Here is a 72,089-nt window from a genome sequence, read left to right on the forward strand (position 1 = left end):
AAAATAAGGGAGAAAGGAAGTATTTTTGTTCTTTGTTTCAATGATAAGTTAGAAAATGATATTAGATTTCTTTGTACTTTTTTTTTGTTAACAGTTGCTACTCTTCTGCCATTCTGAGAAAAGTCAATATTTAGTTTCATGGTTTCTGCACTCTTTGTACTCATTAAAAAGATAACAAAGCTGGTAGCCTTACAGAAGTGAATCTTCCTCTCCTTGAACCACAGAAGAGTATTGAAGACCTAGTCTGTGCTTTCCCCACACAAGTTGCTTGGGAGCCACTCTAGCCTCTTCAAAAAGGTCCTCTCCATGGGTGTACCATACGACAAAATGCTCTCAGGTATGGGGACATAGTTTTTGCTTTTAGGCAGTTGTAAAGACTTTGTGACTTCTAATGGCCAGTGGATCTGAATGTCACATTTAAACGTAAGCACTGGGCCACTGACACCTGTCTGGTTTTGAGAACTGAACCATATGCTGGGTACCCTGTAAGACCTTCCCTCAGTTCTGTAATGAATGATCTTGGACACTTTATATACATTATTCTTGGTCAAGTCAAGTTTCGATGACTAGCCTGATTGTAAAATTCTTGTTTTCCTTACTTACTCCAGATACCCCTCTCCATCCATATGCATCATGCCTGCCTCAAGGGAACCATTTTTGAATGGAGCTGTCTTTGTTTAATTTCATTTTCTCAGTTTTTACTGGAGTCATGCAAACCTTCAAGATGGTCTTTGAAGGAAATGGTTATCCAATAGCTCCTTACCTTGTATGAAGAATAATTTCTGAACATCAAGCTCTCAAATATCTAAACTCTCCTCTCACAGTTTCTGCCCTATTTATATATCTCCTGTGTATAGAAATTTATTGATTGATGTATGGCATGGGATCTGCTTCAACCAATATTTGGTGACTAGAAAACCGGGTCAATCCTACCTCAGCTCATAATCACTGTTATTCATAACCAATATTAGTTACCTTTTGCATTTTGACTACTTTTACTTTATTTGGTATCTGGGAAATAGAGTGGTTTGAGTCAATTTCTAGAAGAAGAAGAAGGGGGAGGAGGAAGGAAGGAAAGAAGAAAGAAATAGATATTTAAGTCAACCAATTCAATTGAATTTCTAACATTGAATTTCTCTTCCTTTTAATTCTGTGATACTGGGTTCTATCACTTGATGAATAATTATAACTGATGCGCAACCACTTTTCCTTTTCTTTTTTAATGGTATAAGTGGTTCTAAGAATCACAAAACTTCAACATAAATGAAAATTACTATTCTGTCCAAAAAAAAAAAAAAAAACACTTTCTTGGTGTATAGAATCATATCTGTATTTTAAGAAATACTCTTCATAAAATTAATCAGTCCTCACCCTTCTTCCCCACTGACCTCTCTCTACTAGCTATATGCCCTGGGATGCTCCAGGGAAAGAAGAGGCAGCTCTTTATAGGCATACCAGGGTCTGTGATTAACATTTGGCTTTGAATTAAATAGAAGCCACAGGATGAATGCTGACATTACTGTAGTTTAATGATTGGAAAAATGCTAGAAATGTCATTTTTCCTATACAAAATCTTGTCTGTCTTTGTACAATGATGTGAAGGGACACATATTCTAAAAAACCTTCCCTGGTCACTCCTCGGGTAGTATGCTGTGTCTCCTCAGAGGGTCTAAGGCACTTATGGCTTGTAATATCCAGCTCTTGAACGCTTGCTATAATTGTGCAACCCATTTCAGGTGTGAGCACACACTCTCCTCTTATGCTAGTGAGTCCATTGAAGGCAAAAAGAATAGGGTGAACCTAATCTATTTAGTATTTTTAAAATGAAGTTAGCAAAGACCTCCATCCATGACCAGGTACAGAACAGATAACTCAATATGTATTTTATAACTTCCATAATGCATCCTGGGAGAGGCTTGAGATGTAGAAATAGGTGTATGAAAGATTGTGGAAGGTTTCCCTTTTATTTATATCACCCATGTTTGCTGCTTATATTATTTGGGGATGAAGTGGGTATCAATCTCACAGGCTTACACACACGTGAAACACTGAGTTACCTTTCCAGGACATGGGGGAAAAACTTTGGAAAGACATAGCTAAAGCAGGGTTCTGAGGTCCATGTACAGGTCTGCAGTTTGTTTGCCAAAAAGTGATTCCACTAATGGCTTATAAGTTCTGTGTGTGTGTGTGTGTGTGTGTGTGTGTGTGTGTGTGTGTGTGCATGCTTGGAGAATTCTCTCCCTTTAGAGGGAATAGTATGAATGTGGTGCTAATGGAAAATGTAGAACCTGCCCTCAGGTGTGTTCACAGGGTCTTGAAAGACCAACAGTCTGGAGCAGTGGTGGCACATGCCTTTAATCCCAGCACTTGTGAGGCAGAGGCAGGCAAATTTCTGAGTTCAGGGCCAGCCTGATCTACAGAGTAAGTTCCAGGACAGCCAGGGCTAAACAGAGAAACCCTGTCTCAAAACAAACAAACAAACAAACAAACAAACAACAAAAAGACCAATAGTTATGCTAAAATTATTTAGAGACTGGCATGAGATGTTCTGAAAATACAATGTGGTCTGCAAAGAAAACCACAGTGAACCCTGACTTGCCTATAGGTTGGTCTGGATGTCACCGAACAGTAGGCTGTTTCTTTGGCTCGAACATTTAAATATCCCTAATATGGATGGGAAAACAGTAAGTATTGCCTTCAGGCACCAACACAGGATATAGTGCATATGTCTGCTGGCCAAAAGCCCTGCATCTTGGACCTCTAGCATAGCAGTTGAAACATTGAAAATAAACATGGAAGCCTGAGGCTTTGTGGTACATGTTATGGATTCCTTCATATAAACCACTGAACAAATGCATTTTTAAGAAAGTGTGAATCGATATGTCTAAGATAAGTTGTGTCAGAGCCCCTATCTTTCTTCTATCTCCTCAATCAATGCCATGTCTAGGAACACTAGAGGGAGACTAATTGCATTTTCATTTGGTGCAAATTTAGGAGGGTCAATTTAATAAGCTAGTTCACAGATATGACTCAAATAATCTTGCCAAGCTAAAGTAATAGATTCAGACATATAAAAAGCATAAGCATTTATCTAGCACCTAATATCTGTAAGGAACAATAGAAATGCTTTAATATATTATAGTTTATTATGTGCAGAAAAATCTATGAATTATGTGGTATGTTCTGACTGTCTATGGCTCAAAATACTGAAGTTTGTAGAAGAGATGCAACTTTCTTGGACTGTACAGCTAATAACTGAGACAGCCAGGATTTCAACTTGAACATTTAATTATTCTGCTATTTTAAGTGCTTAGGTCTGTAATTGAGATAATCTAGTCATTGTTTTTATGATCAGGCAAACGTGGATACAAGTAGTTATAAGAAAGCCACTCTCTGATTTAAACGATTACAAAATCAACCTGAACCAGAGATACGAAGTAGCTATTTGAAAAGTCAAATGCCTTTTGAACTGCATAATGTCTGACTCGAGGGAAACAATTCTGTCTCTGTGCATCAAAACCTCATTTGGGGTGATACTGATTTATTACTGAGAATTTCATACATGTATGCGTATGTGTTTTGATTAAACCCACACCCCTTTTCCTTTGCCTTCGGTTTTCTCCCTTTAGCCCCTCCCACTTCTCTGCCCTAACTACATCATGTGCTTCCCCACTCTCTTGAACATTTCATTGAGTATTACCCTTTTTCCTTGCAGGGCTCAGAGATCATCATGGAAAAGGAGGCAGAGCAATTGTTTAAGAGCCACAGGTGGCAGACATATCTGCAGTACAACATCATTTGCTGGACATGACAGGGCCCATGAACACATGCACTGCCAGGTGACTATAACTGCATGCATGAGACCTGCAGAAGATAGAGCCAGCCAAAATCCCAGCATGGAGAGGGAGGAGTTAGTAAAGGCTCACCCCTTGCTGAGATGTTGTTGGCAACTGTTGGCTGCTAGGGCAAGTAAAGTTAGTCTGCTTCAGGAATGTATCACCTGAGGGTGACCTGTGAACTAGCAAACGGTCCTATACTCATGTATGACAGGCATCACTAAAGAGCTTTAAAACTCTATTATGTTCAAAGAGGGCAATATTAAGATTTATGAAAGCTCTGCAAGAGTTTCTGACATCGAATCAATCTGATGAGGCTAGTTGAGTACTGTGGGGAGATACTGTGGTCAAATGTTGAGCAAAACAGAGTTAAGTCAGGAAGTCTAGTGGCCTAAAGAATGTAGGCTATATATCCCAAAGAAAAAGCATAATAAGAGTGGGATAAAGTGTGATTTAATTGCCCCAAACATTCAAATATCTGGTTTGAAGCTCACACCCTGCTGGGATTACTGATATAAGGAAGAGTGACTTCACAGTGGCTATCCCAGGACCTCATAGTCCAGAGGCTAAGAGGACCCTACAATCAACTGATATGTGATACTGTCTCATTAAGGAACAGTCCATGGGATTGAACAGAATGCTTCTATGGGTTTGGGAAACTCTCTGGAAAGAGTTTAAGAGTTTCTATGTTGTGCAGGAAATGAGTTTAATTTGATATCAAGAAGGAAAGAAAATAAAGAGAAAGGAAGGAGAGATGGTGAGGGAGGATGGGGAGAAGGATGAAAAAAGAGGAAAGACAGAAAGAAGAAGGAAGGAAGGAAGGAAGGAAGGAAGGAAGGAAGGAAGGAAAGGGAAGGAAGGAGGAAGGAAGAAAGGAAGGAAAGATAAGGACCCTGGAAGAAACTTTAAATATTGTAAACAGCAGAGAATCTTGTTTAGATGTTAATAGATGAATTCCCCTCTCTTATAATAAAAAAGGAGACAACAGATGTTAAAATTGGTTACCTAAAGCTAGTGAGTACGCAAAGTTTCCTGTGTCTCCCATTGTACTTGGCTGCTGTGAGCAGGGATACTGCTTTGGTGAAGGGTTGGATCTGGTGAATTTTGAGGTCAGTCTGAATTTTGAGAATCTGTTCCTGGCATGAGCAGCCTCCTGAATTAGAAAGAGCTGCTTACAGGAAATGTTGGCTTGGCTTGTTCTCTCGATATTTACAGGAATTAGCTTTTTTTTTTTTTTTTTTTTCTGTCTTTGCCCGCCAGTGCCTTGCTCATGTATTCTCATACCGTCTGCCTGAGTTCATTTCAGGACTGTGAACCATCTTTAGAGAAATCACACTTCAACCTCCATTGAGACAGTCTGGTGAAGACCAGAGCCCGAGAGATGGCACCACAATATTTTTATGTTTTGCTACTGCCGTTTATTTTAGTTTTGAGGTTATAATATTATATCATTTCCTCCTTTTCTTTCTTCCTTCCTAACCTTCCCATATACCCCATCTTGATCTCTTTCAAACTCATGGCCCATCCTTTCTTTAATCATCCTCATATGCATGCATCCAGATGCATACATTTGCATATACGTACATACATATGTATTACTAAATATAACCTGGTCAATCTGTTTAATGTTATTCGTATGTATGTTTTCAGGGCAGACCATTTAGTACTAGATAAGCGATTAGTGTGCTCTTCACTAGGAAAGATTCTAACTTTCTCTTGAGCTCAGCATGCCTGAGTTGCCTGCAGCACTCTAGTTTCTCTGAGGGAGAAGAGGTTTCTGTAGCTTTAGTCTCAGCCTGCTGGATGGTTGGACACTTCTCACCTGGTCCCAGCAATCACTGATCAGGAGCTACTCACCGTGCCACCTGATGATGTCTGCACGTTGCTAAGATGTCTGTAAATCCTAATTACTCTAGGGTCATGTCCAATCTTTTCTTTTTCTTTCTATGACATAGTCGAAAAGTGCAGTGTGGCAGAATCCAGAGACACTGGATTCTCTTCTTCACTGCATTGTCAGTTAACATCTGTGTGAATCCTGTCAGAGATCTGGCCTTTTGGTTTTCTTTTCTTTCGTAAATCATGAATGATGCATTAAATACACAGGTTCAAACACCGGTCTCAAGCTTTTAAACTATGACTTCCAGAATCTCAGATTCGGGGATTCTGTCTGATTTAGTGGCAGGGAAACTATATCCGTGTTTTGTTGAGGACCCAAAGGGTCTAGCCCAGTTTGAGTAATAGCTTAGATAATCTCTAAATTCCCTTTGCAGTTTGATTATGAATTTACAGTTCCAGTTTCCTTACTTAGAACTTCAGTGATATCTACACACATAACACACATACATACACACACACACATGCACATGCACACACACATATGCATGCACGCATACACACACACACACACACACACACACACACACACACACACACACACAGGAACATACCGTACTCTTGAAAAGGCTTTTCTTCACCATAGCCCATGTGGAAAAATTCAATTCACCTGTGATTACAGATGATATCATTTTATTTTAACAATTTTTCTTCAGAATGCCTCTCAGATAGTTTAAAGAAATGTCAAAGAGAAATAAAAAGAAGAAGAAAAAAGTAAAAGAAAACACTTGGAGAAATTAAGTAAACATTTAGCCAAGTCAGTATGTAACCTTTCTCCAATCTGCTCCAACCATCTACTGCCCTTCTAACTCAAATCTTATCTTTCTTGTCTCAAACATTAAGATAGGAGAGGCAAAGGGAGAGGGAGAGGGAGAATGAAGGGAGGGAGAGAGAGGGAAAAGGAGAGGGAGAGGAGGAATGGGGGATGAGGAGGGGAGGGAGAGGGGGAAGGGAGAGGGAGAAGGGGGAGAGGAGAGGAAGAGGGAGAGGAAGAGGGAGAGGGAGAGGGAGAGAGGGAGGGAAGAGGAACAGGAAGAGGAGAAGGAAGGGAGGGGAGAGGGAGCCGGAAGATGGGGAGGGAGAGGGAAAGGGAGGGGGAGGGGGAAAGGGAAGAGAGGGAAAGGGAGAGGGAGAGGGAGGAGAGGGAGAGAGAGAGGGAAAGGGAGGGGTAGGGGGAGAGGAAGGAGAGGGAGAGGGAGAGGGAAGAGAGGGAGAGGGAGGAAAGGGAGAGGGAGAGGGAGGAGTGGGAGAGGGAGAGGGAGGAGAAGGAGAGGGAGACTCCCTTAAGCTCATATCTGAAATGTTTCTGGTTTTTAACACTGCAGTTCATCTCAATTGTGCTCAAATTCAATTCACTTATGATTGTCTCCTGTATTATTTGCTTTATCAATTTCTCCCCAGACTCAGTGGGGTAGTGATTGAAATTTGAAAGCTTATGGAAGAGAATAAAGACCAACACATATTGAAGAAAATGTGTCTTGAGTCTGCTGGCTGCCAAGAAGCCCTGGCTTTCCCTCAATACTCAGTCCACTTTAGCCTAGTCTCTTGGTAAACATCATCTACCCAGAATGACTTGGGATAAATTTAAATGAGTTTTCTCCTTTGTCAAAATGAGTATTTTCTCTGTAGCCTTAGTTTTTCATGTTGCACCATGTACTGGAGGCTTTGGTTGAGATGACCTTGCCTTTGGAAGGCATTTGGTAAAGAAGACATGATGCTGAGCTGTGCAAGTTAATCAGTCAAACTAGTCATTGAGATCTTCTTGATTCTAATTCTGCTACAAGACTAGTTTTGCATGTAGATACATATATAAGCTTGGTGTTTTCCTTATGTTTAATTGTCATAGAAAGTAGCAGGTATCTTACTATGTTTTCATACATGCTTAGTTTAGTTGGTCCCTACCTGCTCCTCTCCCCTCTCCCCTTATGTCCCCAGCCATTTGTATTCTTCCTTTCCCATTATTCCCCTTCCAATTCCCTATCACATATGTGCTATATTTCTCATCTCTCTTTTAAAGTATGTTTTCTCTCCCAGATGCAGATCCTAGCCTTTTCTCTTTATATCTGTGTATTTTTGCAAGCATGAGTGTATGTTAGGAGCTAGGAAACTGGAAACTTATTTTTAATAACACTTATTATTAGTACCCTGTTTGCCAAACTCATAATTTGGTCTAATTTCAAATTCCAGACTAATGTTTCTCATGGAGAATTCACTGTAAATAACAGTCAATAATAAGAGTATGATGAGCAGAGAAATATCAAGGTAAGTGGATAAAATTCTATGTAAAGCCTGTATCTCCTAACGTCTATTATGTATGTTCATAAGGTAATTATTTTTAAAGATGTATATGCTTTTAAAGATGTATATTTATATTTTTAAAGATTTATTTCACTTGTGGATAAGCATTTTGCTTACAAAGTATAAGTGTGCATTACATGCATGCCTGAATCCATGGGAAGTTGTTGGACCTGTAACTGGAGTTACAGACGCTTAGGAATCACCATAAGGATGTTAAAAGCTGAACTAAGATCCTCTGTAAAAGTAACAACTGCTCTTAACTGCTGAGCCATCTGCCCAGCCCCAAGATTTATTTATTTTTATTTATTTATGTGCATAGGTGGTCTGTAGAGGCATGAGAGCTTCCAAGGAGCTGGAGCTAAAGGCAGTTTTGATCCACCTGATATGGGGGGTGGGTGGGATGCACTCAAGAAGTCCTCTGCAAGAACAATAAATTGGTTAAAAATCAATGAGCCTTTTCTCCTGATCTATATAAGGCCATTCTTATCATCCATGCCCAAGACTCCCATTTATTTTTACAATAAATTGAGCCCCATAATCTCATATGACCTACCCTATTCTATATCTCAACACTTATTTATGGCATTTTCATGGAGTGTCCTCTTGGTCTTTTTTTTTTTTGAACATCTTTATTTTAAAAACGCCTTCCTATGCTACTGAATACTCAGGTTTGCTTATGTGTATTTGAGCATGAGTACTGAGTTAAAGGATTATGCAATGATAATTTAGAACTTGAGACCCTCTTAAAGGATAAGTTAAATATAATCAGCTGGCCACCATTCCTTCAATGCATATATATCCAAGGCTTCCAGATCTTGGCTAGAAACAAGATTTTTCATACCATTTAATTCTGCTTTTATGAACCTCTGTCTTTTCCTTTTACTTCTACTCAAAATCCTGTCTTTAGTTAAAAGTCTTTCACTTCCTGGAGGTCTCCTCCTTCTATTATATTTCACTTCAAAATGCTGTTTAAGGTTTTTAGTGCATATTAGGAGATTGGGCAACATCTGAGGAGTTCCTTGATCTACCACTTGCAGGCTGAAGAGCAAGACAAGCTCAGATATAATCCTGGTTTGATTCCTGAGGACTAAGGTCCAGGGGTACTGGTAAACAAGGGTAGAGCAAAGCAGGTCTCAGTTCTAATAGAGAGAGTGAAGTTCCCCTCTCTCCTACCTTCTTCTCTTTCATGGGGTTGGATAGTACTCACCTATCCTGGTGAGGATGGATCTTCTTTACTTAATCTATTGATTTTATTGATTTAAATGTGGAAGTTTTAAAAACACTCCCAAAACACACCCAGAAATAGTATTTTATCATCTCTCTTGGCTTTCCACAGGTCAGTGAAGCAGTTGTAGAAAATAACCATCATATCTGTATGTTTCTGCAGAGACAAACAGTGTCCTGTCCTCCTTATTTCTGCATGGAAGAGAGTCTGAAACTTGCTGGTTATTTGAGCAATAACAATGTGTTGAACACTTATGTGTTAAGTACATTATACACATCTCTCAGAGGTATATGTGCTAAAATTATGATTATTTCAATATATAAATGAGGATGAGATGCTCACTGACATAAGTTGTGTGCTTTATGTCGGAGCTGGGTTGCAGTGTCAGAACTCTATTTTTGGAGCAAATGTGAGTTGTTTTTTGACACCTTTTTTTTTTTTTTTTTTTTGCTGTGATATTTTATTTACCTCCTTTCTGGTTTTGTTTCATGGTAATCATTCTCTTGGGAGTAAGGTTAGAAAGTAGGAAAAAAGATACACGAGTGGTCAGACATTTTCCATGGAAGGCACATAGACCTGAAAGTAATAATTTTTTAGTGAGGAGTGAATCAAATTACATTATGCAGTGAGCAGAGGTATGTAAATGAAGTGGTTACATTTCCTGAAGATGGTGGTATTTCTCAAACAAGGAACAGGCAGGCATACACTGTAGACTTTCTACCTTGGTATCACAAATGAAACCAGGTACTCTGGAGTATTTTGGTGCTTCTAATCAAGTTACTCACCTGGACCTACTTGACACCCAACTCCACTCCAAATACTTGTGCTTTCTGAGCGGAAGGAAGTAATACAAGTACTTCCTCTCCTGAATTTGCATAATTGCAGAGCATCAACAATGCTGCTTGCTTTCTCAAAGTGATTGTTGGAAAGTGATTAGCTAGTGCAAGTCTCAGAATAAAACACATCTGTATATTTCCTGTCTTTAGGAATGCCTGAGAACAAAGATAATGTTAACTGGAAAAACATGTGAGAAAAGCAAGCCAACATCTGCTGGATCAATAGCCCTTAAACAATTATCCTCCTTGGGAGGCAGACCTTAAAAGACCCCCAGGCCAGAATTTTATTCATGAACAGACTGTTACAAAGTAGGCTGTATATTTAAGGTATTTTGAAATTATAAGAAATTCTCTTTATGGGAGATACGTTGTTTAACAATTCTTATCAAAATATGTCCTTGGAAGAATCTTTAGTATTTCTTTGAGGATGAAAACATGAAGAAATATGTCCAAAATTTAACATAGATAGGGAAGGAGGCATAAGACCCATTAAAATATAAGACAAAGACTTGCGTTAAATGAAAGGATTAGAATCACGATTATCTCTGAAGTAGAATGAACCTCTGAATGGACTAATGTTCTCTTTAGTTCTTTGACAAGTGACTTTAGCAGCTTCCATTATCAGAACCCTTTGCATGTTCCAGGAAAGAAAAAATCTTTCCCTAACCCTAGCAGCTGGAAAGCAGATGTCTGTCTGTCTGTCTGTCTGTCTGTCCCCGACCCCTCCCTCCATATGTGTGTGTGTGTGTGTGTGTGTGTGTTTGTAGGTTTTAGAGCCCAGGGAAGGTTTCTGAGATACCTGTGAGACAGGTGAGCAACAGAAGCATATAGGAACATGTTCAACCACATTGCTCTTCTGTAGCATAGTATTATGGTAGCCAAAAAAAGGATCACAATGATCATGGGTGACTGGAAAACACGAAGGACACGAGCTTAAACAAACCTCTTCTACTGTGATATATAGATTAGATTGTGAGTGCACAGCTAATTGCCACTGTTTGTTATATGCCATATATTGATAAATTAACCTGTGTCTATCTTAGGTGTGAAAGCCTTCTTATAGTACAGACAGACTGGGTTTATTCCTGTTTATGATTAAATCTGTTTCTCAGGGCTATGCTCCTCCTGTTACCTTAACAACAAGTAGTTCTGTACTGCCTGTTTGAGAAAATGGCAACCATGTCTTTGTTTCAAAAAAATGTGATGATTAATTTGTTATACCTACATTTATTTAGCCATGATGATTTGAGTTGGTGGCCTTTCTCTTTGTATTTTTGGGATTAGCAATATCTGGGCAAGAACTTTCAAAATACTGAGAATGTTCAGTGTCCAGATTGAGGCTAGGAGGTGAATAGGAAGTACTGCAGATACTTACTACTATATTCTGAACCACCCCCTAAACGCAATGGCCTCCAAGAAGGACCGTTTATAATCTCTCATGTAGAATTGGTCTCAGAACTATATGTGACTTTGGGTGGTTGTGGAGCCTTCAGAAAATACAATAAGACTACAGTGTCCACAATGGCTCAATTATATAGCTGGCAGCATTTACTAGCTGGAGGTAAAGCTCAGCTGGGCTGTCAGCCAGTGCTTCTCCTCCTTGTGGCCTCTCTGCAAGAATTCACATCCACATAGCTGATGGCTGAATTCCAAGACTAGAAATCCAACCATTAGGGGGTGACACTTGAGGAGGCCCAAGCTTAGACACTGTACATTTTCACATGTGCTGCATTTTACTGGTCAAAAGAAATTATATGTCTGATAAGTGAAAGCTTTTATGTGAACAAAAGCTCAAGAAAAAGAAGGAAGAGTAGAGCTTTAATCTATAATGTATAGGAAGCTCTCTGTGGGCCCAGGAGAAAGCCTACAAAAGAAAGTGCAGTTACCAGTAACTATTTATTCAGTGCTATGTATATGTGACAGGGGGCAGTTAAATGTTTAACATATTTCATGAGAAAATTAAAGGCTAGGAGGTCATGGAGCTGCAGAGATAACTCAGAGGTAACTCAGAGTGCCTGACTATGTTCAAGTTCTGTGACTTTTAGGATTTGATTGATGGGGGCGGGGGAGAGGGGGAGAGGGATGGAGGAAGAAAGTGAGACAACCAGAGAGAGAAACACACAGAAAGAGAGAGAGAATGAGAATAAAAGACAGATTCCGTGGCTCATGTCTATAAAGCCACGGCTCCATTTGCCGACAAGGGCAAAGTGTCCTGCCCATGAATGTGTGTGAGAGTGACACTGGGGACTCTCAAGCTGTGACTTGTCTCTCATCTTCCTCCTCAGGCTATTGCTTTGGGCAATACTTCTCTTATCCAAGGCAAGGGAGTGCAGTTCCCATTGTGGGCATATTAGCACCTGTTCTGCAGCATGTAGAAATAACTACTTCAATATTCATTTGGAATTCATTTTGACTTTTTTTCAATGTTCAAGCTCAGTATTATGTATGAAAACCACAGTCCAAATTCCTCATACTACTCATTCAATAAAAGCTTGTAAGAACCTTTTGTGGACATTCAGGTTGTTTTTCTTGGATACAATATCTAGTTCTTCAGAGCTATTATGGGTTTTAGCTGTTTAACATTTTTATTAGTCTAAAAGTGTGCCATTGACAGCAAGGAGAATATACTGTAAGAAAATGAATGTCTGGCAAAGCAAAACTCTTGTTATTACAATGTCTGGAAGGACTCGAACCACATTTGAATGCTTGTATTGCACTGTTTTCAAAGCAGTGTGTGCACACTATTTTCTGGATGTCCCTTCTAAAACTCACATTTAACTGTACTCATCACAATGATGGAATGAAGAAGTAAGACTTTTAAGAGGAAAATTAGAACCTTCAGGTACCACCCTTATAAAATGGTCAATGCCACGATTGTAGGAGTGTGGGCTAGTCATAGACGTGAATTTGCACAGACCACATGAAGCTCATGAACAAGGAAGACCAAAGTGTGGGTGCCTTGACCCTTCTTAGAAGGAGTAACAAAATACTCATGGGAGCAAATATGGAGACAAAGCATGGAACAGAAACTGAAGGAGGGGCTGTCCAGAAACTTCTCCACCTGGGTATTCATCCCTTGTGCATACACCAAAGGTAGACGCTGATGTGAATGCCAGAAAGTGCATACTGACAGGAGTCTGATATAGCTGTCTCCTTAGAGGTCTGCCAGAGCCTGAAATATACAGACGTGGAAGCTCACAGCTAACCATTGAGCCCATCATGGGGTTCCAAAAGTAGGAGGGAGAGAGAAGACTGAAGGAGCTGAAAGGGTTTGTGGCCCCATGAGGAGAGCAACACTGTGTGTAGTCCTCTGGGAACGCCCTAGGTTCCTCCAGCTGGAAGTTAGGTCTGGCTGCTCATTAAAGACCTCTCCACGGTTCCTCATGGCATGGCCCCAACACACGAGGAAGTCCTTGGGTTTCCAAAACCAGTTTATTGGCATGACGGATGGTGGATGGATCTGGATGCACACCCCATAAAACCCAGGGCAGACCTGAGTTAAATAGGGAGGGGAAGAGGGGGGAGGGTCTGGGGAGGAATGCTTAATTGACTCCACCCTCTGGCCTTCAGGTATCTCATTAGTATGTAAATCTCTCTAGAGTCTGGGACCTGTTCATCATGCCCTCTACTTGTGTACATGACTGAAGGGCCCAGGTTGAATGGAGATTAGACCTCCTGATAGGAGCATGGGTTCTGGGGGCATGGCTGAACCCACAATCCAAGAACCAGTATACCCTTCTATGGCCCAACAGATGACAGTGTCAGGCATTGGTGGGAGAGGAAATCCTTGGTCCAGTGAAGGCTGGACACCCCAGTGTGGGGGAAATCATGGGTGGGGAAGTGAGAGTGGGAGGGTGGGTGGGGGCATATCCTCATAGAAGCAGGAGGAGGGATGGGATAGGGGGTTCCTGGGTTGGGGGGAAGGGGATTACATCTGAAACGTAAATAAAATATCCAATGAAATATATTTTAAAAACCGGTGAATTTGATTTGCTCACGTTTTCCCACTTCATCCTTTGACTGTCTTGTGCATGCTTTGTTTCCTTACTCTCCTCTCATGTTCTGACACAGCACAAATGGCCTTACCCTATAGATGCTGAAACCATGGTCTTAGACTCTGGCCTCTAGCCCAATACCCAAATAATTATGTATTGTTTATAATTTACCCAGATTGTGCATCCTATTTTAATAGCCGAAAATTGACTAAGACAATACAAATTCATTCAAAAGCACATATACTCATATATCCAAAGAATACACATGCATATTGATTGGTTATTAGCTATTTATGGCCTCTTTTAAAAATGACAGTTCAGAAAATACTTGTAATAACATCTATCCTGAGATATTCTTATCTGCTTTAAGGTAACTCACATAAAAAATGTGATTAGCATTAGCTTCAAGAAATATAGCTCTGAGTGTGACTCGGATATTTCACATGGAATAAGTCATAAAGTAGTATTTCTTTTGCCTATTGTTCATATGCTCCATGCACTTTATCTACACGGCAGCTGAGATGAAGCTACACAGATTTCTAAGAAGGAAAATAGCCCCGGCACATCCCACTTCTCTTCCTTTCTGATGAGATATCATGGGACCAGCCCCTGAACAGAAGAGACTGAAGTTAGTAAATGTAAATGTCTTAGTCTAGGCCATTGGAAGTAGCTGAATAGTGAGAATTTTCTGTCTCTGAACACGGTGCAGAAACACTTCAGCCCAGTGGCTAAACTCCCAAAGTAACATAATATGTACATAGTAGATGCAAATTCAAATTTGCTTCATCTCCCTGGACTCAATTTCCTTATGTGTGAAATGAGATAACTCTCTGGATTTTTGTAAAAACTTTATATTATATGGCATAGTGCCATGTAGCAGAACAAACTAAATTGCTTTAAATTATACACAGTCATTTATATTACATTGGTATTTTTGTAATAATGCTAGAAAGTGAGCTATCACTATGTATATTTATATATATTCTAAACATATATGTAACTTATATATACATATATAAAACACACATATACACATATATGTATACATGCACACATGTATATACATGTACACACACACACACACACATATATATTGCACATTTACACACATGCACATATATATATTCACACATATATAATACACACATATACGTATATGTCAATATATATTTGTGCTTCTGCTTATGCTATACCAATCAGAATAATGTCATGGCTACAATGCCAATGAAACATGTACAAAATGAATAGCTTCAACTTGTTGTCTGAGCCCCATAAAGGACATATAAAAGTGCAAGCATATATTTAGACAAATATACTCAAATGCAGGTGCATGTGCATAAAAATTATCACTGTCTTTGGCAGCATAGGAAAAACCTGTAAACTCTTTCCTTATGAGACTTGTTGACTTTATACAAGCAGAATAATGATTGAAGAGAGGTGCTCCTCACGTTTCTTCCTGCCTAAGATTCTAAAGCCTCTGGGCCATCTGAGTTCTCGTCTAGATTTTGTCAGTTATTTCCAAAGTGGCGTTGGTGGATAAGCACTCACAGCAGGTCTGAGTGGGAGAGGCATCAGTTAAGTTGCTATTCTAAGGTAGTGAACAGGATTCAGGGGACATTTTAAAGTTAGACAACTTTTTTGTTGTTGTTTTTAGAAAAGGTCTCACTATTTACTTTGGTTATCCTGGCTGTAGTTCAGGCTGACCTCAAATTCACAGAGATCCACCTGCCTCTGCTTGCTGAATTGTAGGATTGAACTCATGTACCAACATGCCTGTTCCTGTTAGAAGGATAACTTCTAGTAGTTAAATCTAAGAATAAAATGGGATACAGAGAATTTAGCCCTGTTCTCTGTGCCTTATTCTGCTGACTTATTCTTGTTTTTTTTTTTTTTTTTTTTTGGAATATATGTGAAGTCCTTGTCTTTTGAAGTAACTTATTCTAGGCTGCATATTCAGAACCTGTGTTAGTGAAGAACTTTTTCAACTTTGAAGTATTGAAGAAGTTTGGGCCAAAGACGGACTTATTTTTGGAGGGTAAGATGGGACAGAACTACTTGTGTCATGGGAAATTTTGCATTACTGCTGTTCTAATTGCTTTTCCTTGCTGAGATAAAACATTTTGACTGAAAGCAATTTGGATAGGAAAGGGCTTATTTGACTTACATTTTCAGGACACATTTCATCATTAGGAGAAGTGAGGGCAGCAACTCTGAAGTAGAAACCATGAAAGAAGCCTGCTTTCTGGTCACTCCCTGGCTCATGCTTAGCTAGCTTCTTAATATAGCCACACCCACCTATCTAAGGATGGTGCCACACAAATTTGTTTGTGTCCATTCCCATCAATCAACAATCGAGACCATCCCCCACAGGTATTTCCATAGGCTATACTCATCTAGGCAACTCCTTAATTGAGGTTCTCTTCTCAGAAAACTATAAAGTGTATTAATTTCATAATTAAAAGCCAACCAGAGAAACTGCTCAGTTCAATATAGGTGGTGTTTCTCAAATAATGAGCTATTCTGCACCAAGAAAAGACTCAGCTATGTTCTTACTCCACACTTCATACGTGAATTTCCCAATAAAATAGGAATGTGCCACATGAACCATTTGGAAAACGTATACACTATATTTCAAAAATTTATCATGAACAAGAGTTAGAAAATATAATATTACTGATATACTGATTATATGTTAATATTCAAGATGATAAAGTAAGCACTAAAATTTAATTTTATTTGGATTTGTATGTCCTGCAATGTGACTCACACTTTACTTGTATTAATATTAAAGTACTGTCTAGATACTGCTCACCTCAAAAATATGTGTAAGGCTCAAACATCTAGGGGGAAAGTCCACTAAATTGTTACCTCTTATTCGTGGTAGTTAGATTTGGTAGACAATAAAAATCATATTTGAGAAGGGAGAGAAAAGAAATAGAAAGGAAATAGAAAAGAAATTAATAAAGTTACTAGCACAGAGGGCTGGAGAAATGGTTCGGCCACTAAAGAGTAGACTCACAACTTAACATATAATATAGCATAGAAACAGTGCTTTTTTTTTTGTAATACAATCTTTGTAATGAAAAAAGAGTAGAGAAGTAGAGACCAAGTACATGTAAGCTGTCTGTTAACAATGTTGATGATGTTTTATGTCTTTCAAAATGCCATTGGTATAACTGGGCTGGAGAGCTTAACAATAATTTTATGTATTATCAGTGAATGCAGATAAAATACCCCACTCTCAACACAGCCAACACTCAAATTGTAGGGTGCTAAGTAGATTTAAGAAGCTAACTTATCCCTATATGAAATCTAAGATGTTTTGTATCTCTTGAGTCACTGGGAGTCCAAAGTAATTTTGAATATTAGAATAAATCATCTCTAAGTTTTCTTCTACTTTTCATTGTCTATGCTTGATGCTCATTCAGGAGGATTACCTTCAGCACCACGGAGAGCTCACTCCCTGAATGGGCATTTAGAAATCAGATTTGAATAGCCTAAAAGATTGATTCTCTCCCTTCTCGACCCCCCCCTCTTTCTCTCTGTTTTTTTTTTTTTTTTTTTTTTTTTGAAATGAACTGCAGAAATTGAAGGAGAGGATAGCCATTCCTATTCATACAGTCATATCTTCTTCATTACACTTCTTTAATGCCATTACAGACAATTCAACTTTTTAAAGTTTATATTTTAGTTTCCTTTTTGTTGTTTTTGTTGTTGTGATAAAACACTATGAAAAAGTCAATTTATAAAAGAATCATGTTTATTAGGGATTACTGTTTCAGAGGGTTAATTCAGTCCATGACCACTAAAGTGGGAGTGTCTGGCAGTCAGGCATGATTTTGGAGCAGAGGCCAACATCTCACATCTTGACATGACAAACTTGAGGCAGAGTGAGAGATGACTTCTCACAAAAGGACCTATAGAAATGAACATTTTTTTTTTTTAAAAATAAAGAGCTCTAATGAGGATGCAAGTTTTGAGAATAATACATGTAGAAAACAGCAGCCTCCCCCAGAAGTGGGGGAACTTAACACATTGCTGTCTGCTGCTCCATTTTCTGACATCATGGGAGAGCACAGAAAATGATCCTGTGAATATCAGTATGTCTCCCTGATTCTATTTCTTCTAGCTGTATTTCATCTTCCCCTGAGGGTTTGTATCCTCAAAGTTGCTCAAGAGAAAGCATTACCTTCTTTGTCATCTTCTAGCAAGGTCCTTCTGTCCCTGGGGCTGCCTTCAAGCCTCTAAGGAGACAGACACTATGTAGCTGTGATATGGAGCTTTACAAATTTGCAAAACCTTGGCATTTTCATAAACCACATGAAGATACAAGTAATTCTGCAAGGCTGATTATGAAAAGTTTGTCTTCTCATGCTGCTTCAACTGCTACAGCTGGAAATGAGAACTTTGCCATAGTTTTACCCCTCTGGAGTCTCTGCCTCCGTGTTTCTCAGTACTGCAGTTGCAGTGGCTTTCTCAGCATTTCCTTTTAAGGCATTGTCTATCGACTTAGTGGTGAGGGCTAGTTTAATTTGCAGCATATGTTCCACATGCATATTATCACCCATTCTACCACAATTCTTAAAGCTTCAGGTGGTAATACCACACATATGCACACACACACACACACACACACACACACACACACACACACTCATTGACAGACACAGTCATATATAGATATATACACACATGCAGACACACATACATAGATACAATTACACTGAAGACACAGACACACACAGACAGAAAGACACACACAGACATACATAGACACATACACACATATTTCACTATCACTCATTCTTTGTCATCCAGTATCCTGATTTCCTGAGAACTAGTAATATTTTTTTCTTTTTGTATGCTTTTTCTTCCAAGAATTACCCCTCATCATCCCCAAATTTCAATCGCTATATATTTTACATGTAAAAGATATCCATAAAAAGATTTATACATTTTTAAATGTTTCGATGTTCTGTCTGCATTTATGCCCGTGTACCATGTGGGTACTAGATGACCCAAGAGGCCAGAAAGGGTCATTGAATCCCCTGGAACTAAATTTACAGGTGGTTGTGAGCTGCCATGTGGGTGCTGAAAACTGAAGCTAGGTCCTTGGCAAGAGTAGCCAGTGCTCTGCACTACTGACCATCTGTCCAATCCACAAACACATTTCACTATTAATCATATTCACTTTAGAAAAAAATTAGGCTCTACTTACATCTATTAGAATTGCTCACTCTTGGATTATTTGTTCCCAAGACCTATTATATGGAGGGGTTTTCTGTAGGTACCAGGGTCTAGATTACATGTCTTTTCATTTACTGTTGTTTACTTCTTCAGTTCAGCATAAACTCTTGTTGTTACATCCTTGGGAAAAGGTGCAGGATAGGTGAATCTTTTCTGATTGATGGCCATAGACATTTTCACTGTACTTTCTATGTAAGTGAGAGTTTGGTTAAAAAAAGGACATTTAAAACCAGTGGTTCTCAACCTTCCAAATGCTGTGACCTCATAATATAGTTTCTTGTGTTGTGGTGACCCCCAACCATAAAATTATTCTTGTTACTCCTTCATAACTGTAATTTTGCTACCGTTATGTATTGTAATGTAAATATTTGTGTTTTGTGTGGTCTTAGGCAACCCCTGGAAAAGGTTCACTTGACCCCCTAGGCAGCCATGACCCATAGGTTGAGCACTGCTGGTCTAAACTAAGGTGGAAAATGAATATGGAGAAAAATCTATTAAAACGTATTTCATTCAAAAATGTCATAGTGATATCTAATCTCTCTTTGGATAATCTAAATGTGAAATAAAGGAAAAGACTTCCAGGGGCAAAAAACACTTGTTTCTCTATGCTCTGAGCTCCAACACCATTGTTGAGATGATGTTTTTTTGAAACCCCCACCCTTTGAAGCATCTTGCTCCCTGTTTCTTTACTACCTGCTGGGTTTAGATTTTTGTTTCAATGTTCTGAAGTAACATGATGTTGGACTTTATGGAGTATTTTATTCGTTTTATTTTTAGGGAACCTGAAGTCAGTTTACATTTGGAGAGTTATGTTTTATATTTAATTTCCAAACTATTAATATGACATTTTAAAAGGTTTTCACTTCTCTTATCTTTCTTCTTCACTTCACTTTTGGGCAGAGAGAATAAAGTTTTCCACCACTTGGGATTTTGATTTTTGCTTTTCTTTGTTATTTCCAAATATTCCTTATTCTGTGGCTGCTCTGTTTTGTAACTGTGTGATTGTACAGTGGAAGACATCTTTTCTCTTATTTCACTAAGGATGTGAGTAGAGATTTTTTTCATTTAATTCCAGTAAAATAGACTCACTTTACTAGCTTTGATATTGCTTCACTTCAACTATGAACAAAATATTACAATATTAAAATTATTGTTTTATCTTATATGCTTTAATAAATTGAAAGGGTATTATTTTAAAATGCACTTTAACATTTGTGTTTTGTTCTTTGCCATTTGCTTAGCATCATGCTCAGATTATTTTATCTTCTTATTATTTAAGGAGATGATAGTAGAAGATCAATAAAATGTTCTTTTGTGCTGGAAAGTTTTATTATGGGTGGAACTGGTTAGGCTTTTAAACCTTTTCCCCTTTAACTGCATCTTTTCTTCTTGCAGCCATAATTCCTCTGGCTTTGAGGGTTGATGGGAGAAGAGTATGACATACTTGCTCTCAATTTTGTTCAGTTTTTACTCTACTCCCAGAGGACATGTCTACCTGCCACCAAATAACAGAATGTGGATAGCTGTTCCTCAGCTTATTCAAGAGAAGAGACATTAACATGTAGCTTCATAAACAGACTTTACTCATTCTCTTGTTTCTAGCTTCAACTTCATACCTAACGTCTTTAAATCCAGGCTATGGCCAATTCATAAGCTTATAGGTCACTTCGAAGGCTACGACTCAGTTTTTTTCTCCTGTTTTCTCTACTGCCACCTCACTATTCAAATATTTTAGCTCCATTCCTTTTATTTTTTTTTCCTGGACCATTTAAAATATATCATCCTTTCCTTTTTAGAACATTATGTTCCTTTCTAGGGGGTTCAATTAGCCTTCTTTACCTTGCTTGGGTTCTAGAGATGTACAAGAGGGAAGCCTATTTCCATAAATATTTTATCTTTAACAAACATACCTTCTTCATCACTTCATGGTTTTATTCTCTTCACACACATATATTTATTCTCTTTCCTTGATTTTTCTATGGATCCCAGTGTTTACATTTTATAAAATGAGTTTCCGGATCTTTTAAGATTAGTATGGAAAATAGAACCGGGATCCCCACTGCTCTCTCCCCACAAACTCCTCAGAAGAGATCTTACACATTTCATCTTAATGACTACTTTAGACCCAAAATAATTTTTATTGATAACAGTAATATGGTAATTCATTAAGGTATGCTGTTACCCAAGTGCTAATTAAAAGCAAAGATAGTTGAAGGATAAAGGAGGGCTTGAAAGCACATCACACACAAGTTCCTTTCTAATATATTTCTTGTCTGTCACACTTATTACTGCAGGGTGGGTTGGCAGGTTAATTATGTACGAGGCAGGAGAGCAGGTACAGAGGATGTTACAATCTCCAGAGCAAACACTTATAATCATTTTATCTAAATATAAGATAAACTCACCTTGATGAAGGATTGCATTTAGTGATTATATGTAAGGCGACCTTGCTTCCTAAAGATTGCAGGTGGCACCAAGTTCAATTTGGCTTAATAAAGCTGATAGAGAAATACTGACCCAATACTCACTCTGACTCATAAATGTGGATCCAGGATGTCTGTAAATTTGTTTTATTTTATTTTACTGCCAATTACTCTGCTTTCTCTAGTTCCTGGTTCCTTCTCAAATTACCTTTCCTCTAAATAAAATTCTCTGATACTATGTATTTTCTTTTTAAATTTCAAAGCAGGTCTTACTATATAGCTCTGACTATCCTGGAACTCAATATGTAGAGCAGGCTGGCCTTAAACTCATAGAGATCAACCTACCTCTGCCTCCCAAGTGCTTGGATTAATGCTGTACATCACTATACCCAGCTCTTGAAATTAGGTGATTTAAAAGGACCATATTCCTAGCTCAAAAGTATCATGCAATGATAAAAGTTATTATCTCGTTTAGGCAGTTCTTTAACTACACGAACGAACCTCTGGCCTGACTCCTGATATTGGCCCTACACACTTCTCCTATTTTGTTCTGAAACACATCTTTTAGTGAGAAGCTCACTTATGCCTAGAACAGCCCATTATAGCAGGGAAGAGTCTCCTTAAAAAGTTGTGATTGCTGTTGTTGGATTGATTGGGATTAAGAAGGCATTTATTTGTGACTCTTCTGCAGGGATTGGCTGTGACTTAAGAACCAGCTCTCAATATCTTTGACAATGAAGACTCTCAACCTCTGAATCATAGTGGTCTATCTTGTGAAAGTTCTCTTTCTCAGCTCAATGCTGTTCAACTTCCTTCATTGCACAGCTTCACTTCCCATTCCCCAAATAGCCTTAATTAGGTTGCATTCTTAGAAGAATTGCCATGATCCTCTAAATGACAACCTAACAACTTGACTTGACACATAATGAACAGGACTATACTGATTACAGTGAGCTTGGTACAGTTGTTATTATCATAGGTTTCCTGGTGGAAACTGGGTTCCCAATGCCCATAAAGACACTGGCTCTCTATTGCTTTGGTTTATATTGAACCTAGAATATCCCTCAGCCCCTCAGCACTCTTACTAGTCTAAAACAAAATGGCTAACATATTTCTAGTCACTCTATTTTTAGATTTTAGGAGAATACAAATGACATACTATTTCATAATCATAATTTCTTTTCTTTTTAAAAATTTCTCATCTCAAAATGGGCATTAATTCCCAGTATGTTTACACTTAATATTTTATCTTCACTCACTTGACTTTACTCTTTGGAAACTAAAATATCATATGTTTACTGGTTAGCAGTCCACTTTAGTTCATACATTAAGTAATTATTTATGAAACAAATGCCCCCTTGGGTACTAAGCTTCCCAAGTGTAGCCATAAAGCACATAGATAATATTCCAAGTTTTCGGGTTCCTAAATAGGGCAACGACAACTGTGAAAATATATTGTTAGTATAAGAGATTGCTGAGGAGGCAGAATGATTTTTGGCTTTTCCGAATATGCTGTTATACGTTCAGAATTGTGCTGCCAGACCATCAGTGATGCCATGCTATGACATCTATTGCCACAGAGGGTTAATGTATGCTAATGACACCTATGTAACACTCTTGACGTATTCATATTTGTTTAATTGGTATCAACAGTTATTCAACTCTGTAGAAAATACTAACCACTTATTAATAAAGCCAAGAGTAGAGTTCCTTTTTTTCTTTTAGTTTTATTAACAAAGTTTCTATGGAAAAAAGAATAATTCCATTTTTTCCTGTGATGATCCTAGACTAAAAGACAATACTTTGCTCCTTGAAAAAAATGTTTTTACCTCTAAAATTTTATCAGATGCCCATGATAATAGTAAAAGTTAGGTAAGATAGAGATTATTGTCTTTCCATTGTTAATGAGAAAACCCGGGAAGCATGACAGTTTAGGTTAAAGTTATGGGGTGTTCGTGTGGCACAGCAACATAGTGAACTTCAGATTTTCATTTATCATACCAAAGTCAATTGGAGAAACTAGGCATTTACCTGTTTCTTTGCCCGGTGGGCATCTTGGAAGAGAAAACATTGATACAATGCCCAATGTAGGGCCATATAGAGCTTGTGAAATCACTGAAGAATATTCAGTACAGATATCAGAAACAGAGAAGCTGGGCTAATCTAATTTATATATTTCTATGTGAAAGCTAAGCCAGGAATCCATGTGATGGATTCTTTTTAATATGGTATTATTGTCAGGGAATAGCTTCACTATGCACCGTAAGCATTAAATGCTAAAAATAATAACAGCAATTACGGATTGTTCTGACACCAGAAGAGCAGAATTATGCTTCTTAACTGTATTGCCTTCAGCCAATAAAGATGCAAAATCACTTTTCTTTGCTTCTCAAAAACTATTTTCTTCTGTGCTAGATCACCAAGAGATGGCAGCATTCCATCCATCATTCAGCAACTATATATTCTTTGCTTAAGAACTTAAGATTTCCTCTTTTCCCAATGAAGTGCTGAGAACAAAGAATCAAATTTAAAATATGAATCTGTTTCATAATCATCTATTGTCACACGGACGTGTAGTTCCAGATTGCCCTGATCTATGCAGATGCCTTACTGATAGATATCTGTGAAGATTCAAATGGTCCATTTAAAAATAATGTGTGGTATATAGTTGATGGCAATGTGTAAAATTCCACTGAGTAATGGCTCAAACAATGAAGATGTGTGACTCTTCCCCTAAGGTCTTTCGAGATTTTCATGTTTTCAGTACCCCTTTTACGCATAATTTTAAAACTAATGTGTATTGTTTTAATGAAGCTAGGTTCACGCTGTGTTACCTAGGTTGATACTATGCTTGGAGTTCTACATCTGTCTAGGAGTGGGTTAGCCAATAGTTACATTAGCCCACCAGTATAAGCTAGTCAGTGCATAGAGTCCTAGATATGAAATTCTTTCTACAGAGAAGTAGAAGGAATACTTTATTAGGGGTGGTTCTGAATTAGCTAAAAGTTAAATATGTCAGAAGTTTGTGGTTCCAGGACTCAACTTGTCATAAAATTTTTTTGTAAGATTTACCCCCATAATTAAGTTATTATTTTATGACAGAGAGCAATAGAAAAATAATTTTGATTCATTTTTTTCTAACAAAAGTGGATACCTTTAAAGCATATGGATTTATTGTGAGTGTCTCTTTTCTTTTGGTAATTGTGTAGTCTTATGGGTAATTGCCTTCAATTGTCAAATAGCACATATTTGCCTTAAGAGTTAAGTTGACAGCCAATGATCTCTGAATGTGAAATAGCTCTAAACACAGTATTGGAGACAGCGGAATCTCTGCTAATATGTCTTATTGCTTTCTGCTTTAGTTGAGGTCATTGCAGCCTCACTTGATCAGAGAACCATGGAGTTGGAAATCATTTGGGTTATTTATCTTCATCTCCCTTAAAGAATGACTCGTTTATCCTAGAGAGCTGAAACGAGATGTCAGAAGAAGTCATCAGGAAGCAAGCCACAGAAGCAGCTGTGATGAACTTTTGGTGATCTGACTTCCAAAATAATGCGATTTTTGTTGAAACATGTATAAAACATACTCCAAAATGATATCATTGGTGTTTAAGTTGAGATGGTGCAGTGATTCTTTTCAGGGACCCTACTTACCTGGATTGAAGGTATTGGTACCATCATTTGAAATGGAGTTTCAGGCAGTAGGGAGCAAGTCAAAGGAAGGTGAGGGTAAATATCTACTACTTGTCAGAAGGTATCTGTCTTCTGTCACAGATATGGGGTCCCAAGTCCTCAGTTGTTCAGTATCCAGAGCAGGGACATTAATCTCTCATAAAACAATCCTGTGCTCCCTTGTTTATACCTTCTAAAAGAGAGTTGACCAAGCAGATTCCTAGTGTGTCTTCTATTGTTTCTAATCCTGAGGCATTTGTGCTAAGCTAAAATGAGAGCTTTGAAGAGCATATTCTTCAAAGTATTCATCCACTTGAGTAATTCAAAGCTAAGTTGCAGGTAGATAGAAGTCCCTGACAGAGACGTGTATCTCTCTGCTTCTACCTTCACAGCAACAATGTGTCAGGTGGAGAGGTTTTGTTGATGATGTGCAAATCGTTATCTCTCTCTCTCTTTCTTTCTTTCTCTCTCTCTCTCTCTCTCTCTCTTTTGCATCATAAGAGAACTGACTGTTTAAATGAACTATAGAAATGAATCTAGATATCATTCTCAAATAATAAAGGTTTTGATTACCTTAAGACAGTCATTCACTCTTCTATTGTATTCAGAATGTGACTTGGTACTTTATATATGACATGCTAGTATTTTCTACCTCCTGTAACTCTGGGTAGTTGCTACCACCATTTGTTCCCTTCTCTTTGCCTATAAAACTGAGATTTAGAGAAATTAAACATTCTGCATTCATATACTTAAGTTCTAGTGCTGGGATTTGAACAGGCTCAATGTTCTAAGTTACCCTTTGTTATTATTTGATCATCTTGAGCACCTTAAAGTCAAGATGTGGCTAGTGCTGGCATCTGTATTTGCAGAGCATATGAAGATACACAAAGCATGGACCTGGATAACAAGGAGTCATGCCTGCCTGGGAAGTTCCCTGAGCCTCCTTGATATAGCTGTACATAATGTTCAGCCCCTAGGCCAAAGGACAAAGCTGTTCTTTTTGTGTCTGTTCCACTGAGATTAAAGTTGTAACAGATCAGGCCAAGTCCTAGAGTAGAAACCTGATCCCCATGGCTTGATCTCTAATGAAAGAAATCTCAAAGATATTGGTTTTCTAAACAACCCCAGATTCATTTTGTGAACAGACCTTACTCAACCGTGCTTACAAATTTGATTCATATTCTCTCTCCTCTTTCTCTCTCTTTCCCTCTCTTCCTCTCTTTTTCTATCTTTCACTTGTATCTCTATCACCCAGTTATTTTTCTATTTTGTTTTCTTTACAGAGTTTAATTCTTTGTGCACCCACATTGACTCTTATCCTCTTTGCATTGCATCTAGTGCCATTGTTTGGAGAACTTCAGAGCAAACTAGTGTCTTTTGCCCTTTTATACGAGTAATATGGTTTATATTTAACCTGGACATGAGTTAAAAAGAGTAACTTAGCTATTTGGAGGAGCATCTTAAGACCTGTATGGCAGACATACTACAAAAGCAAAATGTAGCATCTTCTCTATTACGCCGTACATTGAAATCTACTGGAAACGCATTTTAGAGAAAGGAAGAGTAAAGACCACAGAATTAACAAAGAATCAAGGTGGACAAAGACATACGGGGAAGTAATTGGACTGGAGAACTCCCGTCTTTCTTATTTTTGTAACCTTATGGGACCAAGGCAGCTTTCAATCATGCTGACATAGAAATAAACAGCATTTTATGAAATCATAATGACTGCATTTCTATAATATATCTGCTTTCTCAGCAATCATAGTGGCGTAGATCTGAGTGATCTGTGCTGGCATCTGTATTTGCAGAGCATATAAAGACACACAAAGCATGAACCTGGGCAACAAGGAGTCATGCCTCCCTGGGAAGCTCCCAGAGCCTCCTTGATATAACTATGTAACGTTCCACCCCTAGGCCAGAGGACAGTGCTGGCCTAGTATCTCTTGGTTAAGTCTTGGTATCTCTTTATAGCAATACATATTGGCTGGTAAGGTTGCCTCATTTCACTGGATTCCCATTATCTTTCAGGTGACTGCAGCTCCCCTGGATGGTGACTTGGAAGATGGTGACTGTAGTTCTTCTGACTTGGAAGATGAGGAAAGGGCTTTGGTTGGAGTATGTACATTATGGAAAATGATTTTTAAAAGTTGATTCTTAATATGACCAAATAACTATGTTCAATGTTTTAATTATTATTTCATTCAAATTGAAGAAGAGTCTTACAGGGTATGTTCATGTCTATTGTAGAGATGAGATGTTAGACATAGTAGGAAGGTGATTAAACAAGAACATGTCTGAAGTCACGTTGATCATAAATGGAAGAGCTATGGTGTGAATTTTGGGAGTATGACCGAGAAACCTGTAATAAATGCCATTGCTGAATTGGTCCTATCGAGTGAATATATGTTCTCAGTTCTCCTTAGTAGTTCTTTTTTGTTCAACAGCAAGTGAAGACCCTTTCTTCTGTTTTTGTTTTGTTTTGTCTTGTTTTGTTTTGAATGTTCAGGGCCTGCAAAACATGAGAAGGATGCAGGAAATAACCTTGTTGGCAAGTTGAATTTAGTGGCTTTTTTCAATGAAGCCTTCTCTGACTTTCCTGAAGGTAGTTATAGGCAAAGCAAATTTTATAGTACACTCTATTTCCTTAACTCTGGTCATTTATATCATATCCCATAAAGTGCTTCATGCATTGTTTTCCTCATATATAATATAAACTCATTAGGAGTGAGGGTTCTTTTTCATTTCTTTTGTTTTATTTACAAACTAATCAGTCTGTGTGGTGTGTCTGTGTGTGTAGACAAATTAGATAAAATGTATTTATTACATAAAATTTATTCACCTTTCTGTCTCTGTGACAGAATAACAGAAGAAAAGAAGTTGAGGGAAAGAAGACTTAGTTTTGCTCACACATTCAGAGGCCTTGGTCCATCACATTTGGCTCTGCTCTTTCCAGCACTATGTAATGAAGTGGACTCCTTATGTCAAGGATCAGGTAAATCTGCTTACATATGGTGGCCAGGAAAACAAAACTATGGTTGGGGTGGAGGGATACCACTGTCAAGATCATTTTGAAGGCAAACCCTGTCACCTTTCTTCAGCTGTATCACTTCTTAAAATTTCTATGAGCTTCCCATTCACGTGGGCACCTGGGGACTAAGCCTTCAATTTGAGAGACTTTGGTGGGGGAGGGGTCATCTCACACACATACCATGACGTGCTGCGTACTATATTAGAAGGTGATATGTTTCTTGAGTACCACTGATTCAATGATGCCTCCCCAACCCTACCAAAAGAGCAAAGAAGACAATATGAAATTGTGGAAAGTCATCCTAGGGTGGACTTCCTCATTTAAAACAAGTGATGTGTTATGTGCTTATTTCACCCCCTTCTTTGCCTCTTGCAGTCCTGTATTTTATACCACTTATGTCTGTTAACTGTTTATATCCTCACTCCACTATGTTCTCTAGAAAGGCAAATGCCATTTATCTATGGGTCTAGCTATTGGCTGCTAATTATATATTTGAGGGATGTTTGAAAATGATTATCTGTGTCTATCTACATCTTCAGATACTAAACCGACTGCAGGAGTCATTTGGCCTGGATAGACAAAAACACAGCCCTGAGACTCAGGCCTGATACACACATGAAAGACTTTCATAAATAAAAAATATGCCATGTGGCTTTCTCAGCAACTACAAACCAGTTCAGGGAAAGTGAATTTCAAATTTCATTTTTTAAAGCAAGTTTTAAAAAAATGAATTATTTTTTAAATTGTATGTGTGTATTAGGAGTTTGAGTATGTACATGTGTGTGTGCATGTGCACTTGTACATATGTGTGTGTGTCTGTGTGCACACATGCATGCATGCTCATAAAGACTAGAGGAATCAGATTTACTGGGCCTAGAGTACAGGCACTTTTGAATCATTTGACATAGCTTCTGGGACCTGAATTTAGGTTTTCTACAAGAGAGGTCTGGGCTGCTAACCAGTGAGCTTTCTTTCCAGCCCCAATTTCTAAGGATGTCTTAAAAACAGCAATTAGTAAACAGGAGAAGTACCATGCATAAAACACTGACATTGAGATCCCCAAAGGCAGTATACTTGGCCTTCTTGAAATACAGATGGGGAGTCATTCAACAAATAGACACCATTTAGATGGAGTGTGTAACTTTTGAGGTCATAGATGAAAGTCAACACAACCAGAGGGGCACATTATAAATGGACTCTCACAGATACTAATAGAAGAGGCATTTGCTGCATTCATGGGACCCAGTCATTCAGGCCAAAGCTGGAGAATTTCCTTTTAGTTTCAAGGTAACATAAATAAAGGGTTTAATGATCTGCTCTCAATCAGCACAAACTCCAGTAGGGCTGTGAGTGGCTTTTCTTCCTAGCATACAGATCCCTGCAGAAACTGGCCGCTGGCTTAGAAATGGAAGTGCAAGAGAAAAGCTGCTCCAGGCTGAATAATTATTTCATGTCTGATCCCTAAGTCTAATACCAAGTGAGCGAAGCAAACCCTTTAGTATAACAAATACTCACATTATGCCTATAGGAGCGAAGAGACAAATAGGAAGAGGCAGCCAATTTCTGTTGCCAAGGCAGGCACCAGTGAGAATTGCCAGGGGGCATATGCTGTGGCTAACAACAAAGCCCTACTTCCATGTCATATTTGGGGCACGTTGCTAGCTTCTAACACTGGCCCCCACAAGAAAAATGCTACTGGACTGAATATTAGAACCACCGTGCTTCCAACCTGGACATGATGTTTGGTAAATTGATTTCCAATTTTTTACTATCTAAAAGCAAGTCTGCTAATGGGAATATGATTTCTAGGTACCATATGGGCACATGGATATTTTCTAATTTAGTGGCTTGACTATTCTCTGTTCAGCTTTATATTAAGACATTTTATTATAATTATTTATTCTGCTGCTGGTTGAAACAAACAAAGCTATTTGTTGAAAGGTTAAATGACGAGAGCTGATGACTTACATTTCTGCTTGGGGAACGAAAACAGATATGTCCCCCACATTATTTCAATTATGTTCCGAAAAGGAAGGATGTCAGGAAAGAGTATGGCCTGCAGTGTTGATCAAAGGATAGTGGGGAAGCGGGCCTCTCATTTACAACTGTTGTCTGACAGAGCCAGAAAGAACCCAGAGACTGGTGATTAAAACTGTTAGTTTTAGAAAGTCTAAAACTGTTAGTTTTAGGTCTAGAAAGAGAGGGTGAGTCCCTCAAGATCACTCATGTACGGGCATTTCTGAGAAGGTCCTAGTTTCTGCACTGAAATTCCACTTTCCTATTTGCAGAATGTATTGTTTCATTTCATTTTTTAGACAGGATACAGTAGTCATGGTTGTTTCAAAAATCTACCTAGAAAAGTAAAATTTAGAAAACATGTACATATCATTTTCAGGGAAAACAACAAGGAACATCAGTAACCTATTACCTAGAAGAATGTGGGTGATGTGTGACTTACATAATCCATCTATAGTAAAAACTGAGTTTCTCAGGACCATGTTGTCCTTGTTTGGTGTGAATGCTGTATATTTCAAAAGCTATCCGTGGCAGCTTAATTTCCAGTAGAGTGTCTCAGGGAAGTGGCTCCTCTGGGAAAATATCAAGCCTTAAGAACCCAATCTTTATGAATGGGGTTGAAACCATAATCAATAAGATCTCAAAGCAATTCATTTGCTGTCTTCCTAAGAATAGTGCTAGAACATGCTATAAGGCAGAAAGCAGCTTTCTGAATCCATGGGCACTTGGACTCTGCAGCCTGTAGAGCTGTTATAAATAGAGAGAGAGAGGGTATTATAATTTAGATACAGAGGTATCTTGCTACAGCAATCTGAATGGAACTTTGTTACTGAGAGTCTTCTATCTTGCTTTGGGTACTGCTGAAGGTGGAAGAAATGTTAGGTGCGAGCCCCGAGTTCTTGTCTACTGAGGCAATGGCTATCTGCCCACTCCACCTCATTCACTCTCTTCTTTCTCCTCCCCATTTCCATACCTTCTTCCCTCTCTCCAGGCTCAAATCAATGAGGTGTTACTTTACAACAACTAAATAATAACTGACTCTCTCTTGCTTTATACACACACCCACACCCCCCCCACACACACACACTCACAGTACTGACTATAATATTTAAGCAAGTAATGTTTTCCTAATTGGAAAGGTTTCTTGGAGTAGCTGTGACTTGAGTTGGAAAGATGGAAATTCTAGGTAACAAAAGAAGAACATGGAATCTATTTCATGGAAATGGCATTGAAACTTGCCTAATATGTAAGGGATGGAGTAAGGCTATTGTTAGAAGAAGTGACCGGTGCTAATTTCATTGGCCTCAAGGAAAAAAGCAAGGGCCAGAGTGGAATATCTTTTCAGATAATAGAAAAGATACACTAAAATTTCTACTGAAGAATTTGGACTAAATACTTTTGGTAGATAAGTTGGGGTTACATGTACAATTAGTTTCTGTCAAGAATTAAACAGGATTATATGTAAGATGGCAATCATTCTTTTTGATTGGTGACTTGCAGAGAGAGCTATCTCTTCCCCTTACTCCCACATCCATCTGGCCCCAACCTTATTCTCTGTCAATCTAAGTCAAATTTAAAATAAGAAAAAAATTGTGTCATTGACGTTGTCTATTTTTTGCTAGTTATGTCTAGCTCCTCAACACTGACTATGATTAAATCAAATGTTCAAATAAGTGCTAATGGTCTTACTGTGATTTAAGTTAAAATGTTTTAGTCTTGCTCAACACATGCTCAGCATATATTCAGTGCCTTTCTGCATGTCTGAAATTGGGGTGGCAGCTGGGACTTGGAACAAGAACAAAACAGAAAGAGGCTCTAACTTAGCTTGAGGCCACCAGATGAGCAGTTCTCAACTGGTGGGTCACCACCAGTTTGAACAACTTTCAGGAAGTGTATAAGACCATGGGTCGAGACAGATATTTGCATTATGAATCAAAACAGTAGCAAGATTACAGTTATGAAGTAACAACAAAATAAATTTCATGGTTGGGGGTCCCTACAATATAAGGAACTGTATTAAAGGATCTCGACATTAGGAAGGTTGAGAATCACTGCACTAGAGAAAATAGATGTTAGAAAACATTCCAAGAATGATGTCAGAAACCAGAGGTGTACAAGTCACACAGAGAATAGGTGAGTAGGGTCAGGATAAGGAATATGGCCTTTGGAGGTACTTGTTGATTGACAACCTCTTCCTCTTGGGCTGGAGATTCTGTTCCTTCCTGTTTTTCCATAGTCTTTATATGCCTTTCTCAGTTTTTTTTCCTGATGTTTCTCTTTCAATAAGATTGTTGGCATTAGTGTGTTAAACACATATAGTATTTGCTACCTCATAAACAAAAAGGTTTAGTCAGTGCTATGTTTGTCTCTCAGCTGTGAGGACATAAGTTCCATTCTCAAAACCCAAGTGTAAACAAAACAAAATGGTGGGTAATGCTAGCAATGGTGAGATGAAAGGCAGAGATGAGCAGGTCCCTGGAGCTTGCCTGCTTGGCAAGGCTCTAGGTCTTTGAGGGACCCTCTTTATTATAAAGGCAGATGGTACCTAAATAATGATACCCAGTTTGTTCACAAACCTCCATCTACATGGGCACATATATGCACCTACATATGGGCACCTGCACATATATGAACATGCACAAACAAACATACACACACACACACACACACACACACACACACACACACACACACACACACACACACAGCATCCCTTCTGATTCCATCCTGAAAACATTGACTATCACTCCCTTATGCCCCCTTTGTAATCTTTTCTGCATCTTTGAACATACTTTTTAAATTTCTTCCGATAAGTCTTTAGCTAGTCCTCAGTATTTCACTAACTTCTACTGTAAGAAATTCTAGTGATTCCTTTGTTGCTATTCCACGTGACTTCTGTCTTGGAGTCCTCAGTAACATTCACCAGAACACAGTCCTGTTTTCTCTGAGCTGCTCTTCCTTAGTTGTCCTAGCATCCAAGCATCAGATTCACCAGGCTTGGGTTTTTCTCCAAGCCAGTGTTACTTCTCAGTCTGTTGGGAATTGGTCTTAACTTTTTTTCTTCATCTAACTGTATATTCCACTTTTTTCCTTTACACTCTCCTTGGATTATGTCACCTTTGCCCTGGCTTAAAAGACTCTCTATGCCAATGGCCCTCAATGATAGCTTTAGTTTTTTTTTCACTTCCTAATTAATAATCCACAAATGAATATATTGTTCTCTAGTCTGGGGCAACCTGATGAATATACAGCACACTTTCTGAATGGAGGTAGAGTGAGAGAGATGCTTGGATATTGGTTGAAAGAAACTCTAATTTATAGCATGTGTCTATTTCCCTGATGTAAATCTCTCTCCCATGCCTAATTGTAAGCTATCACTGTCATATCAACTAGTCACAGAATCCTGAGAATGTACTAGCCTTTCTTTACCCAAAACAAATGAGCCTGCACCTTGAGTGAATTTCATCACAAGACTCTCGCTATCTTGATCTTCATTTATTTTCTCGGGCACATTACTTGAGAAAAGCACCCATTACAGGTGATGGATTCTATTTCTTTCTCTGTCTGAAATTCCTTCCTTAATATTGAATTCTCCTCATAATAAAGCACAAGAACATTATCACTACTTATGTCTCATTGGAGTTCAGAGCCCCCTTGTTGAGATTTTCTTTGAAAATCCTACAAGTTATCATATTATCATTCTCTCATGCATCACCCAGTAGTAATCCTCTTTGAATGATTCACCATTTGATGTTTGCCTAACATATATATTTATTTATATTCTCTTTACCTGGCTGGAATATCTTCTCTATAACCCCAGGGACCTTATCTATCATGCACACTGTGTTATCCTCAGTGCTAGGAGTGGTGCCTAACACCTAGTGCTCAATTTGAAAAACAAATCAATGAATAAAATAACATTTCCAGCACAATTGATTTTTTGCTTGCTTACATGGTCTTAGTAATAACTCCAAAATCATATTTCTCAAATATAATTTGCTTTCTCTCTCTCTCTCTCTCTCTCTCTCTCTCTCTCTCTCTCCCATTTTGCAGATACTCGTTTCCTACCTGGCAAAGCCTTTCTTATCCCCTTGCTCTTCAAATCTCCAACTATTTTTCACCCTCTGGGCTCTAATCAAGCTCCTGCATCACCAGACCTTTTCTACAGCAGTAATTCTTAACCTTCCCAACGCTGAGACCCTTCAGTCCTGTTCCTCATGTTGTGGTGACCCAACCCCATAGAATTATTTTATTTCTATTTCATAATTGTAATCTTGCTACTGTTATGAATCATAATGTAAATATCTGATATACAAGATATCTGATATGCAGCCCCTGCCTCAAGAGGTCTCCACCCACTGTATCATAATGTAGAAAACCAAACCCAGAGTCTCCTTCTACTAGAGGAGTACTAATTGATTATAGGACTCTACAAGTAAGCCACACCCCCAGTGCACTACCTTGTTTTGTAATAAAGATTTTTATTAATGGTTGTTCTAGGCCATAATAGTCATCATCTATGAATGATAGACTAGCAAGCAGCCTATGTCTCTGCTATTGTTCACAACCTTGTGAGTGACACATTGTGTTCTTTCCTTGTCCTGTGAGTTTGCATTTGCATCTTTATTTAATACTTTCAAAGTCTATATAGTCTTCCAGACCCTTGACTCTGAGTTCCTGTAGTTCTACTAGAGACTTGAACCTCCTGTACCATCCACTAATACTATTTTCTTGAAGACTTATTTTTTTTTAAATTATATATGTATGCCTATCTCTCAAGTGTACATATACACATGTGTGTAGTTCCAGAAAATGTCAGAAAAACTAGAAGAAAGTTTTGAATTCCTTGGAGTTAGAGGCAGTGATGTGCTGCCAGATATAGGTGCTGGGAGCTGAACCCTGATCCTTAAAAGAGCAGCAAGTGCCCTTAAATGTTAAGCTATCTTTCTAATCCCTCCACTGAGATTCTTGAGTCATGGACAGAGTACATATTTAGTGAATGTTTTAACAGTAAGTATTTAAAAGTTGCTCTATGTTCCTGGCAGGTGTGCCCAAGAGCTCTGGATTTACAAATGAATGACACACACTCCTAGAGTTATTTTTAATATGCCTTACTCGTTCAATGGTTGGGCAACTCCTGAACCTTAAAGTGGCTAATACACTCCCCTCTGATATTCCTGAATTAATATTTGCTAAATCTATATTTTACCTTTGCTACCTCAGACCCAACTAGAGGAGTGGCCCCTGGGGTTCCTTCCCTGATTCTTACATGTCAGTGGGCTCTTAAGTCTGATCACTTTGCTTCTCCCTCATGGAGCTTCTGCCCTTTCTTCCTCATTTTATCCCTTCTCCAGGAAATTTAACCCTGCCCAACTACTGGCTTTTAATAACTTTATTGACCAATCAAAAACCAATTAGGGACAGGGAACTTTAACGTCTGGACTTGCAGATTACTGTGTGATTTTAGGCGCCGAATTAAGACAAAGCATTAGAACCAATCCCCAATAGAATGTTTGTTAACTAGATATATTTTTATACTGCTCAAGGGCACATAAGCTGAACTGTCTTTGGGTTTCTTCTGTAGATAATGTTCTTTCTTGTTTTGTGCTCTGGAGGTCTCATGTGTATACATTACATCAAAAAGCTTTCATTCCTACAGGGTATAGCTTAGTTGAAGCAATGCATCTCGTAAATCTGAATCAGATAAAAGAATGGAAGTGAGGAAAGGAAAGTGGTCAATATTTCTCTATATAGTGTACTCTCTCGTTTCTAGTATAGACAACAACTCTATGGTTCTTCCCCATTGCCTCAGTTTCTGTAAATAAGTTAATCTCTTTACTTAGCTCCCCTGTTAAGTAAATGTAATAACTTGTCCAGTTTGAGAATGCCTTCTTATTTACTGCTTAATTGCATAGGATTTTTTTTTTTTTTTCCTACGGGGCCTGAGCCATTTTTTAGTACATAGTTTGAATTCCAACTCTGTTGTGAACTTTCCTTTAATTACTTCTGATAGAAACAAGACCCAACAAAATGCAACCCAATTAAGTATAACCATGTTATCCTTTTATAAATGCAAATTCCTCCGTCTATGACAAAGGGATTTCTGTCTCTGATAGAAAGTAAATTTTTGGAAAGATCAATAACTAGCTACTTTAAATATATGTCTGACTCTTCTTCATGTTCATAACAAACCTTATTGGGCATATTACTGTCATTTCTCACCTGGCTGATGTCATTTTTCACCTGGCAGATGACCAGTCCAAGGATTTCTGTCATTAACTAAGCTGAACCTTCAATAGATCTTTAGTCTGTTCTCCATGCCACATTCAGAGTGATGTTCACTAGATACTATGAACATCTTCACACTTCATTGCTGCATCTGTTGTCTCATTACTGTGACAACATCCCCAATGAAAACAATTGAAGATAGAATGGTTTGTTCTGGCTTTAACTCTATGGGACACTATCTATTAAGGTACATCAGGTACCTTATGGTAGTAGGATCCTGAAGTGACTGGTCATATCGTATCCACAGCCAGGAAGTGGAGTGAGATAAGTGCCTCTGAAGAATGGTACCATCTACATTTGAATTTCTTGCTAAATTAACCTACTTTAGATAATCCCTCACAGACATGCCTCAAGATTTGTTTTCACGGTGATTCCAAATCCCATCAGGTTGACAAGCAAGATTACCTATCACTGCTCATCTCAAACACTGAAATACAAAGTTAGTGTATGTGTCCTCTAATGACCTCCTGAGGAAAAATGTTAAACTCTGACTTGATTCTAAATATGTTGCTTGGTTTGATAATTCCAGCTCCTCCAGCTCTTCTCCTCCTGTTTTCCCCTTGCTTCATTCACTTCAGAGATACCAGATTTCCCTTACTGTCCCAGTTTCCTCATATTTTCTGCTGGCATGAGATTGTGATAGTCTCCATTCCCAGGAATGTTCTTTTATGTCTTCATCAGTGATCTCTTGATTATTTCCAGACCTTAGTACTTTCTTTATTCAGTCTTCCTGACGTTCCCAGCTAGGTCATATCTCTTTGTTTACAAATTTCTTCTCTTCATAACACTCATTACAGTAGCAACCTTCCATTTCCTAGGGTGGTTATTGGTCTAATTAAATTCCCTTTAGCTTCCAAGCTCAGCAGATACCATGTCCACATTTGCTCAGTCTTATAGGTACAAAGCCTGGTGATGCTGGGAACTTAATAAATATTTACAAAACATACAAACATGGGATCCTGACCTAGTTCTAGTCGAGCGGCTGGTAGCTACTGAATTTCCTTCCAATTGCATTCATTATCCCTTTGATCAGTGTTTCTGTTTTAATCAGATCAGTAGACAAATCATCGTGACAAGAAGAGCACACTTTCACAAAATCATGTAAATATTCCAGATTCATTTTAAAGCAGTGGTAAATGAAGATAAGCAAAGAAAAAAAATACTCTAAGATAAGTGCTGTTATTATTTGGGAGTTCATTGTTTCAGGCATCGTTTTCTCTGTTATTCAGGAGTCCTTTGGATATAAGCCGCAGTAAGTGAAGAAAACAGTTTGGATAAGAAGGGAATTTATTGGAAGGACTCTAATAAGGTCGCATAATCAAACAAGAGACTAATACTCTAATTATAGGAAGGCGAGAGAGCCACTGGAACTGGCGTCTCTAATCCCATTACTATTCTCACTGTTTGTCTCTGCCTGACTGTCCCTTCTATCTGACCAGTTTTATTACATATTTTTGCAGGCCAGTTTCCTGTGTGCGGAGGTATTCTAATGGTAGTAGGAAAGGATTTCTGATTTTTAGCTTGATAAAAGTTCTGATTTGGGGGGGGGAGGGGCGGCATTTTATTGGCTACATTATATTGATTCAGATCAAGAACAAGGCAGCTGATATCACATGAAAATCTGATCAGACGTGGAGGAAGAATAGCTGCAAAGGTAATGAACAAATGAATGAACAGATAACTAAAGGAAGTTAAAAGAGGACTGAGCGTATGGCGCAGTGGTTCGGCGCTCTTCTAGCATGAAAAAAGTCCTGGGTTCAATCACCAGCATGACTAGACCAAAAATATAAAAATGAATTTTAAGAAGGTTTAATAAGAAGACTTCAAAAAATATATCTTTTAAAAAGCTTCGTAGGAGATAGCATGACCATGATTATGCACATGTATGTGTGTACATGTGCATTTCATAGCATTTAGTCCATGTAATGACTGATACAACTTAACCATCTTTCTAAGGACTGTTGGATTGCTCACACTATTGGAGGACAGGAAAATCAAACCTTGGAAGGAGGGGCAGTTTTGACCACCATCTTAATTTTTCAGTTGGGGTGCCACCACCGACTATAAGGCATATAGTCTCATATAAGGCGAGGGAAGCATGGGATAGGGAGCAGGCCGACAGGGAATGCTGAGCAAAAAAAAAATGATCCTGGATTTAGTCCGCAAGGAGGAAAGTCATTCAAAGAAGAGGCTAGCAGCCTAAATGAGCTCATTTCTGAGAGAGGAATCAGGAGTTAATGAATAAAGATAGAAGTAGGAATCTAAGGAGATAATTGGCCTGACTAGATAGAAGGTCTCTTGCCAGAACAGTACATCCTAAAAATGCTAATGCAAAGCCCCAGAAGATTGGGGCTGCCTTAGATAAGAGCAGGCTCATCAGGGCTATTTGCAGAAAAGTCAGGAAGGGCCCCAGAGCAGGGGTATAAATCAGCAGTCAGCCATGTGGAGGACGGAGGATGCCATTCATTTTCCTCAGACTTCAGCCTCTTCCCGAGGTCTCCTGGGGTTGATGAGACAGCGCAGTGACCACGGTGAGCCAGCTTCTCTCCCATGAGGTCCACTTTGTCGCCACAAGCCTGTGCTGCAGAACTGATCACCATAGTGAGAGCTAAGGGGACCAGTTCTCAGCTGCCAACCTCCTGCCTCAGGTATGCTCATTCCCAGAGGCTTCCAACCCAGACTCTGCAGACCAGGCCGCTGCCAGCCACCCATCAACAGCACCATTAGCATTATTTAAATACCAGTTCACATTTTATACTCTCATGGCAGGTAACACAATCTCAAATTCATGAGGCATCTGCTCTCTCCTCATCCATCCACTCTGGTGGTAAGTTTTTAAAGGCTTTTTTTTTCTTTCCTAAAGACTTTAGATTTGAAGTTTTTTCTTTTTTTTTCTTTTTCTTCTTTTTTTTTTTTTTTCACAGAAGTTTGGGAGACTTTGAAAAGTCATGCTCAGCAAAAAAAAAAGTAATTTATACTCTCTCTAGTTAATAACCTCTTATGTGCTTTAATAATTTAAACCAATTATCAATGGGAAGGTCTATAGTGTATACTTCAATGATTGCTTTTCGTATATTTCCTCCTTTCTTCCATGCCGTATGCCACTTGTCCCCAATGTGTCTCTAGTGTCTATTATCTCTGCTACGCACATAAAATAACTTGCAGTAGCTAGGAGAACATGACCTTGACACGGAGAAAAGCAGTCCTTTAAAGGATAGCTCAATTAAAATCTCGGGCCTCTCTGTTCCTGATTGGATTTCATTACTATTCATAAGACTGTGCCTTGCTGAGCCACGTGCTCACTGGCCCTCAAGGAGGCTTTCAGAAAAGGTGCATTAGAGTTCTCAGTGGGATATCTGCCTGGAACCTGTGGATAAGGACCAAGAAGGGCTCATCAGCCTGACGTGACTTTAAATGTGCACGCCTGCTCCTCTGATAGATGGGGAATGCCATGAGGGGAAGTGAATTAAAACAGTTAGGATGTCTCTTCGCTTCAGTATGGCCAAGTTTGAGTTGATGGTCTGAAATTTAAAAGCAAGTGATTATGAACAACTATTTACTCATCTGTAAAATGGGTAATATGTTTCTTGCAAAGTTGAGAGTATATGTATACGTTGCTGATTTAATTTTCCAACACATAAACAAGCATCAAAGCTTAGGTCAGTCTTCTAAACCTTCCTAATGTGGTGGTCCGTTAATACAGCTGCTCATGTTCTGGTGATTCCCAGCCATAAAATTATTTTTGTTGCTGCTTCATAACTGTAATATTGCTGTTGTTATGAATTATAATGTAAGTATATATTTATATCACATATATGTATATATTTTCTTTCTCAGTGGGTCTTTTAGGGGTCATGACCCACATGTTGAGAAACCCTGGCTTAGGTGGTTATAACCAGACAAACCAATGAGTTACTTTTCCCCCCTATGTTCAATGTTCTTAATGGCCAGTAATGACTAGCACACATTTTGTATTATCAAGCTTTGGATATTATCATTTGAGAATATGAGGAGATGAAAGAAAAGAGCATTGGAGCAGGCAGAGGAGGTATCCTTAAAGAGATATTATGTACAAGAAGTTTCAAACATATGGGTGATGGATATGGAATCACATTAGAATATAAAGAACTAGTGTCTAATCCCCAGTCAAGAGACAAGCTGTCTTAGTTTGGGTTTCTATTGCTCCGATGAAACACTATGACCAAAAGGCAAGTTGGAGAGGAAAAGGGTTATTTAAATTGTACAGCCACAACACAGTTCACTGTCACAGGAAATCAGAGTAGGATCTCAAATAAGACAGGAACCTGGAGGCAGGAGCTGATGCAGAGGTCAGGGAGCAGTGCTGCTTTCTGGCTTGCTGCTCCATGGATTGCTCAGCCTTTCTTTTTATAGAATCCACAACTACCAGGCTAGGATTGGCACTGCCTACAATGGGTTAAACCCACCCCCATTGACCAGCAATTAAGAAAATGCTCTACAGGCTTACCTATAGCTCAATCTTGTTGAAGCGTTTTCTTAATTGAAATTCCCGCCTTTCTGATTACTTTATCTTGTGTCAATTTGACATAAAACTATCCAGCACAGACATAATGGGTAAAACATTTAATTGAAAAAAAAAAAAAGATAAAATATCTTCACTAATCAGATGACTAGAATAGATATCACGGGCAGAATCTATTCATATGTTATTGTAAGGCTGTAGAAAGGAAACCCAATGTGCAGTGGTTTGAGCAAGAATTCTCCACAAGCTCACAGATTTGAATGCTTGGGTCCCAGTTGGTAGAATTGTCTCTGTGATGCAGGTAGTGTGTCATTAGAGGTCGGCTTTGAGGATTCAAAAAGTCATACCAGGTCTAGTTGCTCTCTGCCTCCATCTTCAGGACCAGATACAAGCTGTCTGTTAGTAACTGCCATGCTCCCTACCATGATGGTCAAGGATTAATCTTCTGAAACTGTAAGCAAGCTGCCCAATGATATGATTTATAAGTTACCTTAGTCATAGCGTCTCCTCACAGCAATAGAAGACAGCAGGGTTATATGCCTCGTGCAAAGCAGTAACCAATATTTTAAAGGCAGCTCCTGACCTTCTTTCTCCTATATAACTGGCTCAGCTGCCATATCAGGAATATATTATGAAGCTGGGTATGTGTGGCATAAACACATATTACACATATGTATAAGCAAGAAACTCATTCATAGGTAAGTACATAAATGTGAGAAGATACTATGGAGATAAGAACCTGGCAGTTTGGGTGGATATTTTTGAGTGACCTCTCTAATATCCAGCTACCCCTTGAAAACCCTGTCCTCTCTGGAATATTCTAATGACTCTAACTAGGGCAGAGTCTTAGAACTTGGACAGTGTCAGTATCAGAAGCCAGATCATTTTTATGGGCAGAGTAACAGCTTGTACATTACAAGACTTTTAGCAGCATCTTGATTTGTACCTTCTAAATACAAGCAGTGACTTCTCAATAGTGATAATAAAACATGCCTCCAAACACTGCCAAGTATCCCTTGAGTGAGGGATATTATCCTGCTGAGGGCCACTGCTCTAGAGAGTGATAATTGCAGAGAAGGATTTTCCTGGAAACCTTCCTACCTGCTGTCCAAAGTCTCTGACCTGAGTTCTGTTGAGGTTGAGGTCTATTTCTGAGCCTTTGATTTATTGGGATGGGTTAGGTGCTATGATGTAAAAGTCCCATGTCTCTAGCAGAGTCAAGCAGAGGTGACAATATATTAAATAATTTTCAGATGAAGAAACTTTACACCAAATTTAATGTCTCCATTCATATGGCCTCATTTCAGTATGGAATGTAGCATTATCACCTTATCTCTAGTTGAATCAGTCCGGGGTAGGTCTGTTCAAAGAACAGTTGTGCTGATTGTATGATTTATTGCTTTATTATATACTAACAGATTTATATATTAACAGCTTTATTGCTGTTTCCAGTGATGCACTGCTCTATGTGGATAATGAAGCAATCCTTTGTGTTTCTACAGAGGCAGTTATACTGGAGTGGTGTATAGAGCAATGGACACATTCAACAGTGCCAACCTTAGCCAGTACTGGATGAGGTTAAATGTGAATCTTTCGTGATAGTTCTAACAGATTCATGTTCTGCAGGGTCATATGAAACTGTCACTTTCGCTTCCAACATCCAAGCCCGGGCTATGTTCCCACAGGTGAATATACACCGCCAAAACACTTTCCCTAAGACAGAGCAACTGATCTAGAAGGTGATTGCTCACCAAGATGTTTTCTTCTTGATATTAAATGCTTTTACAGTTTATTATTAATTAATTAATTTATTCGTTCATTTATCAATTTATTTACTACATTGCTAAGATTAAACCCAGGCTTTTGTGCATTGTAGGTAACACACACTACCAGGGAGTGGCAGATCTAATCTTTGAAACTGATATTCCTAGTCAAAACATTTGGTAGCTGTCCTGCATCCTCCCAACCTTGGGTCTTTGATAAAATATGGTGACTCTGTCCTAGCGCCCACTGTCAGCAGCAGTTCTTGGGTGACACATTAGTCTGCATCACAATGATAAGAACACACACACACATGCATGCACGCACACACGCATACATAATGCTCCCTTTCTTAATTCAGTTTTATGATTTCCATTTTAGCATTGTAATGTCTTTAGTGTGTCCAGTGTAACCTTTTATCAGCCATCTTTCTTAAGTCAGCACCTTAGTTAGGAACCCAAACATTTATCAAGACTGTGTCAAAGCTGGAGACACCCCACAAACAATAAAGGTTCCGAGGCACACTTCCTTCTCAGCTTCTACCTTGTCATTTTTCCAGTGGTACAATTTCTTTGAATTAATTTCCCATTCTTTGTGTCCCAAGTCTAGATGTAATCCTTGAAATAAGAACTGAAATCTTTTAGGGCACTGCTGTGGGGAATGTGAAGAGAACACAGACTTCAGAGTGATGAATCAACTGTTTCAGTATATATAATAGATAATCAAATGTTCAAACTGAGTTCAGGCTTTGAGGGAGCTGGACTTGACACACTTGAACTTTGAACTCAAAAGATAGAGGAACAATGGAAAAACAGTACTACATGACCTCATAGAGTCAATTAAAAAATACCATGCTATTTGACAGAGATGGGCCATTGTTCTTTTAGAACTAATTGTTTCACTACTGTGAGAGTTATTTTTCTTTCTGCTCTTGTTTTAGTTTTGGTTGGGGTCTTGATAGAGTTTTATGATGCTGGAAATGGCCTCAAACTCACAATAGGGCTTAGACTAACCTTGAACTCCTCATCGTCCTATTTCTGACTCCTAAGTACTAAGATTAAAGATGTGGGTCACTACGGCTGGCCACGCCCATAAATTTTAATGCAATTTTTTTTTTTTATAGTTGCTGCTGTTTAGACATAAATAGAATTAAAGCTAGAAGTCTTTCTGAGGAGTTTGTTGTTTGACAGACCCAATTCTGTCTCTTTCTATTTAATATGGACAGCTACAAATCCTGAGTTACCACTGCACCACAGAAAGAGTGGTAGTCTAAGAACTGTTGAGATGGGCATGAATAGGAGCCCATTAAAAGTGATGGAACATGATCTGAGAGCAGAGATAGGTACGGTTCATATGATATATGTGTGATTAGATTGCTTCTTCCTCTGGGCCAACCATCCTTCCTCATCACTTCAGGTTTTCTTTCTTTTGGATATTGATCCATAGGCAGATTGAGGACATGTAAGCCCAGGGACAGTGCGAACTGAGTTGTAAGAATGAAAACATCACCAGTTTGCCAAAGGTGCTCATTATTATCCACCATGCTGTCAGTCCTGGATCCAGGAGAACAGGTAACTGTTGGTAGTTTTAAGCCATTTGGCTCAAAAGTTCAAAGGACAAAAAAAAAAAAAAAAATCACAGATGTTTGACTTATAAACCATAAGGATGAGAATCCTGCAGAATGCACCTTATGTGAATTAAGGGAGGACTAAAATGAACACGGAAAATTGAAAACTGCCTTCATTTTCTGAGCCAGCATATGCTGCAGAATAAATAAACTATGCAGGCAAAGCCCAAATCACACAAGGCTCCCATCCCTTGCCAGGCCAGGGTCTCTAAGAGAGATCTGTGTATATCGCTTGGCCAGTCAGCTGTGAGCTTGAGTCCACATGGTTTCCTGGACCTGGACTGTTACTCTATGTCTATCTCTGGACTAAAGTATCTCTAAGGACTTGGGAGAAAAACAGAAAGGAGGGGATTATCCCTCTCCCCTGAGGTTAGACAGACGGAAGAGACTGGTCAGATACTTGTGATGTATAGGAGCCTTTTGCATCTGAATTTTTCCTTTCATTATCACTAACACTATTTTCACTTACTCTCCCATGAGCTCCCTCACTATAAAGGAAAATGTTTCTCTCATCATCAGCTAATGAGGGCAGTTTGTCCCTGTAATCCCCAAAGATACCTACTCCTCCCCTAATTAATCAACAAGTATTTATGAAGGTGCTTTGACATATAATCCCATTGCCACCTCCGGGAGTCAGTTCTTCCCCTGTATGTGGCCCAGTGGAACTCTCTCTGCTTTTACTTCTATTGCATGTTGTTGAACACTGTGACCATTTCTGCTCTGCATGGTTGATCCTCTCATTATACTGAGAACTTTCAAACTTGGGGGGTTGAATATAAGTCTAATGCCTAGAATAAATCCTGGCATATTAATGGGTACTCAATAATCATTTGAAGAGTAGATGGAACAGATGAATTTGTACTTGGTGGTTCTCATTTCATCATTGCTGTGGCTGACAGAAGACATATGGGGGCCATACCTTCTACTTCCTGGGGATATTATCATGTAGCTCAGACAAGAATAAATCTAGTGGTCACTGAGATGCTGAATAGATTCACATAGTAAACACTGTAAGAGTTTGAGGGAATTAATAAATTCCGGAGGAAGTAGGCAAACGTCACAATGGCAGGATTTAAGTTGCTTTTGGAAACTGGTAGGCATGATGATATCTATATAATTGATAATAGGGACTCTTGACCATCCCAAACATCTAGTCATTTCTCCAAAGTGATTAGTAATGCAAGGCTCATGACTCTGTGAGTGCTGTCACAGATGAGCAGGCTCTTGGGAGACATATAAGTAAGAAAAAAAATCTAATTTCTGTGAGGTGAACTATCTATGTCAGTGCCCACTTAAGATAACATCTAAATCTGTGGATATTCTCACAATCATAGGTTCAGCCCCATCCTTTTTCTTTCCCCTTTTGCTATCCTGGGGAGACATGGAGGACACCTTTGACCAAACACTCTTAAAACAACCATGTGTATGCTTAAGACATGAAGGGAGCAGCTAGAAAGAATAGCACAGGGGAAAGATGGGAAATATCAAGCAGATTTAAAGAGAGTCCCTAGCTGTCCTTGCTATAACTCTCCTTGCTTTCGATAGCTGCTGTAAAATTCAAGCACACATAAGCATACTTGCTTATGCTACCATCAAGCCCAGATCTAAGGCCAGTGTTCTAGGTTAGCCTGCACCGTGACCTAAAAAGGAGGCTTTCTCCACTCTCTTTTTTTTTTCCTTATGTATGGGCCAGACCCAGTGCTTTATCACATCCTTATAAAATTTGAGTTCCATTCTATGACCTGTTAGTGATATCCATATTCACTCACCAGACCTACTATCACAGACAGACAGAATCCCTCCCTCCCTTCCTTCCTTCCTTCTTTCCTTTCTCCCTCTCTCCCCATCTTCTTCCTCTTTTCCTCTCTTCCTCTCTTCCTCTTTTCCTCTCTCTCTCTCTCTCTCTCTCTCTCTCTCTCTCTCTCTCTCTCTCTCTCTCTCGGGTCCAGTAGGTAAAATATTTATAGCAATTTTTGAGAAGGGTTTTAGAAAAGATTTTTTGGGGATTTCAAATATCTCATTAAGGGGGAAAATTATATCTTAATACTGTTCCTAGGTACCATCCACAGGATTCTGGAAAATGCTCTGAGGATCCAAGCAGGATGTAGAAAACTTTCTTCTGATTCCTCATCATGGGGTCATCGAGGTTTGCTTCAGCTGCCCTAGGAGTTGGCTATGGTGGAAAGAACTGCCATGTTTATTTTAGGAGTAGTGCTGAGCTGTGAGAAAACAAGCAATGACTTTTGCCCTGCAGGATTGAACCTCTCTTCACACCATTCAGCCCACGTTCTTCTCCAGTGTTCTCCCATAGCATAAACTGATGTTTGCTTAGTCACTTTGTAGACTGAGGAATGGGTTAATGGAAACCAGACGGAGAAAGCTTAGGAAACCAGAGTCTGGACTTAAAATAGGATACATGTCTTCTGTATAATGTTCATTTTTATGTGGTTTCCATGGTGATCATCATCTGGCAGTGATGTCAGTCATTGTTAGCAGATAGTGCTGTCTTTTAGCTAATGGGCTGAGTGAGTGAGAGGGCAGCAGGGCTTCAGAGGGAGGAGACAGAGGCAGAGCAACAAGACTTAGGAAAGAAGTGGACAGATGGCCGTAACAGTGGTATGAGTCCAAGAGTACTTGTGAATGTGTATGGATATAAAGAACAGAACCAAGAATGAAGGTCATGTAGTGAAAGGTCTGGTGGAGCACCGCTTTCCCTGGTGACCCCACTTCTCTCTTTCTTTATCTGATGGACTTCCTTCCTTTGTGTCCTCCTTGAGATACTAGTCTCAATTTCCAGAAGGAAAGGGCCTGGCAACTCATGATAAGTGGCATTGGAAATGCTGTGCTTCAGGTGGTATAATTCAGAAAGAGTTTGGTTATGCTTCATCCATACCTGGGTTTTGGTTTTTTCCTTGAAGAAAGAGCTGTCTTAAGTATTCTGGTGGCTAAGAGGATCTATGAACTTCTGGTCTTTCTATAAGTCCTAATGGAATACTGGAGAAAGAGATTTTATGTTGAGATATGGCTTCTCTAGTAGAACATTATGGAGGCGTTAACATTCTATTCCACAATAAGGAGTAGAACTTATAAGAACTTTACACAAAGCTATTGGGGTCCAACTTTGGATGTAGAATCTGGTAACACAAACTAATGGTGATTTATTATGCCATTAATTGGCACATATATTCAAGAACTATGTCTTCTTAAAGTTGCAGTTAAGATATATTCTACAGGCTATTCTCAAACTCCTGAACTTATGTGGTCTTCCTGCCTCATCTTTCTCATCTGGTGCTACAAACACATGCCATTGTTCCTGGCTCAGTGAATTCTTGAATGTTTGCTGTTAGTTGTTAGTGTCTCTAAGGCATCCAAAAAAAAAAAAAAAAAAAAAAGAAAGAAAGAAAGAAAGAAAGAAAGAAAAAGAAAAAAAAGAAAAAGAAAAAAAGAAACAGCAAAATCAAGACCCAGTCCTTGCCCTTGACTAGCTTATCACTCTGTATGCAGGCTAGTTTTTTAAATATCTGTTTGCCACACCTACAATCAACTGAGAAGACAGGCTCAATTGAAAAAAATTTTAGATCGATTTGGCCTGCGGTCGTGTCTGTAGGGATTGTCTTGATGGTTAATTGGGATAGGGAGAAGCTCCCCAAATGTGGGCATCACAGTCTCATGGGCTGGGCCCTGACCTGAGTAAGTAGCACTAACTGAGAATGAGTTGGCAGCCAGCATTCATCTCTCTCTCCTCTTCCTATGGGTGAGGTATGACCAGCTGTCTGGTACTCCTACCTTGTGACTTCACTGCAATGGTGGCCGATGACCTAGAACTGTAAGCTAAAGAAGACCCTTCCTTCCCAAAGTCGTTTTGGTCAGTGTGTTTCATTAGAGCAACAGAAATGGAACTAATGTAGCTTGTCACCAGAAAAGGGACCATAACTGGGGCGAGTGTGGCATCTACAGAAAGATCCATCCTGGCTAGAGGGTTTCCAGTTCTCTGTGTCTAGGATTAATTAACCAAGACCAAAGATACTGGAGAAAGGCGACTGTGAGCAGTAAAGCACTGAGACCAACACGTTAGACATTAGGATTCAAAAGGGGGTCTTTGGGAAAAGGACAACCATGCCTGTGTGTGTCTGTTTGTCCCAACCTACCTAATGCTGTGATCCTTTAATATGGTTCCTCTTTTGTATGGCCCCCTAGCCATGAAGCTATTTTTGTTTCTACTTTATAACTATAATTTTGCTACTGTTATGAATTGTCACATAAATATCTGATAAGCAGATGGTCTTATGAAACTCCTCTGAAAAGGTTATTTGATCTCCGAAGGGGTCATGACCCATAGGTGGAGAACTGCTGACTGAGACGAAACACTGTTGCTTCCATTGTACCACAAGGAGGTCACCTGCCAGTAAATAACAAGAGATGTGAAAATCAGTCCCTTCCCCTGCCTTCCACGAGGAAAAAGGTAGACAGAGAGACTCAGACCACAGAGACTAGCCAAACCTGGATTTAAGATCTATCAGGGTTTCTGTCATGTATTGTGGTTTTATACATCTTGTCTGGGGTGGATTCTGCAGTTTGTGGACCCTGATTATCCATAATAATCATAGTAATTAATAAAACCTTTTAAAAGAGACTTTAATCATGCTTGTGCTTTGCTTCCAAACACATAATAAAAAGGAATTACTTATAAAAGTGACAAATTTATTCCTAATTATACTATTATTTTGTTATGCAATACAAGTAAAGCAATCTTTGAAGCTGAAAAAATGTCTCACGCAGAATTAATTAGAATTGTACATGGTTTAGAATTAGGCAATTATTTTATTGATATTTCACAACTAAAACTTTAAAGAGTATCTCAAATATTTTCATTATTGCTAATAAATAGTTATTTTAAACACTTAACTTGTATGAGTTCCAAAGATAAGCTTTGGATCACTGGGGGTGGGGGGTCTTATAAGAATATATTTAATATGAGAGAAATCTTACAGGATGCTGTTTGAGTTTCACTCTGTTGCTGGGACTGATATTATGACCAAAACAACTTATAGGAGGAAAGGGTTTATTCTAGCTTACAAGATTCGGTCTGTGATTGAGGGAAGTCAGCATAGGAATTCATATCAGAACATGGAGTCCAAACAGTAGTGGAACACTGCTTGCTCGCTCACTTGGGCTCATGGTTAGCTAGCTTTCGTATCCAGCCCAGAACCATATGCTCAGGCAGTGGTGCCTCCCATAGTGGGCTGAGACCTTACATCAATTAACAATCAAGATAATTCATCACAGATATACCCATTGGGCAAACTGATCTAGTAGTACCTCAATTGATACTCCCTTCTTAGAAATCTCGAACCTGTGTCAAATTGACCACTAAAGCTCACTAGAGTCACTGGGGCCCAAATGGCCAAACTCAGGGAACTCATTTATTATAATATCCAGAAAGGAAAGGGCTGTGAGACATAGAAATGGGTTTTGATGTGTAAGTACCTCCTGCCCAGATATTTTGTGCTTATGAGGGAATGTTTTTGAATGCTTCCTGCAACTAGCTCCAGTTGAAGATCGAAGAAAAACAACTCCCAGGTGACAAAGTGATTTGCAAATTAAGATTTGCAGATTGTAAGCTGCATTTGTAGACGTCTCATCCATGCTTTTACTTTCTTTATAAAATACAATCATGCTTTCAGGTTTTAAAAGTAATACGCATACATACTGAATGTCCTTTCTACTGCCTCATGACATCACCTTCTTTATTTCTTCTTGCTGCAGAAGAAATAGCTCAGGAGTCCTGTCATGTGTTCTAAATTCTTTACACTCCTGCTTGTGAAACTTGCCTCATTTCCTTACTGTGCCTGGTCCAGAGATACCTCAAAGGCTTAGCTTTCTTTTAGACATGTGCTGTCCCACCACATAGTCAGGATTAGGTTTATAACACAAGCCCTGTGCATGGCTATTCAGAAGATACACAGAGCTCATAGCCCCTGGCCAGAATTTAGGAGCCCCTGTACTAAAAAAGGACCTATATATTAGACATCAAGATTCAAAAGGAGGTGTTTTGGAGATAGACAACCATGCCTCTGTGTCTTACCACTCAAAGCTTCTCCAGACCTCAGTTGAGTATGAATCCCTCTAGTCCATGGCTTAAAGCTCTCTGCCTGAGCAGAAGTTCTCTTTGTGTATTGAATTATTAAATACAAACATTGTTTACTGGCTATATTTTTTTCTGGGAATATAGCTGCAAAGAAAATAACTTTATAGTCAAAACAACAGGCAGTATGACCAATTGGTTTTACATTCTTAAAATAGAGAAACAAAGAAATGAAAATGAAGGAAATCCAGAGAATGAAATGAGAAAGTCTATCTGGTTCTGTGTCAAAAGGCCTGGAGAGACAGAATAAGAAAAGGACCACAGGGTCCTGGAGCTGGGGTTATAGGTCAGTGGATAAAGTCCTTGTCAATCAAGCATGAGGACAAGAGTTCTGATACCCACCTAGAACCCATGTAAAGCTGGATAGGTGCTGCAGCCTGCCTGTAATCCTAACACTCAGAAGGTGGAGACAGGAATTCACAGAGCAAGCTGACTAGGTATACTAGCCATGTGAATGAGCTCTAGGTTCAAATGAAAGAGCCTGCCTCAGTGAATAAGATAGATAGAATAATCACAGGATATTCCTGATGTCAATCTCAAACTTCCTCACGCATGTATTCTTGTACACTCAGGTATGCCAGTAAGCCCTCAGACACACAACGGACTGCAAGGTCTCAGAGTCCCCTGAGGGCAGGGGCACTGTGTTTGCTACCTCATCTCTACTTTGAGGCACATTCCTTAATTACTCTGCCCCTTGGATCTCAGTTTCCACAAGTGTGGCACATGTTAGTTAATTCACTCACCCTTTTGGGGCACTTCTCTCTCAACAGAAGCATAAACACAGTGAGCTCTGAGCAGCCGAAATAACGCCAGTGTTCTTCAGTCTTCCATGGCAGCTTGCTCAATCATCTCAGCTCTCTTGCGGCTCAGATTTGCTACCTAATATTTAACCTAAACCGTTTCTCTGCTTTTGTTTTAGATCATCATCACTTGTGCAGTTCTATCAATCTACCTATGCATTTCTACACCACCTCTCACCAGAGTGCTTGCCTCCTGTTCTCCCTAAGCAATGAGGTTAATATTGAAGGTAAAATCCATTTCATAGAGATAATGTACTATAGACCTTTCAGGAGAGCTCTCTATGATAATGAGGAATGAGTTACCATGCTGAGGTTGTTTAAATGTCATTTATTTTAACAAGTGACACTCTGAATTTATTTAAAGTTGACTACAATGAAGGAAGGGTGGAGAGTTTTAAAGTTTCATGAGATGATAACAGAACCGCAAAGCAAGGAAGCCTGGAAGACAGTGCAGAAAGAATAGCAATTGTCATCACAAGGTCCAAGAGAGCACTAGGGGTTGGTAGAGTGCTCCCACAGCTTGGCAGATACTGCAGAGATGTTACTAGGATACTACTGGTTTGGTTAGCCCTCTTTTCCTTTTTTTTTTTAATTGTACCCCCTCCTCTTCTCTCTCTTGCTGTGTGTGTGTTCTTGTTTGTGCACAGGTATTCTAGCAGGTGCAAGTGTTCAGGTGACTGGGAGACACAGGTATTCTAGCAGGTGCAAGTGTTCAGGTGACTGGGAGACACAGGTGTTCTAGCAGGCACAAGTGTCCAAGCAACTGGGAGAGAGTGTCAACCTTCTCTTTCTCCTCTAATTGCACATTTTAAGCCCTCCCACCAGCACTCAAGGTCACAGAGGCCTGACGCTATGGGCAGTAGGTTATTCCTGCTGACCAATTTGATTATGAAAGTGTTTGGCTTTATGAGACTGAAAACCATTTCAGGTGTGTTATCATCTCTCTCCTCCAAAAGGAACTTGCAAAGTTAAACATGTGATTTTGTTGTTGAAATGTTTTGGGGGCTAGGTGGCATGTGAACAGCAGAGTCTGTGGAGTAAATATGGGGAGAGAAGGAGGTATAGTCATTTAAAAAATAGAATAGCATAACAATCTTTTATCATAAATAATAGACACTAGGGGGAAAGGGTTGGGAAGACATGAAGGCTGCTGCATCTTGGAAGGTACAGAGCAATGAGCCTCTTCTAGATGTAGAAGGATGGGATGAAACTGCTCGAGGTAGGGACTTTGCAATGTCCTTGGTCTCTGTTTATTGTTTCTTCTTCTTCTTTTTCTTCTTCTTCCTCTTCCTCCTCCTCCTCCTCTTCCTCCTCCTCTTCCTCCTCCTCCTCTTCCTCCTCCTCTTCCTCCTCCTCTTCCTCCTCCTCCTCCTCCTCCTCCTCCTCCTCCTCCTCCTCCTCCTCCTCCTCCTCCTCCTCCTCCTCCTCCTCCTCTTCTTCTTCTTCTTCTTCTTCTTCTTCTTCTTCTTCTTCTTCTTCTTCTTCTTCTTCTTCTTCTTCTTCTTCTTCTCCTTCTTCTTCTTCTTCTTCTTCTTCTCATGTATGTATTTATTATGTATACAGTTCTGCATGCATTTTTGCCTGCAGGCCAGAAGAGGGCACCAGATCTCATTAGAGATAGTTGTGTGCCACCATGTGGGTACTGGAAATTGAACTCAGGACCTCTGGAAGAGCAGACAGTGCTCTTAACCTCTGAGCCATCTCTCAAACCCCTTATTGTATCTTTGTAGCACTCTCTCAGATGAGCATTCTCCCTAGCTTCTCTTATATGCATATTGGGCAGGAAAGGGAGGAAGCCTGTCAATATTCCAAGTTGAATCATTTTAAGCACTCTCAGGCACACAGAGTGAGAAGGCACTGGTAAATTGTCCTCTCATATTCCTAGGGAGGAGAATCTGATTGGATCAGACACTGCACTTGGTTTTGATCAGTGCCCATTGTAGGGATAGGACAGATATATTGCACTGAACTCTATTAGTATGTGTAATTAGTATATCTGAGTAGTGTACATTGTATGCATGTATAGAAATAACAGACAACCTCATTAATAAATAACATTCATTTGTTAATAGTTAAGAGTCTACCATCAGAGCTTTCTAATGCACCTTTCCCATGTCCTCATAACCTATGGTTAAAAAAAAAAAAAGCAGCTGGATCTACCTACTGGTAGTGATTAATAATAAACCAGCATTTAAATACTATAGAACCTATTCCTGGTCCAGGCACTTATCATGAATCATGAAAATTACTATCTATATTGATGCATGGATCCTAAAACTTAGTGTTTCTCCAAAACATCAACAACAGCAGCAGCAGCAGCAGCAGCAGCAACAACAACAACAACACAATGAAACAAAACAAAAGAAGTGAATGTGGAAAAATGACTTGTAGGGAGAAGGGGGTGGTGATAGGGATAGAAGGAAGATTATATTTGGTAGGCATGGTCATGGAAGTTACAATGCATTTTATACACAAATCTAATTGTTAAAGAATACATTCAATAAATATTATTTTTATTTGTGTGTGGCTCACTGAATATAGTGAGGCCACATTCAATAAGAACACACACAATAGGAAATAGAAAGGCACTTTTGGAGAAGGGACTCACAAAGAAGGCATGGAGGATGGGAGGAAAATGGAAGCAGCATCGCTACTAAAATCCATCAGATAGATGCACAAAGCTGTCAATGAACTTTAAAAGGTCATAAACACCCCCAGAAGTAAAATCTGTGGGCTTTGGGGGCTTTTTCTTGTGAATGAAGGAGTTATTTCTTTTTCTTTGGAAATAGTCATTCTGATCTGGGTCAATAGCAGGAACTATTTCACTATTTCACTCTCTCTCTCTCTCTTTCTCTCTCTCTCTCTCTCTGGAATATTGATCACTTTACTTTCTCTCTCTGTTTTTATTGGATATTTTATTTATATATATTTTGAATGTTATCCCCTTTCCTGATTTTCCTTCCAGAATCTCCCCATTCCATCCTCTATGCCCCTGCTTCTATGAGGGTGCTCACACACCCACCTACCTCCCCGCCCTGGCATTCCCTATACTACAGCATATAGCCTTCCCAGGACCAATGGTCTCTCTCCCCATTGATGTCCAACAGTGTTATCCTCTGCTACGTTATCGGCTGGAGCCATGGAACTATATCTTTTTAACCAGAAAACTTTAGAGCTTTCATCAACTTGAGTTCAGTATCATCTATGGTTTTGTCTTAGGGATGGGAAATGGTTTCCCAATCTATGTAAAATGCCACATGAGTTTGGGTGATTTTTATGAAGACTTAGATCATAATAACATTTTTAAAAGTTAAATAAGTTATTTTCTTTTCACTCCAATCAATTTCCTTATTCAAACATTTAAAATAATTATAGGCTACAGGTAAATTATAGATCATACACATGCTAAATTATAACCCATCTACACCAATTAATATTTATTGAGCAATGAATGGGCAAAATACACTAACTTGAGGATTCAAGACCTGAGTGTAATTAAGAACTTCGGCTGGGAAAGATTATAGCTACATCTTCCCAAACACCCCTCCCTCCTCTCCCCAGTGTCTGCCAAGGGAAATGTAAGGATAATATGCTAACCCTTAGCTTAGCTCTGAAGTTGTTTACACAGGGAAAAAATCAATTACTTTAAATATTTTAAATCTTATTTCCTAGTAACTAACCAATGACAGTTTATGATGGTCTTAAAAGCCAGGCAAAGGAATCAAATTAAATTTTATTTATTTATTTTTTCCCTTCCCAAGGGCCTGGTGTGGGTCTCTCATGGGCAGACATAAAGCATACTGTGGGAACCAGTACACTTTAGAGCTCATGAGATTCCACTGTGCTCCACAGATTAGAAACTATTCTATTCAGTACTGCTGATGCTGTGGTAAGCTTAAGCCGGAAGGGCTATGATGGGGCAGAAAATAGAAATCACAGTGTATCAGTGGCTTTGCAAATTGATTGCGAGTAAAGCTGAAAAACAACGTTGAACTGATTATAACGCATTTTGATCCAGAACATAAGATTTGGGGCAGATATGTACTTATAAGAATTAATACAATCATGCAGGGAGATAGGATGGTGTCTATAAATGCTGAATCTACCGATCCCCGAGATAATTTCTCTTCACAAGAACAACAACTAAGCTTAAGAGTTTACAGCTTCTCCTACTCCAGCCGATAATGTAGCAGGAAAAAAGCAGGAAACAGAGAGTTTTGAGAGCTCAAGGTTGTCTGCATCAGACCTGATGGAACTGGAGACTTAGGTAGAAAACTCACTGAGCATCAAAGTAACCTGCCCAAGAAGAGGAGACATCATTTCCTGGCCAGTATCAGAGACACCTCTTGCCTGACTAGTAAATGTGAGTGCATAACCAACTTCCCAGGAGATTTCCATTTCATAGCTGCCTGCATTTGAATGATGATCTTTGTCTTCCTATGCAGCCATCAGTTCACACAAGGAGTTAGGGACTAATATCTGTGATGAATGAATACACCTCCAGGCTGGGTATGTTAGTGTCAGAGAAGTCTTCTATATTCTGTGTTCTACCCCATTGAGTCCCACCACAGATACAGCCTCTTTGAGTGATTTTCACATCCCAATTTTTGTTCTGTAGGATTTTGTTTTTTTTTTGTTTGTTTGTTTGTTTGTTTCGTTGGTTGTTTTTGCCTTTAACTCTCCTAGGTACCCAGTGAGAGGCATTGTGTGATTTATGTGTTCACACAGACAGAGAACAGGTGAGCTTTAAGATTCCCCAGTTACAGGACAATGATTTGATGTCCATGTGAAAGGCAGTGCCATAACTCTGGGAGATGACTGGAACAAAGTCCACAGCTCACGCACATTAATATTCTTGTTTCCTAGAACCGGGTCCATGGTGCTGGCAGAATCCAGGCGGAACCAATCTTCAAAGCATCTGCTTCCATTGTCCTCCCCATCTCATCCTAACCACATCCCTGGCCTTTATTTCTTTCCCACAATGTGAGGGCAATAAAGATTAACCTATCTACTTAAGTTTTGTAATTACAGTTATATATAAAAGACTCGGTAATGTTCTTTTTTATAAAAAAGAAAATGTTCAATGCATGATATTTAAAACAGACATAAAGATGTAACAGGTTATCCTTTTAAGAAAATTCCTTTGCTGGCATTCTAGATAGTGGTCTGTTATTATCCTTCTTTGACCTCTAACTCAGGCACACCCCACACCAACAACCTTTGAGTGCTGGCAATCACCCTTGTCAAGTCTCTACGTATGAAATGGAATGAAAATATGCCACTTAAGTTCTCTTAGATACTAAAGGGATACTAAAGATGAGACAAGGGGGTGGGGTGGGGGGTATAAGCCAACTAGGCTTTGTCTCTTTAAAAGAAAATTGAAGGCAGGTCCCAGGCATAATGTCTGTAATCCACATTTTGGAATCAGAAAATCATGTTTGTGCTTAGTAGACTGCATCCCAGCTTGTTTAAATGGATGCAGTATTTCCTGTTCACTTCCTAACTGGAACTGTTGGGTGTGCTGCTGTTTTGTAGTAGAAAAGGCACATTTGAATCCAAGGAAATGCTCACAATTTAATGGGAGATAAAGGGATCAGATGCAACTCACACACACAATAAACAGAATGAGAGGCGACAGACTTGTAATGTGTCTTTAATGTAATCACAACTATATTCCAAGGGTGAAGGTGTGATCTCAGTGTAGATGGATGTGCCTGGCTTTCTTATTTGCAATCATCATTAGTGAGCTGTGTGCACCCTGTGGAAGTGGGAATCTGCCCTGCCCGGTGGAAATCTAATACCCCCTAATGAAATGAGAGGACATCAATTGTGACAGAAGTAACTGGACTGAGTCAGACCACCCAGTCAGTCGAGTGACCTGACATCCAGTGGTCAATACCAAAGACTCTAAAATCTGCTACTGATTAGGAACAGCACCTTTCAATGTCCCTAGAACACTTGTGTTCCAATAATACCAACTGCTGCTCTAGGGACCCCATACACAGGTATATCTTGAATGAGTGCTTGGGGTTGTCTCCTGCATATTTGATTTATCAAGTGGATTTTATTTTTACTCCTATCTGCAAGGGAGGGAGAGTTATTTACATTGTAAAGAATGCTAGCTTGTGTTGTTTACTCTGCTGGATTAGCTCATTGTTTTATCTCTTTCTCATCACAGTTTCTTACTCCTCTCCTAGTGATTTGTGTCCGAGGTTTATTTTCTCCAGCAAATTGTGAGCTTTCTTGATTTTTAGGTCTGGTGTGTAATCAGTTCTATAATCCCTCCTTGCAACTCAGCACAAGACCTGGCAAAAAAGCAACTGGAGTTGTGTTCAATGAAGTGAATTGAAACTTCTCTTAAACCTGTAAACAGGACGGTGCCTCTGGATAAGAGTTTGTACATGAATTAAATGAGTTAGCTTTTGCTTAAAATTGTTTCTCCTCCTGTGTCAGGTGAAATCATCCTCTAATTTCTTTCCCAGAAGGGCAAACTAGCAAAATCTTCTCTTGCCAGACTTCTGACTGTTTATAAATAAGTTATGAGGTTACCAAACTTCACTAACATTTCAAATTCCTTAATAAAGTATAGTTATGATTAGGCTTAGGCTATCCTTATCTAAACTTATTAACATGACCCAGATAGTTTGAAAATCAGTGCTATATATTTGAATTTTAGGAAGTAATAACTGAGTCCCCTTCACATTTTGCAACTTATATAATTGTAAATTGACACAACTTAGGATCATCTGGGAAGAGAGTTTCAATGAGGAATTTTCTGAATTAGATTGCCCTGAGAGGGATTGTCTTAATTAAATCAATGTTGAAAGACTCAGTATACTCTGGGTGGCATCATTCCCTAGGCAGGGTCTTGAGCCATATACTAGTGGTGAAATCAAGTAAAGCATAGGAGCATACATTCGTCTGTGTGTGTGATGTGACTGAATGTTTGAAGTTCTTGTCTTGGCTTCCCCACAAGGATGACCTGTGGTTTGTTAGCTAAAGTAAATCCATTTTTCCCCAGTTGTTCCTTGTCAGGCTATATTATGACAAGCACATAAAGAAAATCAGAATAGGTAGCTTTGGATAAAAGGCAACTTTGAATATATCAGCCACATGAAGATTAAGATATTTAAAATGGCACCTATGATGCTCATCTAGTAGTGTTATTTTGAAATTGATGAAGTGGTTGGTGTCAAAGTCTCTTCGAGACTGAACTGCTACACATAAACAGAAAGGATTGTGGGAACTAAAGGTGTCAAGGGCCAGAAGTGCTAATGGTTCTGTAACAATAAATCAAGGGACAGGAGTCTCACAATTAACCTGGTGTGTTTATTTTAGGGATGAAATGCACTTGAGCAACACTAGCAAGCCCATGAGGCAGTTTCAGAAGAGGCCTAATTACCACAATATTCTGAAGTTCTTAGGGAAGAGAATGTTAATATTGATAAGGGAATTGAGTTCTCAAGAATATCTCAAAGACAGTCCAAGTGAATGAAGTAAAATGCAAGGGGAGGAGAACATTCAGAATTATCTAGCCTTTTGTGTCAGGCTTTTCCCATAGAATCCTGGGAAGTAAGGTTTACAACAAAGACAGGGAATAAATAAAGAACAAAGGAGAAATGCAGCTATTGAAATCTCTATGAGACTGTGCGATAAGGTACCCTGTTCTGGTTTTCCTGTAACAAAATATAACTCAAAGGCAAATAGAGGTCATGAAATGGAGTAGTCTGGAATACAATTCAAGGTGTAAAAGATGTAGCTGTCTTTGCTCACACTGAGGGTTTCCTGTGCCAGTTGGAGCTTGGTGAGAGCCAAATATCTGTTCTAGTAGTATCAGAAGAGGTATATGGAAGCAACAATGGACCAATGACTGTGGCACAAGAGCACTACTTTCTACACTGGGCATTGCATCTAACTTGATGACAGCAAGTAGCAAAAGATGCTTTTACACAAGGGGTAAGAAACATATGAGCTTGGTATCATGGCCCAGTTTTGCACTAACTGAAGGGACTTGGATAGCTTGTAGTGTGATCTCAGAAGACTGAGGCAGTGCTGTGGAGTTGGGAGCACTTTTATGAACTAATTCAAAATTAGAGAAAATTTGGAGTATGTGCTTGCCCTCTGACATGTGATAGCCAAGTATAAAGTCTGGGAACAAGCAGATGGACACAATTCTAGAAGGAAATGAGTGACTGACCATATTGCTTTAAATAGAAAGGGACTGCCAGTCACATAGAATACGGCGATCCTGTATGAGCTAGTGTGCAGCCAGGACTCATGAGGAGCCTAGAGAAGATTGAAAAACATTATCTCAGATATAAAGGGCATGAATGTATATTTTGCTTTTAATTTGTATTGCCATTCCCCAGAACCACAGCTTTCTCAGACACAGACAAGTGCCCTCTTAGTCCTTAGAATTTACATTTCACATGTTACAAGATCCGTTTTAGATAATTTAGCCCCAGGAAGCTTAAGCCAGGGACAGTCAAACAGGCCTTCAAAGACAGGGAACACAGGGCCTCTTTCTTTCTTTACCCTGGGATTTTGATTTCTGAGCCAAGAAGATAACACATCTTAATAGCAAGAAGCTGAGTTAACTAGATAAAAGGTTTTATAAACAGTTAGTGAAATCTTGAAATCAGAGAAACCAGAGATTCACAGTCTTACCTCGCCTGACTGCATCTAAATGTACATCACCAAAAGCAACACAAAAGGAGATGGTGAGATACTCAGTGATACTCCCATGAGTCAATTCAGCTTTCAGTTCACTCATTCAGTTTACGGGGCTATATATTGAATTCCATGACACAGTTTCTTCTAAGCTTAGGTCTGAAGATAAGAAATGCCATAAGAATCAGTCCACTAAAATGAACTTAATGATCCAGGCAATAAAGAATATGTTAGACTAATGAATGCATGCAGCTAATACAAGGTGTTTTCCACATAGCAGCAATAGAGGAGAGACACCCAAAGATCTTAGATCCATAATAATGGTATTAAAAGTTATCAATAGGCTGGAGAGAGAGAGAGAGAGAGCGACAGACACAGAGACAGAGCGAGACACACACACAGAACTGTTTAAGAGCACTTACTGTTCTTGTTGAAGACCCGAGTTCCATCCCCAGTACCCACATATCACTTTACAACCATCTGAAATTCCAGACCCAGGGTATCTGACACTTCTTACTGGCTTCCTCAGGTACTACGCCTATATCTGGTTTCCAAACATACAGGCCAACAAAATAGTCATACATATTAAATTTAAAAATGAGCCTTTAGAAAGCTGTCAAAAAATGAATTAAAATGGATCAGCTGACATGCAGTGAAAGAAATAGGATTTTAAATTATGAAAACTCTATAGTTCCAGGGAAATGACAAAGAGAAAGTGGGGTAAACAACGTAGTGGAGGGAACTGAAGAGATTGACTTTGGTGAAGAAAGGGCAGGATAGAGACAATACTGGGGCACTAGATCAGGAGCCTTCAACTGGAGACCTGCTGTCTCCCAGATTGACCATCTATAGCCAGAAGAATTTACATAAAGCACAAATTCAAGAAAAATCCCAATTATAGTGTCAGCACTTTTAAGAAGCAGATATCAAAGGGAAGTATCGAGGGGAAAAATGATTGATTCTGAACAAAGGAAAATTAAAGATCAAAAGCAAGGAGATAAAGGAAATCATACTGGGCTTGGACAAAGACTACACACATTCAAAAAACCTATAAATAGATAAATAGAGAGCAATTTTCTGAAAAAAGTTAATGAAATGGAGCAACAACTGAGATATGGAAAATACTGATTATGTGAGGATGGGCAACAAGCCAGTCAAATGCTAGCACATCAATTAAGGGAACAGCAGGCCTCCAGAAGAGAGGCAAAAATAATACAACTTCTGAAGAGCCAACAACATTTACAACAGGACATAAAAGGAGCGAGAGAAACATGTGCTTTTTCACTACTAATCTGACTTCATGTGAAATATTACCAAAAACTTACTGAAAACTTAATGAAAAATGTGAGAATGACTCAGACTAGAAAGCATAGTCTTAAGGTTGGGGTACTTCTTAAGAACAAGCCGTGCTCCCTCCCACATGACCTCGAAACTTCTCCTCTCCTTCAGCAGGTGGCTACTCTGTCAATGGAGCCACCAACCCTGTAGTTTGTAAAACACCTCAGTAAGAGCTCAGAAGAGTAAAACCTTCACTGATTTCTGTACTGTCCCTTGGCTTCTTTTACATTCAGAGAAGGATTTTTTTTTTCTTTTCCATGCCATTTCTGGCTCCCCCCTCCCAATTTTTGACATTAATGAGTAATCTGTCCACAACAACTGTCTCCAGATACACCTGCTGAGCACACAGTTGGATGAACAGTTGGACTGAAGGATTCTGTGTCCCTGTCGACCTCCTTCTTCCCAGTTACCACACCAAGAAAGAGCCTAATGTTCTTTCTGATGTCTTTAATTAGCTATGCTTGACTGCTGGTGAATGGCATCATTGAAAGCACTCTCTAAGGTTCTCTCTCCCTCCTGCCTCCCCTGTTTGTTTTGACATATGCTGATATCTTTTGGGTCTCCTGTGCCTAGCAGAGTGTCTGGCTCACTGTCTATGCCAAGAACAGTAACTTGTCATATGCTCACAGTCGTCCCATTGAATCCACCGTGCCAACCAACCTCTGCTTCCCTTATCCCTCCTCTGTCAACCATTCTCACCCTTCCTGCACTCCAGCCTCAAACTGTGGGGTCTCTTAGGGCTGCTTATTTCTTGTGTTTGTCTAATCAAATTTGATCCCCCCCACACACACACGCTTTTCTCACTTCATACTGCTTCCTCTCCTTTTGTGTTGTTTTTTTTGGGGGTGGATTAATTCACGTGAAGGTAGTGGCTAGATGACCCCAAGGATAGCGAAGTGGTGAATGTCTTACTCCATCTGGTCTTCCTTTCTTTTTACTTTTGTCATCTTGCCTTTATAAAGTCAGTACTCTAGTGGAGGGCAAAGTAATCCACAAACAAGACTTCTAAAGCACAAAGTCACCAAGGAACATGCATGGATTCAGTCCTTCCTTCTTGGGAGGGAATTTAGACCAAACTCCCTGTGCCTGCATTTAGATCGCATCCTGCATTCAGGGACTGTTTATGAAGAAGTTGCTGCATAGACGCATGGGCTTTCAATACTACTATAACAGAATCATGTTGAAGTCATGAATGTAAAGTGTGTTTAACAGGTCAGATGTAAGCTCATTGCATTAAGCATTACTATTGAAAGAATCTTTAAAGAAGAGAAAGTCCCTTACTCCACGAGACACATTTAGAAATTCAATGCTTTTGAAGTCATTTTAATCATTGTTTATTCACTTTTAATTTTGTATTCAAAACCATGCCACATCTGTGTCAAAAGACTAAGTATGAAACTGGACTTTGCTACTCAGCACTCTCCAGCCTTGGGCCCATTGCTCAGCTTCCATTTCAGTTTTTTCACTTTTACAACAAGGATTATAATTACCGTCATCTTATTGTTGAAGTAAGAAAATAACTTAGTTAATTCATTAAAAAAAAATCATCAACAGTGTGGAGCAAATGAATTAGTTAGTTCACATAAAACTCTCAATAAATGTCAGCCACTATTTTAACAACTGTTTAGATTAATTTTCCTACAATATTCAAGTTACCTTAATATTCTAAGAATGCGTGTAAATACATGTAAATATATTTATTCTGTGGTCTCTGAGGAAGGGAGACAAAGACAGGCAGCAGATCTGCACACAGCTGAGTTGGCAGCCAATGGGACAGTGAGGGTGTGCTTGCTTTTGGATAGAATGAGACTTTGCAGACTTAGCCTGTCAGTTATCATGGGATTACTGAGACCCACCCCCTGGCACTGTGGTCTTTTTATGTCTCCCCTATGAAGCCTAATGACCTCTTCTTCTTATCATGCATGGGTATGGATTGCATGTGCTTATTAAGAGGTTTAACATATGTATGAATTTGGTTTTCAATTTGAATTCCCAGAGTGTCCACAATACAAAAGAAGAACTTCTCTTCCAAGTTCAAATGCAACTCTTTGCTTTTTTTTTTTTCTTTTTTCTTTTTTATGGAGCTCATGATGACAAATTTTAATTGTCAAATCAGTGAGATCTATAGTTGTGAACAGAAATTGTGAGCATTCTGACTTTGGGTGACACATATTATTTGGAAAATTGGTGTCCCATCTCAGGAGGGGGTTCTATTTTTTTCAATAATTAAAAACTGTTTTATGTATATGACTGTTTTACCTGCATATATTTAGGTGTACAATATGTATACCTAGTGCCTGCAGAGGTCAAATGATGCTATAAGATTCCTATGAACTGGATTCGTAGATGTTTATAGGCTGCCATGTGGATGCTGCGGACCATGTCCTCCGCAAGAATAGTCAGTGCTTTTAGTCACTGAGCCGTTGCTCTAGTTCCAATATCTGGTGATTCTTGGTCTCCTTATTAAACAAATTTAAGAAAGGACTCATAAGTTGGAGCCCAATTTTATTAATACTTAAGAGAGAAAAACAACAGGGCAAGTAAGCTGGACAGCACTACATCTGAGAAAGCCAAGCTGTTCCAGTAGGCTGTCATGTTCCTTCAGTAATTGGAGGTGAGAGACCAGATCTTTTGGTTCACACTCCATCTTAGGAAACCTGACTTAAGGTTGAACTTGAGTTAACAAATTGACACCTAGCACCAGATTCCAGGGTATTCTCCAACAAATTTGCACTTCCAGGTTACAAGCCTGCCCCTGACATTTCATTTCTTAACAACCACCAATCAGGAGGAAAGCAGAAGTTAAGTTTATGATTTGGCTCCTAGCACCAGGCAATTATGTTAAAGGCCATAATGGCTCCCCCAATCAGATGTGTGCTAGGCTAGATACCCCCTTCTCGTCTCTATATATGCTCACCTGAACTGAGACTCAGGGCTCCACCTTCCCACCTGCTATGTCAGTGATGATGCTGTGGCCTGAGTTGGAACTTTTAAATAAAAGACCCTAGTGTGATTGCATTAGAGTCGGCTCCTTGGTGGGCTTTTGGGGTTCACAGATATTAGACAAGGTATCAAACAAGCAGCCATATAGCAACAGGGGCAGTATGGTGGTGCTAGTAAGGAGGGGTGGACCTTCTGGAAAAAGTAAGGAAACTCAAAGTTAGTTATACTTAGGCTTTGGTAAACATCTGAAAACAAGAGATAGAAATGGAAAAGGAAAACAGATATCATCCTGAGCTGGGACTCAGAATGTTATACAGATCTAACAGAACCTCATGGACATTCTTTCTTCTTCTTCTATTAATTAAATAACTTATTTACTTTAAATCCCAATCAATCACAGCTTTCCATCCCTCTTGTCCTCCCAATTCCTTTGTCTCATATCCCTTCCTCTCATCCTCTTCTCACTTTCTTCTCAGAGAAGAGGAAGCCTCCATGGATATGCCTCATGGAGATTCTCGAGTTATTGTACCAAAGATAGAATTTTTGAAAAGAAATAGTGCATCTCATTAAAGGGATAATTACTCTTTCTATCTCTTTGGCAATATTAACAATATTTTATGCATATGAGTGTCTTTCTTGCATATTTGTAGGTATACCATATGTATACCTGGTGCCTGAAGAGGTCAAAAGTCGGTATCAGATTCCTCTGAACTGGATTTGTAGACATTAATAGGCTGTCATGTGGATGGAGGAGGCTTAAGGTAAATATGCCTTCTTAAATTACCTTTAGCCAGAAGACTGAGTGGCTAAATTATATTAACTCACAAAGAAGAAGGCAACAGTGTATTTCTTCCCAGAGGTAAAATCCATTATTTTGACCAGAAGGTAATGGTTTCCCATACTAATATAACAGAATCACCTAGAAGATAGGTCTCTGTGCATACCTGAGGAGGATTATCTTGATTAGGTTGAGGTGGGAAGACCTGCCCACTGTGGGTATCATCATTCCCTGAGGTGAAACAGAAGTATATTAAAAGGAGAAAGGAAGGTGGGCACAACCTTTTATCAATTTGTACTTCTTGATTGTGAATGCAATATAATCCACTGCCTTCAGTTCTTGCTGCTCTGCCTTCCCAACCATGAAGGGCTTTAACCTCAAACTCTGAGTCAAAACAGACCTTTAATCTTTAATTTTCATATATGACAACATATCAAATAACTAAGACAGATCTATTTTAGACTATCTCCAAATCACACTACTGTGGTAACTGTGGTGTTCTGGGGATGGGGACAAAACCAGCCTAATTTTAGAGCAAAGTAGGGTCCTCTGCTGTTTTAGTGATTCAAAGACAAATGCTACAGGAAAGGGATTTCGAGGTGCTGTGACTAAATCCAAAGTGCTCTTAAATAACTGCCTCTGTCTTGTCACTTGCCAGGGTTGTTTCTCCACCTCTATCTGCTGTAAATAAAAATAATGCAGGTTCTCAAATCACCTTCTTCTTCTTCTTACCCCTCCCCCAGTTAGGCCCACTCTCTGGAATATCTTAGATCTCTGTGAAGTAATAATTTCCAATTTTATTTTCTCAAGGTATTGTGCTCTGTGTAGATGGAGGGAGATTTTAGCTGTGAATGTCTTGATGTTGCCTCATCCATGAATATACATGGTGGTGGAGAACTGGGTCTTTTCTAAGGAAAACTTATGTCATACTCATCTGCCCAAGACATAATACCTGGGGAAGCCTGGGCACTAATACTTCCTGTTTAACTTGAGCATGTCCTGTGTAAATGTAACATGTGTATAATAAATGTCACCTTCCAGGTGACCACAATGACTCTCTCCTTGCTTTGACAGCATGTCTATGTGTCTTGAGATATGTGACCCTGTCTACTATGCAACACAGTTACAAACAATGGAAGGAATTATCTCCAAATTATGAATTCATTCAGGGAAATGGATGTGAGCAGTTCCTATTTGTCTGTATTTGCCCAACAAATCTCCTAAAGAATCCAAGGGGCTAAATGTAAATTTGCTAAAACATTTCACTAGTGTGGCTTATTAAGATAGAAGAGCTAGTTGCCTGGTTGTTTTCTCAGCACTAAATCCTTTCTGTGAGGGCAGGCCTTGAACCTTGAGGGGCAAGGCTCCTCAATCCTTGTGATGCTGTCTTCCCTCCTTCCTTAGTCATTGGGGCCATAGTGACCTTACCTCCTGTTCCACAGAGCCTGCTCCAACATTGCTGCTAGTTATCCTAGAGCACTTTTCTCTAGCAATTAATTACACTTGGAGAAATAGGTAGTTCTTTCTTCTCTCTCTAGACCCTTTTCATCTTCTCTCTTTACTGCCATCCTTCTAGGCAAAGTTTTTGCATTTGTTTGTTTGTTTGTTTGTTTTGAAATGCACTGGGCATTCCAGAAGAAATGGTTTATGCTTTTATTTATACTGTGGTCCATGGTCTAAAAAAAAGCTCTAGCATTGAGGAAGTTGTGATGGTGCATCAGTCTTTTGGGGGAGGTAATCTGTCTGGTTTCTTTCTTCCTTCCATCCTGTCTGTCTTTCTTTCTTTTTTTCTTTCTTTCTTCCTTCCTTCCTTCCTTCTTTTCTTCTTTCCCTCTTTTCTTCCTTCCCTTCTTCATTATGTTTTGGAACTTGTGATAGTGCATCAATAATTTGGGGGAGGTAATCTGTCTGTCTGTTGATATGACTGACTCTCTGTCTTTTCTGTTTTTTTTTTTCTTTTACTTTTGAGGATTTCATTATGTCTGGGAACTCATTCTGTAGGCCAGGCTGGCATCAGGATCACAGTGATTCTCCTACTTCTGAGTCCGAAGTGCTAGGATTAAAGGTCCTTGCCACCACACCTGGCTGGTAGCTTTATTTTGTTGTTGTTTTGCTTTGAAACTCCTAACTGTGGTTTTTCTTCTCTCATAGACCCTTCCTCCTCTGAATGTAGTTAATAGGCACCATTGGAGCACACCTGGAGCCTCTGTGCATATGGAGTCAATAGGAAACTCTCAGCAGTCTCCAAGGACTCTTTAAAATCACCTTGGACCTGAGAAAGAAACTAAAAAAAGATGCTTAACTATCACTGTCATGCCCAAGGCACTTTCACTACTTGCTACTTTAATTTGCAGAAAGAAAAAAAAAAAGAAAGAAAAAACTCTACAGCTTTATTACAAGCAGCACATAGACTATTATCTCTTGATAATAACCTTAAATAAATGCCAAACACAGAGGTCCAGAATTATTTCTTAGCTCATGTATCACTATGTGATGTCTCTGTGACTGACTAAAAATAATAAAATTTATTCACTTGTGTGTGTGTGTGTTTGTGTGTGTGTTTGCACACGTGTGCATACACGCACACACAGCACACACACACCTCACATACTCCTGGTTCTTCATGCTGCTGTTAGGATTTCTTCCTTTCTTTCTTTCCTTCTCTATCTTCTTGTCTCTCTCTGTTTCTCTCTGTCTCTTTGTCTCTTTCTGTCTTTCTCTGTCTTTCTTTATCTCTGTCTCTCTGTCTCTGTCTCTCTGTTTCTGTCTTTCTCTGTCTCTATCTTTCTCTGTCTGTGTTTCTCTCTGTCTTTCTTTGTCTCTGTCTCTCTGTCTCTGTCTCTCTGTCTCTCTCTGTCTCTGTCTCTCTCTTGCTGTCTCTCTCTCTGTCGTTCTCTCAACAAGTCCTCATTTTCATGTAACTTAGACTGACCTTGAGCCTGCTATATTCTTATGTAATCAAGGATGACCTTGAATTTGAAATTCTACTGCATCTTCTGCCCAAGTTCTGGGTTACAGTGATAGACTACCATATTTGGTTTTAAGGCATACTTTTTCTAATTTGTAAACCTAGCCATTTCTTTCTGCTTACTCTGTCAAAGATGAAGCAACCTTCTTTATATTTCCAGTGCGGCTCTACAAAATAATGATTCTGCAAGTCTTTCTACAGTGCCAAAATAAACAACTTCCAAATTAGCCATACTAAGACTTTGTATGTCTCATGCCATTGGAATTAGGTTAGCTGTATTCTGTATGTGTAGATTTTTTTTCTTTACCATCTCCTTGATTAACTCTTAGATAGATACCCGTTGAAAGTCAGATGGTTGTCATCATCTCTAACTAGCCTCCCTGTGTACTTGTTGAATCTGAACATCCACTTTTCCTCCTCATTACACCCTGTACATGATTCATTTCCCATGGCATCACTACTGGCTCTTTTCCCTGTCTATGTTTTAAACTTTTCATAGGACAAGACTGTATCTATAAGATTTAGGATACAATCTGAAGCATTTGGTAAAGACATTTTACCAAATTGTTGCCTGCAGATAAGTTACAGGGATTGACTTTCAGTTTCTAACAAGCAAGTAAGAATTTATGCCTTCAAATAGATGTAGTCTTTCTTGAATAAAATTTCTTTTAAACATAGGCTTAATCATGAGAGAACAATCCAAAACTATTATGGAAATTCCTTTGGGGAATTGTTTTGGGAGCTCATTCATGAGCCTCACACATGAAAACAGCCCAGTTTCATAGGCACTGTGCCCTGGGTGGCACAAAGCTAATCCCACCTCTGTCTCTCAGTTTATTCAGCAGACTTGTCTCTGAATGACTTCTGAGTGAGGGTGAGTTTTATTTTTGGTAACAAAAGGCACAATTTGCTACCACTGAGACTTTATTTTCAAAGTTCAGCTTGCTCTCAAATCTTTTCTATAAGAAATACAGATATACTCTGAGTAGGTGGCATCTTTAGAATATAGGAATTATCTCCTGTGGGAACTATTTGCAAAAAAAGGTCTCCTGTTTTGCTGAAGGCTTGGCTCCTTATTTAATTAGGCCTGTGACATGGGGACAGACTGGACCTGTTAACAGAATCACAGTATTTAAAGTTAAATGCTTTAAAGTTGATTTTCTACCCTGAAAATCTTGGTACTTATGTGGCCCTGACAGATTTGGGGGGAAAATGGATTTCAGGTTAATGTGTTCAAATGAGGTCAGGGACAGTCCAGAATAACAGTAATCAAAATAATAACTATCATTATACAATTTATTTTTATTGGTTATGTACTGTGTGTTATTGAGTTAAATAGTCATAATTTTCTTATATAAAATTCTTAATAAACTATTGAAAAATAAGAAAAAATGATGCTCAAAAACTGGATCTATTCAAGGTGACTTAATAAGTAGAGGGTAGGGAAGTGCAAAGTTTTTATTATGGTAGGTTGACTGCACAGCCCATATTCTGAGCTAGGTATGCAGTTCTGTGATAGAGTTCCTGCCTAGCATGCATAAGAGCCTAGATTAAATCCCAAGCACTGCATAAACTAAACATGATGACAGATGCCTGCAATCTCAGCACTTGGAAAATAGACATAAGAAGATCAGGAACTTAAGGTCATTTACTTTTATAAAACAAATTTGAGATCAGTCTCGGCCACATGAGATATTGTTTCAAATACTTTCACCAAATCCCATATGCCACATGTTTAAGCATCTTTTCGAATCTTCTAAGAACAATAACATCTTTCCATTCCCTAGCAGTATAGATTCAACATGTTGCTGAATTTGAATTATGGAACTATTTTCTATCATGTTAGATTCATATGAGCAAAACATTTTGGTGAACCTTGTGAACAATTATTTCACTACTGCTACATGTAAAATCCAACTCTCTCTCTCTCTCTCTCTCTCTCTCTCTCTCTCTCTCTCTCTCTCTCTTTCTCTCTCTCTGTGGGGGTTGATTTATTCTAGCAACATTAAGGAAATAAAGAGAAGAGGCTATATAATTCTCAAGGCTCATTTGCCAATCACATTTTTGGTGAGTGATCAATATTCAAAAGGGAAAGAAATTTTCCTGAACAATTTTGTTGTGTAAGTATTGAGATTGTATATATTGTGGGGGCAGAAGGAAGACTAATGGATAGTGTTACAGGGAGACACTGTTTCAGTTTAACATGGAACTTGTAGTGATCAGGGAAGCTAGACAACAGGGTGTCCTGCTTTGTAAAGCACTGATCTTCCTGTCACGGATGGCGTTCAAACAGAAGGCAAATGACCTCTGCCAAAGATACCACAGATACAAGCCCTAGGAGGATGCTGATCACATGTCCTGTGAGTCCCTTACAGCTTTCAGGGTCTAATATTTTATAAAGAAGCCAGGACTCTGGTGACCTTTGTTCTATTTAGAGGGACATGCAGCTGCCAGATAGAAAACTCTTTAGCTGATAGTGAAAAGGGTCCTGGGCATGTGGCTTAAGGACAGATGATAACAGAGATGACAGCTCAAAATCCCTACTTGTTTCTGTCTGACTCATGAATATCAATGCCTACCAAGTTGACCAGGTAGAAAGCCAGCAGTTTATGCTCTCATTTCTACTTTTATTCAAGTTAATATTTTTGTATTTAATATGAAATTACTGGTGAAAAGTATGTCAAAGACTCATTTTTAAGTGATTAGCATATGAGACATTGATTATGCCTTAAGTCATCTGATTCCCTCAATAATAATTTGAAACTTGGAGTTAAGTTATAGATGAAAAAAAAAACCAAGGCTTAGAAAATTACATATTTAACAAAACCAGATTTTGAAATTTCAGGAGTGAATTACATCACAATATAAAGCAATCCTAGTTGCGGAACAGAATGTGGCAGTTAATTAAATAAAGTATTGGACAACCTGTCTTTGTCTACAAGAGTGGCTTTCCAGGGCATACATCCTCAGTGTTGGGGCTCACAGTCTCTTTCTCAACTCAGAACTTTCTGTCTCCAGCCAGCAATTTTCTTATTTTTGCTCTCAACCCCTTGGGGATTCGATCTTTTTCAGCTTCTTGTTTGGGGACTTTAGGAGGATGCTCACAATTGTCCATTTGGCCAACTTATGCTCAAATTAATTTTCAGTTCAATGTTTATATGACCAGTGCTCCATAGACAGTAGAATAATGAATGTACTGCAATCAGCTCTCATGACAGGGAGAGATGCCTGTACTTTTGTGTTAAGGAAAATCCCCATTGGATTTTAATGATTTAGCATGTCCCTTTAGTTTCTTTCTCAGGTCTAAGCTCTTTTTTTCCAAGGGTTCTATATTTAATATTATTCCTTCCCCCTATATTTTGTAAGGTTTCCTCATGTAAACTTAGTTATCACTCTTAGGTCTTTGAATTTAAACCTATGTTACACAGGAGTTAGTGAAACAAGTTGTTCATTTGGAAATTGGCACAAAAGCTGTAGAAAAGGATACCTACTGTGTGTAAGAATAAACTTCTTCAGAATACAGTAAAAGGTATTGGGCACCAATTTCAGCCTCCAGAATTTGCAAGACCTACAAAGCTTGGATTTACAATTCATGTTTTCCTACTGGGGTCCCAGGTCTATCTTAGAAGCTTAGCTGGCCTCTCCCCAAAATCAGGACCAAGTATGTCCGAGGGGCTCTGAACCCTTGTAACACATGGGCAGGACTGGAATCGAGTCAGAAATTCCCAGGCTCCACCTCAGGCCTTCCCAAATCAGTATCTGCATTGTGATAATACTGCACGGAAATTCATACGTACC

At 39.0% G+C, this 72,089-nt stretch overlaps 1 protein-coding gene across 1 annotated transcript; it reads left to right on the forward strand.

Moving 5' to 3' along the window:
• Positions 1 to 27,461: 27,461 nt before the first annotated feature.
• Positions 27,462 to 56,597, forward strand: LOC117716746 (uncharacterized). The gene is made up of 4 exons (XM_076942480.1): positions 27,462 to 27,543; positions 28,287 to 28,420; positions 51,714 to 51,821; positions 56,461 to 56,597. The coding sequence occupies exons 1-4, from the start codon at positions 27,476 to 27,478 to the stop codon at positions 56,595 to 56,597; spliced, it is 447 nt and encodes a 148-aa protein (XP_076798595.1). The 5' UTR covers positions 27,462 to 27,475.
• The last annotated feature ends 15,492 nt before the right edge of the window (positions 56,598 to 72,089 follow it).

This window comes from Arvicanthis niloticus, chromosome 11, assembly GCF_011762505.2.
Source record: "Arvicanthis niloticus isolate mArvNil1 chromosome 11, mArvNil1.pat.X, whole genome shotgun sequence".
In the NCBI taxonomy this organism is placed as follows: Eukaryota; Metazoa; Chordata; class Mammalia; order Rodentia; family Muridae; genus Arvicanthis; species Arvicanthis niloticus.

Excerpts from the sequence above, each read along its gene's own strand:
- LOC117716746 (XM_076942480.1), top strand. The coding sequence starts at position 27,476 with ATGGTGACTTGGAAGATGGTGACTGTAGTTCTTCTGACTTGGAAGATG. Across the intron at positions 28,421-51,713 it reads CTCCTTATGTCAAGGATCAG|ATCATCATCACTTGTGCAGT; the intron begins GTAAATCTGCTT and ends CTTTTGTTTTAG. Across the intron at positions 51,822-56,460 it reads CAATGAGGTTAATATTGAAG|AACCGGGTCCATGGTGCTGG; the intron begins GTAAAATCCATT and ends CTTGTTTCCTAG.